This window comes from Ictidomys tridecemlineatus, unplaced genomic scaffold, assembly GCF_052094955.1.
Source record: "Ictidomys tridecemlineatus isolate mIctTri1 unplaced genomic scaffold, mIctTri1.hap1 Scaffold_69, whole genome shotgun sequence".
Taxonomy (NCBI): Eukaryota; Metazoa; Chordata; class Mammalia; order Rodentia; family Sciuridae; genus Ictidomys; species Ictidomys tridecemlineatus.
In genome coordinates, this window is record NW_027524892.1 from 629,877 (window position 1) to 701,965 (window position 72,089).

The window sequence follows — 72,089 nt, forward strand, 5'->3', positions numbered from 1 at the left end:
TGCCCCTGTTGGTTCCTTCCACTGATTCCTGCCTGTGGTCCTGTCCTACCTCCTCATGAAGAGGAGCTCATAAAATGTCAGAACAGTTCCTCAGGTCTGGGAGGTGGGGATTAGGAGTCTGTGTTTTAGCCAGGGCTCCCTTGGTGCTGGTTGGTCATAAATCCTGCAACCAGGCACCAACAGAGCAGGAGATAATGGGCTCTGATAGGGTGGACAATCCCAGACACTGTCTCACTAACTCACCTGCAGCCATCCCAGATTGAACCTCTGTGTCCAATTTGGGGCTAAGTTATTAGAAATTAGGAATATGATTCTGGAAAGCTCAGAGGGCCTTTGGGTGGGTCACTTGGGGCTGTCGACCCCTGTGGTCCAAGTGGTGCAGGAGGAACCACATACTTGGCTCTGTTGCAAGCCATGCAGCTGAGGAGTTTTCTTCATGGCAGGTAGACGGGGCAATATGGAAATCATCTGGCTGTTTCCTGAAGTCATTCTCTGTCCCTTCTGTCAGGGACTTAGAGCAGTCAGTAGTGGAAGCTCATGGAATTCTGGTACCTGCTGGGTATGAGATGGGATGAGAGATTGGTAAAGTTTTAGTGAAATCAATTTGAGTGGAAATGGGAGTTGAAAAAACTACTTTAAGAATAACTTGGGGGTATTCTCATTAATAATAATAAAAAAAACCCTTTGTGTTCTTCACTTAACTTTCTGTTCTGGGCAGTTTAATACAGCGATGGTGTGATGAGGCATCCCTCCCATCTCCCAGCTGGCCTTTCCTAACTCATAGTACTTTAATTATCTTTATGTTCTTAGTCATGCCAGAATACATGACCTGCTCTTGAACAGGGATGTCTGCTATTCCTTAGGATGTTGGCACCAAGAGTCAGTGCAGTTTTCTCATCAACATAGACTCAGAAATGCCTGCAGAATCTCAGTGTGTGGGAATTCAAACCGTCTCTCTGCTTCCTCCTGGCTCCTGCAGCAGCCCAGATGTGATAATCATCACAGCACAACACAGAGCAGATTTTTCTAGACCACCTCATATCACAGGAAGAGTTGCTGAAAAAAGTCTCTGAGGCTTTGTGTCCCCAGCAGACAGACAAAGAGGTGAGGTTGCGGCTCGGCACTCTGACTTGCCTTTTCAGGAGGCCAGTGTGATTTTACTCATTGTGACAAACTTGACACTCGCCATTCCTGAGCTAGATGGGCCATCCTTGTTTCATACTGTTTCTATATTTATTTAATTCAACCTGAAGGAGTGCTGAGTTCCTTGCTCTCTGTGAGTTTGCATTAGAGTTGCAGCAGCCTGCTGTTGGACAGAGGTGCTATTAATAAGTTAGGGTTAACAAGCACACAACTCAGCTCAAGGTTCCCTCAGAAAATAGAATGATGGAAGAAAGTAACACCATCTTGGGAAGATGTGGTGTGTGCATGTGGGGGGGAGGCATCTCAGCTCTTCTGTCATATAAACATTAAAAATAAAATTAAAGTACATAGCCCATAAGTCCTCATCTAGAGAAGCAAAATGAATTGAAAATCATCTCTCTAATTCCTAATAGCTCTGCCCAAGAACAGCCTCTTTCTATTCATCCAGATGCAGCATCTTCCTTGGTCTGCTTCTCAGGCCAAACTGGATATTCATATCTGGATGTTGGCCTTGAATTGTCAGGACTCAGGTGTGCAGCTCAGTTCCCAGGGCTCATCCTGGGAATTGGTGCTGGAGAATTCCAGAATAAGTAAGATTATCCAATCTCCAGCTGGGGTATCACCGTTTTGAAGGTATCCTCAAAAGGTGCCTTTTGAAAACTGAACCCCCAAGGCAATCATGTCGGGAGGGGTCTACTGAGATGTGATGAGGTCATGAAGGCACAGTGGATATGGTAACACTGCTGTCACAGGAATGGATTTCAAGTTGTGGAAACATACTCCTTATAAAAGGAAAGACATTTGCCCCCTTTTGTCTCTCTGTTGCACCCTTTTGGATACTGCTAGAAAAGATTCTGGCTGCTTGACCTGGGGCTTCCCAGCCTCCAGAACTGTGAGAAAGTAACATTTCTTTTCCTTTCAAGTTACACTATCTGTAATATTCTATTATAGCAGCAGCAATAAGACTGAGACTGATGTCTGCTATCGATTAGGATGTTAGCACCAAGAGTCACCACCTACAGTTTACTAATGATCGTAAATTTTATGACCTTTTGGTGCCTCAGTTTTCTCATCTGTAAAAGGCAGAGATAAGGTGTGATCTGCTACAGAGATTCTTTGGGAGGCATCAGGGAGTTCAATCAGGTGAATTCTCAGTATGGAGCTGAGCACAGATGCTTGGATTGTTACCACCTATTGTCATTTTGGAGACCTAGTGGAAGGAACTCTGGGGCAGGGCACTGGGGCCAGTACACACCCTGCCCTGACATCTAGTGAGAGTATAATCACCTGGGTCCCATGCTGCTGGCCTGTGACCTGTGCCCACTGGGGTGGTGTGTGTGTGTGTGTGTGGTGGGTGATGTCCAGTTTGTTGATTTTCTTAGATTGCTCTGAGGCTAACATTAGGTGCATAATACCCATGCTTTTAAGTAGATGTCACTAGTTACATTTTTTCTGCTCTCAGTCTCTGATTCATCTTTTTTTCCTCCCTGCCAAGTGGATCAAATCCAATTTTGTAATTCAGACATTAGTTTGGATTGCAGAAGCTCAGACACGAAGATGCTAACTCTGGACTGTGCCATCATCCAGCTCACTGGGCTCACCATTTTCTGGCTTATTAAAAATCTCTTGTGTTTATTACAGAATCTCATTCAAATTTATGTGTTTTGACTTGGCATTTCTGAAATGACGCTTATCAAATGGCAAATATATTGCTTGTCACCATCTGACACAGTGCAGAGTTACTTGCTAGTTGTTAGTGGATTGTATGCTTCCTTGCTCTGGAATGGAAAATTCACATGTGCAGGGGTAGTTTACCTCACTGCTGGATCTATAGTGCCTAGCAGCTGGCCTGACTCTGGAGTTTCTCCATAGCTATTGAGGGGGCAAGTCACGTCTCAGTGACATAATTGAAACATTGGAACAACTGTCCATCAACAGGACCAAGTGTTAAGGAGAGGAAGCAACCAGAATTGCTTTAGTTTCAAGTCATGGGCAGATGCCACCTGAGATGATTGTGAGACCTGGGTTTTGTGGGACCACAGAGATTGTTTTGATGATCTCATTCCTTCTATGAACTTAGGGGGAATATTCAAAGATTGTGGCTGATTACATAATTCCATTTGTTACAGCTTAAACTCAGTAACATTCTTAGGGAAAGACAAAATGTGCTAATGAGTTTTTTTTTTAAATGAGATAAAAGAGGCCTTTGCAGGAAGGAAGTCAGAGCTGGTTTTGCCATGGAATAAAAGAGAGAGGAGCAGCAGGTGGTGATCAGCCTGGCCTTCAAGGAGTCCAGGGCTTTCAGATGTGGCCCTCCATCTTGCTCTGTTCAATAGCACGTTTTATTCCTAAACAAAGAAAAATGAAAGAAACCTCTTTAAAAGAAGATCAGTGTAAGAAAAATGTATTAATTCCAATGAAAGTTGACTTTTCTTTTTGGGACATCTGCTGTATGGAGGGCCACTACTGGACAGGTGGGCTGTATTAGGAGGAACAATGAGCGAATCACCTGAAGCCAAAGAAAAGTCAGGTAATTGGTTAACTGGTTCTTTGTGTGTGGTTTCTTCAGCCATTGATTTGTCCTGCCTCTGATGTAAACCCCTACTGTCTGTTTCCTACAGCTCTGGAAACAAAGGGATAAAAATAAATAAAAAAACACCCTTCCCATCATCTACAAGAGAGGTAATTCACTCAAAATGACTTTTTTTTTAAACATTTCTAAAACTCCTTAAAATGAAGTACGCTGCTTAGGAAATGAAGAATATAAATTTAGAAGACTAGAAAAGCCGTAAACCTGGAGGACACTCTTTAAGAGTGCATGCAGGAGTCAAAGTCTCACTCCTGAAAGATGGGTGGATTGTGTTAAAGATGGCCAGCCACTTGGGTAAAGTACTCTTTTTCACAACTTTTGTATTAGTACCATCTTGCAAAATTCTGGATCCACAAAAGCTTTCTTGGCATTAAGCTGGTTTCAGAAGTTGGAGGTCTGGGTCTTATGACAATGACTAAAGTCTTAGCACTATGGGGAAGTTCATTTTCATCCAGTGGATGTCCCCTGTCTGCCAGGGAAGCTGTCAAATGCTGAAGTTTCAGTTTTCTTCCATGAAAAGACTCATGAGGCCACATTAATTTTCCAAATGATCATCACTTGAACTCTCATCCTGCTCAGTTGCAGGAAAACCAGTTCAATTCTCCAAGGATACTGGGAAAGCTTCAGGAAGTTCTTGGATGTCCCCATCTCCTTTGGTTGCTAGGCCAGTTGCCACCACTCTCAGGACCATCACTCAATCTGCTTCATTCATGGTCTGCATGGCTGTTCTGCAAGTTGCTCCTACAGCCCTATAGAGCTTCCTTCTCGTGGCTGCTTCTCTCCAGCTCCCTGAACTCACTTAGGCTGAGCAGCAGCCTCCAACCCTCCAGCACATGTCACCCCAAGTCCCTCTCCTGTAGCTCCTTTCTGTTCTCCATCTGGGAGTCATCACACTGATAGCCACTGTGGACAAGGACAAGTCTTGGTTTTGACAAAAGATGATGTGGTTTCCCTTGCAGATACCTGGCCTACCTACCATTGCTATAACCCTTGACCAAATGCTGGCCCTGCCTGGACACTTGGCCTTTGTTGCTCCTGGCAAGAAACCCTCCATTGCTTTTTCTGCTGCAATACCATAGCCACCCCCACTGACTGGGCAGAGCTGCCTCTGTCCAGGGCAGGATGCCCTGGCTTTTCCTTCCTTCCACCAGAGGAAGTTGCAAAAGGGGTTGCCTTCCAGCACTGAGTGTCTGCCCACTTGATTTCCCAGGTGGAGTGAGTAGTTTCACCCCTCTTCTTCAGAGGCTTTTGCTCCATGTCTTTAGAGAATTCATGGAAATGCCAGGACAGAGCTCAACAGCACTTCAGGCTGTTCCCATGTTGTATATTTCATGAGCCAAGTCACCAAATGCTGCCTCTTTTGCAGCATATTGTAGTGTATGGTTTCTGGCAAAAATCTCACCAGAATCCTGTATCATCTCCAAATAGTCTCATGAATCACCTTGTGGCTTTATTCCACAAAATAGCACAGGCTAATTGCTGCCTGCTTTCTGAAACTGCAGGGTACAGTATCTGGGTACTTGGCTTACATTTATTGGTCCCAGAATGATTAATTCATGCACCTATTCCTCCACTGAAGAAACACTCATTTTAAATCTACCAGGACTAGTGGTAAGGAAGTGGTAAGGAAGGTACAAATGAACTGGAGATGTGGGTTAGATCTCCAGTAGCTTCCAATCCAGAGGGCCTAGTTCACATGTGAAACTATCTCTGCCTCTGTATTCACCTGAGTGACCTTAGGCAAATGTTTTAGATCCTTTGGGCCTTAGTTCCCTCATGAGAAAATGGAGAAGGAAACCAACTTCCAGGTATGTTTCTTTGTACTGATGGACAAGGCTGATTCTGTCAACACCAGAGAGCAGAACTGGGCCCAGCAGTGCAAAGTCTAATACGATATTATTAATGCAATGGCACAAAGACCATACTAGGTTGCCTAATATGGTCTCAAGATGGACTGACCCCCATAGCACTCCTACCACCATGGTGCCTCCTCCAGAATGAGCTCTCCATTCCTGCAGGCCTTGGAGCACAGACCAGAGGGTGCTTGCTGGAGAACTTGCAGTAAGATTACAAAATTCAGTCCCCCAGGGCTTTGTGAAACATGGAAGCAGATAAATTAACAGTGCAGGATGGTCTTAGTCTTTGGGTGGAGCTCTTTTTATTTAACAGATATGGGACATCTACTAGATGCAGGACCCTGCATGAACAGCAAGGAAAACAGATTTCCTGTCCTCATGGATGAAAATATCATGTGAGGAGATAGTTACACACAGGGTGAGAGAGAGAGAGAGAGAGAATCAAAGGGAGGTGAGCTACCGCATCCAGTGTACCCCAGGGGTGCATGTGGTGTGCTCTTCCATGTTGTTCTAGGGTCAAGGTTTGTAAGAGAAAACAGAGTCATACTGGGCCTTGGTGCAGGAGGAACATTGTAAGTGATAAAATGAGGGGGTTAGACAAGAAATGTCACCCCACTGTGTTCTCAAACTTGGGATACAGGGCCTTGTAAGAATATTTTGACCTTTCAGTGTTGACCTAAACAATTTTTTTACAAAACTATTTAAATACAAATATAAAAGTAAGTATACATTTCTAAGAAGGATGTTATAAGCATATTTGTAAATTACATACAAACTAAACCATAAAACCAATAACATTCACTTTTAATTTAATTTGATGAGTGTTTTTTTTTCCCTGAACCTAAATTGCCTACAATGGACTTAGAAATGGGCTTATGGTTTCCTCTTGTCAGACTGTTATACAACTTTCCTGAGGATGGCCTGTCACCTGAGTAACTGTCACAGTGAAATACCCACTACATGTGGGTAAAATTGTTGATGTTAAAGCCTGAGGTGGCCACATGGGCTTACATGGCCCTGTGTGTTACTCTGCTTCTCTGTCTCCCGCTCTCCTAATCTGTAAAATAAGGATAAAATGCTAGCACTTGCCTTTGAGGGTTGGAGTAAGAATTAGAGGATGTGACACATTTACAGAAATTAGTGAGGTGTTTTAGAAGGATGCCCTGCACATAGCATGATGTAGCATAAGTGTCCTTCCAGTTTTAGTTATGAGTTTAAATGTTCCTTTCTAATTATGACTTTATTTGAAATCTGTGATGAATTATTTTGATGAATCAATTAATGCAAAAGTGGTTCCCAAATCTAATGGCAAAGCATAAAAATAGCATCTAATGAAAAATGTCATCATTGAATCTTTTCTGCTGTGCTCACTTCCAATGAACTGCTGCAGGTGTGGACCTGAGCTGCTCACCTTGCAGCCTGAGCCAGGGGCTCTCTCCTGCTGTGCAGGTGTTGAGTAGGCTTGCTCATGCTCCACAGTACTGGGTGATGACTCAGTTCTCCCACCTCATCTCTCTGCTTGGAGGACTATGACATCTCTGTGAGATCTTCTGCAAAGGAATTTGGACTACACCTCTCACAAACACAAAAACAAGGGAAGAGCAAGTGCCTTAATCTGTTGGGGGCTATTATAGCCAAATCACATGGACCCTGTGACTTAGTGGCAACAGAAATGTGTTTCCCATAGTTCTGGGGGGCTGGGAGCCTATAAGATCAAGCTGCTAGCATCTGGTGAATTTAGCATCAGGTCAAGGCTCTCTTCCTGGTCCACACATGGGGCCTCTCCCTGTGTCCTTACATGATGGAGGATGCAAACTGTCTCTCTGGGTCTCCAAGAAAAAAGCATGTTATGGTTTGGACCTGAAGTGTTCCCCCAAATCTCCTATTACTGCAGAAATATTCAGTGGTAAATTGTTCAGATAATGAAAACTGTATCTTAATCAGTCCATTCTACTTTGAGTGGACTGACTTGTTGGTAACTGTAGGCAGGTAGGGCATGACTGGAGTAGGAGGGTCACTGGGGAATGTTCTGGAAGGGTACATCTTCCCCTCTCTCTTTTGCTCTGCTTCCTGTCTCTGCCATGATCTGAGCAGCTCTCCTCTGGGACATTCTCCTGTTATGTTCTGCCTCACTTTGGGCCCAGAGCTATGGAGTCAACCATCTATGGATTGAGACCTCTGAAACCATGAACCCAAATAAACTGTCACTCTAAGTATTTTTTTTTGGTGGGGGGGTGTTGAACTCAGGGGCACATGACCACTGAGCCACATCCCCAGCCTTATTATATATTTTATTAAGAGACAGAGTCTTACTGAGCTTCTTAGTGCTTTGCTTTTGCTGAGGCTGGCTTTGAATTCGCAATCCTCCTACCTCAGCATCCTGAGCTGCTGGGATTAAAGGAAAGCACCACTGCACCCGGCCTTTAAGTTGTTTTGCTGGTTTTTTTTTTTTGTCATAGCAATCCAAAACCTAAGTAAAATAAGATCCTAATTCTGTCCTGAGAATTTTTCCCTCATGACCTAAGCATCTCTGGAAGGCCCTACCTCCTAATACCACCACCTTGGTGTTAGGATCTCAGCATATGAGTTTTGGGGGAACATAAACTTCTATAGCACATGGCCTAAGAAATCATGGTCCTACATGATTGCCATGATCCAGATGATGACAATATTACATTAAGGAAAATATGAACAGAATTCTTGTTAAGCCTGGGAGCTGTTGAGATATATTATTTCAGGAATTTGGAAAGGTCATTGTTTTAGATAACTCCTTAAGGCCTTTAAAATATTACCTAGGAACCATTCAACATGCCAGGCATCATGACAAGCCCTTTGTAAATGACATCTTGATTAATCCTTAGAACCTTCCTATGGTGGAGACATGTTTATGATAAGAAGTCAGAAGTTTAGGGATTGACTTGCTGAGCGTTTTTGAAGCAAATGAAAAAAGTATGAAGAAGTAAATGAAATGAAGCAGATTCTCTGAGCTATTGGCCTGCAAGACCCTGCTCCCACCCATTATTCTCCTGTTTCCTTGGGAAGGACTAGAGAGAAAAATCACACTCAGTGGAGCCTGAAAGGTCCTGGTCTCAGACATTGCAGCAAACCGGTTGCAGCCTGCCATATTTCACATTTACCTAAATAGGTAAGTTATGGAGTGATCGCACAGCGTGGGCAGATAAAAGCCACACTCTCAAATCTGAGCTAAGACAAACTGGGGGTGAGGAGAGGCTGTTTTCTTAATGCAGTTATGAGCACCTCTTCTATCATTCCAGGTTTGAAGAGCCTCACAATTAGAAATATGCACAGAGAAATGATACCCAGCTCCAGTTACATGAGGCTTGGGCCTTATTATCATTTCTTAGAATACTTGAAACAATCCAATGAGGATTTTTAGTGAATATTGACTGGGAATGTATAGAAAAATGGACACTGCCATAATAACTACTGTTAATAAATGCTGTGCTGAATCAGTTGTAAATCTATGAAAGGCAAGTTTAAAAAAATTAAAAGTCATTTTCAACAATATTTTTTTTCTGTTATGGAAAAGAAAGTCATTGTTCTGAATGTTCTATAGACTGACTCTGACCCTGATATTATAACTGAAATATTGGATTTCTTTACTCCTTTGCCTAAAACTGTTCTAACCAACAATCTTAGTTGACTTCTACTGTCCACCTTGTAGCAATAGCCTATGAACATTGAGAAAGAAGTACAAGGATTGTTATGGTGGTCTTTTAAGATTCTGATGCTGAGAAATTCCTTTTGCTTTGTCCTTCTCTCCCCCAGATCTCTCTTTTGGTTTTGCTTTCTTGTTAAGAAGAATATCTTGTCACTGTAATGTTCTGACTGGCTGAAAAGGAACCACCAGACATGTAGAAATTGCCATAGTTTAGACAAGAGATTGGCAATTTTCCCCAATCTGCTATCTTTCATTTGGGTAATAACAAGAGGAAAGACTGAGGGAGATGATTTTATTTTACTTGGAAAAAAAGTTTGAATGTAGGAAAAAAAAAAACCCAAACAGTTCCCACAGATAAAACACTCATGGTGAAATATGTCTCCAGCCTCCAAAAGAATAATTTTATCTGCTGCAAGAGAAATGTGTAGGACTATGATGCTGTAACTGTGGGGACTGTAAAACTATGCTGTGTTAGGATTTCATTTCTAAAGATCTAAAGAAAATCCTACGATGGAAAAAATTAAGAAAGTAATCAAAAAAGACCCTGTACCTCCATCTGAAAACTGTTGCCTTCCTTAGGGAATTCTGTCATATCTTCTTGATAAATCCTAGACTCTTCCTTCAAATCAGGAAGAATGAGGCTCTCCTTTTTCTTTCCTGATTTCAGTTAACCCTGTAACCTACAGAGAAGGGCACATGTGAGAAAACTGCCCAATCCACCCACATTGAACACAGAAGAATGTCATCATTACAACATCAGAGATAAAACACTAGTATTTTAAAAAATAATGTGCAAATGTGAGGCTGCAAGAATGGAAGCATGGTTTAAAATGAGAAAATATAATAGAGTATACTCTTTTAAAAGATTGAAAGAGGAAAAGTCATTTGATTGTCTTTATATATTAAAATATGAGAATATGTAACATATATACCAGGCCAATCATTCATTTTTAAATTTTTATTTGTTTTAATTAGTTATGCATGACAGTAGAATGCATTTATAATTTCTTACTTTTCTGAGTGTACATGTTGCAGAATCATATTGGTCATGTAGTCACATATATACATACAGTAATGATGTCTGTTTCATTGTATTCTCCTTCTTATCCCCATATTCCCCTATCTTACCCTCCATTCACTTCCCTCTACTTAATCTAAGGTAACGCTATTGTTCTCTAGTGCCTCCCACCTTATTGTGAATTTATTTCCACATATTAGAGAAAATATTTGGCATTTTTGAGGGGATTGGCTTATTTTGCTTAGCATGATATTCTCCAACTTCACCCTTTTACTAGTAAATACCATAATTTCATTTTTATTTAAAGCTGAGTAATATTTCATTGAATATATAAACCACATTTTCCTTATCCATTCATCTATTGAAGGATACCTAGTTTGGTTCCATAGTTTAGCTATTGTGAGTTGAACTTCTATAAACATTGATGTGGCTGCATTAATGTAATATGCTGATTTTAAGTCCTTTGGGTATAAATAAAGGAAAGAAAACTTCAGACCAATATCATGATAAACATAGATGCAATAATTCTTCATAAAATTCAGGCAAATCACATAAAAAACATTTAAAAGATAGTGCACCACGATCAAGTGAGATTCATCCCAGGGATGCAGGGTTTGTTCAACATACAGAAATCAATAAATGTAATTCATCATATAAAGAGATTTAAAAACAAGAATCATATGATAATCTCAATAGATGCAGAAAAAGCATTTGACACAATACAGCACACCTTTATGTTCAAAACACTAGAAAAACTAGGGATAGTAGGAACATACCTCAATATTGGAAAAGCTATATATGCTCAACCCAAGGCCAGCATCATTCTAAATGGAAAAAAAAATGAAAGCATTCTTGCTAACGACTGGAACAAGACAAGGATGTCCTCTTTTACCACTTCTATTCAACATCATCCTTGAAACTCTAGGAATTGGACAAAAAAAAAAAGGAAATTAAACACATACAAATAGGTAAAGATGAATTCAAACTAATACTATTTGCTAATGACATGATTCTATATCATCACAGCTTTCTGAAAGCTGAGAAAGGTCTCCTTCATACTGCTAAATTAGATCCTGTATTAAATGCACAATCTTGACTTGAGACAGTTTTATTACGCTACCCAAAATGCCAGCAGTAAGCTTATAATTAAGCAGTAATATTAAGAGACAGTGAGCTGGGGCATGTATTCCAATAATGTGCAATGATTTGAAAAGAGCCAAATGTTGAGTGACAGGATTTTCCATTTATTAGTGTTTGGAGTGATAGTTCATCCTCGCAAGCTCCTACAGGTGCATTTCTATTCTCCATAACTTTTTCTAGCATCACCAGAATTCAGCCCAAAATAAATATTGGGTTTGTTCAGCTAATTTGTTTTTCAATGTTAGAAATTTTTTAAAGTACCTCTGAAAAATAATAGCCCTGAGAACATTAAAGCTTGCTATTATTGAGCTAGGAAGTCCAGGGAGTAGAGATTAGACCACAGTCAGACACAATTCAACAAGCACTTCTTAAAGAGTTATCCTAGCACTTCTTAGAGAGTTATCCTGAGCTCACACTTCACCTTCTGGCAAACTCCTATTCATCCTCCAAAGAAGTTCAGGGTTCTTTTCCAGGAAGCCCTCCCTTCAGCTCAGAGTGGAACGGGCATGGGCTTGCCTCTGGTGCCAGCCCAAAGCACCCTGAGCACATCTGGATCACTGCATTTAACCCATTTTGTTGTCACATTTTTAAGATTTAGTGTTACTCATTTTACCCGAGGTACCAAGCATTCAGCTTAGAACATGGTGGGTGCTCTCGGAGATTCTGCCACAGTGCAGTGTGTGAATGGTCTTCATGAATTTTAATGTAACTAGAAGAGAAAACAAGCTGGGGTAAATAATGGGAGAAACTCCAGCCACAGAGGAAAGGAGGGGCAGGGAACAGGGGGCCAGGGTGTGAAGAGCTGCTGGGTATCTACAGGGCAGAGGGGATACAAGGAGAGTAGGCAGGGCAGCACAACAGAGAGCAGGGGGCTTTGCCAAAATGAACAGTGCAAGGCCCAGAGAGCAAGATTTTCTTATTTCTAAACTAGGCCCACCTTCCAACTTGGCAGGATTGGGCGGTTCCTAGTTTGAAGCCTCTGAGGAGTTTCAGTACCCAGTCCTGGTTTCCAAGTATAACCTTTTCCCCTCTTACCTGCTGACAACAAAGGAACCGATAACTCATAACCCTGTAAGCCAGAGAGAAGGCCTTCTTCTTTGGAATTAAGAAAAAGAGTAAGGACTACTAGAAAAATAGTTTAGCAAAGATAAACTAAAGCAGCAAACTTACCATCCAGCTTTAAAAGTCTGGAGAAGTAGGCAGAACACATGGAATTGTGGTTTATAGAAGTTGAACAGGTAGCCCTGGACTGAGAAGGGAAACAAGGAGAGCCCTCTGGTTGCACCTGCTCACTGCAGGGAGCATATTCCAGACCCCAGAATAGGGAGAGGGAACCCAAGCAGAGTCTGATGGTCTCACAGAAATGAACAAGGAGAAACTCAAGTGTGTGGAGCCCAAGGCAGCTAGGATGTGGGTATCACCCTCTCAGGATCAAAGGAGCTGCACAGAAAGGCAGCTCCAGAAATCTGCAAGGAGACAGCTTCAGAAATCTGCAGGAGGGTCACCTCCGGTCTCAGGAACTCTGATATGCCTATATTACTAGACACTATCGGCCACTTCCCAACGCTGAAGAAGAGCCACTCAGGCGAAAAAGGGACCATCCCCACAGGTGACACAGGACAAAGCAGAATGTGTGTTCCCAGAAACCAGAGAGAAAAGACTCCATGAACAAGGAGTAGGTGTTGGGAAGAATCTTCAAATGTATATCCCATTAGTAGTGAAACCAAATTAGCACTAGACCAATGGACGCTCTGATCCTGACTTAACAGAGCCTAAAAGCAAGTCTCAGAAGGAGTCAACTGATTACAAGTAACTTAACAGCATTCCATAATAAAATCCAATGCTATTTAAAGGAATATAATCAAATCAATTCCAGCAACCAGCAACATAAAATTCACAATGTCCAGCATCCAATAAATAATTATAAGGCAAGAAAGAAAGCAAAAAAAAAAATAATGCCCCAGAAGATTAAAAATACCAATCAATATAAGTAGAATCAGAAGTGAGAGATAATGAAACAAGTAAAAAATGGAGTGAAAGCAGCTATTATAAATATGTTCCATACGTAAAGGAAGGTGTGACCTCGGTGCACGTGCAATGATTTAAAAAGAGCCAAATGTTGAGTGACAGGATTTTCCATTTATTAGTGTTTGGAGTGATAGTTCATCCTCGCAAGCTCCTACAGGTGCATTTCTATTCTCCATAACTTTTTCTAGCATCACCAGAATTCAGCCCAAAATAAATATTGGGTTTGTTCAGCTAATTTGTTTTTCAATGTCAGGAATTTTTTAAAGTACCTCTGAAAAATAATAGTCCTGAGAACATTAAAGCTTGTTATTATTGTATGTTTTTACAAATACAATACATAATACAAATTATAATATCTGAAACTAAATGTACATTTAGTGGAATTCAGGGTCCAAAGAATGCAGATATGAGCACAGAACAACAGAAACATCTCAAAGTCAGTGGCTGAAACTGGGTAGCTGGAAACAACAAACATCTCAAGTTCTAGAATTTGAAAGTCTAAGATTACAGTATTAGGAGAGTCTGCTTCTTGGTGAGGAACCTCAACATGAGAATTTGAAAGGGGAAAACAATATTTGATTAATTGCAAAAGGAATTTCTTCAACTTTATAAAAGACAACTGTGAAACACTTATAAACAGCATCAGAATGTAATGTTGAAAGACTAAATATTTATTCTTAGTAACAGGAAAAAGAAAGGAATTCTCTCAGTATTCCTAGCCAAGGTCACACTAAAGGTTCTTTTCATCTTGATATAATCAAAAAAAAAAAAAAAAAGAAAGAAAGAAGGAAAGAAATGTGTGTGGGTTTTAAAGGAAGAAGTAAAAGAGTATTGACTCAGAACACGGTATGAATCCTAAGGAATCTCCAAATAATAGCTGATAGAACTAACATTTGAATTTAGAAACTAAATGGTTTCAGGAGTCAAGGTCATTATACAAAAAACCATTTATATTTAAGTGCATTAGTGCTGAATGATTGAAAATTTAAAATTTTAAACTTAAAATAGCATTAAAAATATAAAAAATTGGTAATAAATTTAGAAAATATGAGTAATATCTATAAACTAAAATGTTGTGAGAGAAATTAAAGTGAGCATAAATAAATGAAGAATATACCATGCTCATGGATAGGAAGGCTAGCTATTTTAAGATGTCAATTATTTACATATTCACCTACACATTCAATGCATTCTAATCACATCTATAGCATGGATTTTAATTTAAAAAAGAACAAACTGATTATAAAATACATCTAGAGACTGGGGATGTAGCTCAGTGGTAGAGTGTTTGCCTTACATAATTAGGCACTGAGTTCAAATGTCAATGCTGAAAAAAGGAGCAACTAGAATTCTCATACAGTTTTAGTGAAACAGCAAAATATTAGTCCCCTTGGGAAACAAGCTTGACAATTTCTCATAAAGATATTTTCCATATAATCCAATGATCTCTAGGTAATCCTAAGGTAAAGGAAAACATAATCACATAGAGAAGTGCACCCAAATGTTTATGGCAGCTTTATTCATAATAACTACAAATTGAAGCAACTCAAATGTACATCAACCAGTGGAGGGATAAACAAATTGCACACTATCCATTCAACAGAATAATTACTCAGAAATTTGAAGAAATAATGATTCATACACCCACCAATGCACATTGAGTTTCAAAAACATCATGCTAAGATGAAAGCAGCCCTTACAAAGGACTTCATACTGTATGATCTCATTTGTAAGGAATTCTGGAAAAGGCAAACTATAATAATGGAAATCACATCAGAGATCTCCTTGAGTTGCGAATAAAGTACTTTCAATGGGGTAAAGGGTGATGTGGGTGACAGAATTGTTACATATGGTGAGGACCTCACAGCTCAGAGCATTTGCAATCTCACTACTCACTATTAACAATTTTAATGTGTCTCCTTTCAATCTTGTTTTTTTTCTTAAATTTCCTGGAACTCATCCCAAAGAAATAATCAGAATGTCTCCAAATATTAAGAAGCAAAGGAATTAATTTTAAAAACTGGAAACAATCAAAATATCAATCCAGAGCCAGACAAATGATGGTACATCCCTTTAAGGAAATATTATGGATGTAGCAAATAAAAGTCATATTTTCATGCATGGAATTATTCATGACAACATAAAATTCACGAGCAGCAGAGAATACTTCATATTCATATAGTCTTAACTTTGTATAAACAATGTATGTATGAATATATGCATAGAGTTATGTGATTTCCCTGTTCTGTCACAGGGCAATGGTGCCCCACCAATGTAAAAATGCCAAAGAACTTCCCAGAACTGACATTTGAAAGGAAGTCACCATCTGAAACAAGGTCATGCAAGGTTAGCTTGATAACCCAGCTCTTCCAGGAAGTGGGGAGCCTTGCTTCTCAATAGACTGGTTGTAAGAGCTTCATGAAGAGCCACACCCACAGTATCCCCTGGCCCCAGACTTTTATGCACTGCACCAAACTTGACAACAAGCAAAGACTATACAAAATGCAAATATTCCACAATAAACTTGAAGGCAGGTTTAAGAAGTTTGAGGTACTTGAAAACACAAGTGATTTTCCTGCTCAGAGGCAGTGCGTTTGCATAAAGGAGCATGATTTATAGCCCCTGAGCAAGTCACTTCATCTGAATTCAGCCTCCTCTTCTACAAAATAGGGAGCAACACACTCTCTATCCTCCCTGCCTCACAGGGTTATGGCAAAAATCAAATGAGGCAGCATATGTAAAATGAATTTTCAATTTACAAGTCACAAGTTCAAAGTGAGGTAGCTTCTTCATTCCATGTCTCTGGGGCCACAAACAATTAGCAGCAACTTGATGGCTTTCAGGCCCCTGTCCCAAAACATGACCCTTCCCTGGTATGGCACATAGAAAACCACTGTTCCGGAAGCTGATCAGGTAAGTCTAGTTTCATCAGCTATGAGCACACATGATGCACTAATTTCATGGAGGCCAAGATTTATCCATTGTGGAATAAGGGCTGTTAAGACCTCCACTCAGGGTGGTTGTGGGGAATAAACAAAGCAGAATATGTTGCATCCTTCACAGAGGCCACTGCACACAGTAGGCACCTCATGCAGGCTACTTTCCCTGCCTTGTTTTAGGGTTTCACAAATTTTTCTACTTAATGAAAGTGACAGCCCTTGACACATGGAGGAATGAGTGTAAAACTAGGGTGGGTAAAGAGGGTGGCACATACCCCAAAATGTCAAAAAGTAATCTATGAGTTAGGAGAGAGAAGAGCTTCCAAAAAGTAAATAAGACACATCTAATCGTGAAGTGTGTCATGATTCTGATTATTCCAAACTTCTGTTTTATCAATAGAAATGAAGAAAACAAGATAAGGGAAAAGACCAATAGAAACTTCCTGCGGGTATGGGCTGTCTAAGGCTTACTAGTGTCTTCAGTTCAAAGCATTCTTTTGAAAATTCAAAGCATGTCCCCTGGCAGGGGAGGGTGGTATTCAGAACCAAGGACAGGGGAACCTTTCAGTCCAGTACACCAAGGTCAGTGCCAACAGGACCTTGGAGAGGAGGGAATGATGCTCCATCTGCCTTCCTCATGCAAACACTAGGCACCAAAACACTTCCAAATGCCTTCCCATCATGGAGGTGGGTGAGATAGGTAATGTAGACATCTCACTGAACAAGGGGAGAAAAATAACTCCTGGGGAAAGACAGAGAGCTAGCAAAATAATGGTACAGTAAACTAAAACCAGGCCCAGACCTTGGTATTTATAGGGTTACAAGGGCAATACTCTGAGCTCAGAGTCTGATAGTACACTTGATTATATATGAAATATATGCATTTTTCCATATATTTTAGAGATTTTACTTTTAAAGATAAATAATGCTGATGAACATTATTTTAGTTCTTTTTAGTTACACAAATTATTAAGACTTATCTTGACATAATTATAAAAGCATGATAATTTCTACTAATTCAGTCCTTCTTACTTCCCTTTTCCTTGAGGTCCTTCCACAGATGAATGGATAAAGAAAATGTGGCATATATACACAATGGAGTATTCCTCAGCCATAAAGAAGATTGAAATTATGGTATTTGCCAGTAAATGAATGGAAGTACAGACTATCATGTTAAGTGAAATAAGGCAGACCCAGAAAGTCAAAGGTCCAATGTTTTCTCTGATTTGCAGAAGCTAATCCAAAATAAGGAGGAACAAAAGGAGAGACAAGTGTGGGGGGGAGGGGGATTCCATCAAAACATAAGAAAGATCAGCGAGGTAGAGGAAGGGGATTGAGTGGCAGTGGGGAGGGATAGGGTAAGGGAAGAACAGTGGAATTAATCTCACCTGACTTTCCTATGTATATGTACGAATATACCACAGGGAATCTCATCATCAGGTATATCCACAAGGCACTAATTTTAAAAATCTTATAAGTAAACAGAAAAATCAATAGAGTAGAGGGAAGGGGCCCGGGGAGGGAGGAGGGGAGATGAGCATTATTTTTAATGATTACTATTTAAAGTGCCTTCCTCCAAATGGGCCAGAATAAATATTGCAAAGAAAACAGCCTAATATTGATATTCTTAAGGTGGTTTGCATGGCAAAACAGAAGAAAATGAAATCCTTCCACAGGAGTGCCAATCCATGAACCCTCTTGCTGGACTTTCCAGAACTTGCATCTAAATGCCTCCTCCCACTTTCCTGCAGAGTTCTCTGAGGGCAGGAGGAGGCACAGGAAGCACTTCTCTGAGGCTCCTACCCAAGCACCCCGAGGCTTCTGTGAACGGGAACCCTGACCTTCTGACACTGAGGAGCAGCGCCAGGTCCCCCAGTCCTCGGAAGACTAGGGCTAATCCTTCTGTGCAAAAGATTTTGTTCAACAAGGGCACAAATCAAGGTGAAGTTCTCCGCCTTTCCTGGAAGCAGAGATAACTACAAATAGAATGCAGTAATAATAGGCAGGCGGGACCATTGTGTTCTTTTAAAAATTGGGAACAGCAGGAAGTCAATAGCTCCTAGGTAAATGTGACAAGAACAGGCAATAGAATCTAAATCCATCGAACTGCCACACTCAGGAACATCCTGACAAAACTAGTTCTTTTTTTTTTAATAAAGGAATACATTTTTCCACCATCTCGTCTCCGCTCCTGGCTTCCTCCTCTGCACACTTCCAGAAGCTTCCTCACTGATTGACACTGATTGGGATTTTAGTGACTCCAAAGGCTGCAGCAGGCCCCACCCACGAGGGCCATTCTAAAGCGATGTGTTTCAGCAAGATGTGGTGTTCATGTAGATAGAGAGTTCTTAATAGAATCTGGGAAGATGTTCTTTGGCAGAAAATGATTTCATAGACATTTTTCATTATGATAGATGTGGTATTACAGCCGTTATAAAAAATTTCAAGCTGTGTTGCGGCTTTGTCACCAATACTATAAATCACTCACTTTTATATTAAAGTCTGTGGAAAGCAACTGGAGGGAGGAAAAGACCCTCTTCTCCTATTTACAGGCTAGGTGTAATTCGGTATTATTCTTCAAGGTTCAAGGCAGCTTAGAGAATCTGTATTCAGGACTTCCACCAGGATCAGGAGATCACGTTCCATTACCGCTGAGGCGGGAAGGAAGCCTCCGTGTAGGGTGACCATTTTCTGCCACGCATTCCTACGTGAAGGGACAGAAAGGCTGTGCTTCTGGAAGATGGAGGACAGAGGAGCTGCCGCACATTTGCAAAACCAGCTAGGATGGAAACTAAGAACTAGCAAGTTATGCACACGAGCAATGGTGTACCCAGGCCACTGGGTTTCCTGGTACACAGGGAGTGTGTGTGGACCTTGCTGTTTCTCTCTGCCTCTGCAGCCACCTGAACATGTGGCTTCATCTGGGCTGAGAAGGCCCTGACTCAGGTGCTCCCAATGGAGGGAGGACCGTCTGCCTCTGGACAGACTGGAATTTGAACAATCTAAACACAATGGAAGGGCAGGAGAGGTAAGACCCTTCACAGAACTGCACTCGCCTTTTTCTCTATCAAAAGCTGATCTATTTGACTGTGATGCGTGTGCTTTTAACCTCCCTCACAAAAGGGGGACCATTTAGGGTCAGGACGATCTGCCATCCAGTTTCTCATCAGCAGAGGTGGGCTGGGGGTGAAAACTGAGGGGACGTAGCAGGGTTTTGCCTCCCAGGGAATGCCGGCAATATCTGAAGGCATCTTTTTTGTGGTCAGAACTAGAGAAGGTGCCACTGGCATCCAGTGTGCAGGCCACGGAGGCTGGCAAACCTCCCACAGGGCACAGAATGGCCCAGCGACCGAACACCCTCCATGCCAACAGTGCCGAGATTGAAACCCTGGTCTAGTTACCCAGGCAGACCCCAGATAGTCTGATATCTCTCTCTCTCTCTCTCTCTTCCTTTAAAGAGAGTGGTCCTGAGCCAGGGTAAACTGTGATTCCAGCCTCATTTTCATCTCTTGGACATGGTTGCATTATTTACAGAGACATAAGAACTTTATGTTTCTAAACAAAAGGTCCCAGAAGAATGTCGGCATTCCTCCTTTTCCTTGGTGGGACTTTGTACCCTACAGTGCAGTGGTAAGCACTTAAGAACATCCCCATCTATTGGAAGGATGTGCCTTCTGCTCCCTGGGATGCTCCCTGAGAGGGAGAATCATTAGACCATGGTGCCAGGTTCAGGCTGGCCTGTCAATCAACACCCCAGAGAACGCCCCCAACCCTGTCACACACAATGACTGAAGGGACCAGCATAAGAAGGGAGTGCAGGCCAAGGAGAGGTGGTGACCACTGAAACTTTCATCTCAGCTACTTCTCATAACCTTGAAATTGATGAGTGTTTTGTATAGTTTGTTCCAAGGAAAACATGAGGCCCAACTCTATTAGGTAACTAGGCCCGTCCTACTCCTAGTACATAGAAGAGCTGGAATTTGGACCCAGTAGATCTGACTATATCTTTTTCATCTTTTTAGGGTTCTCAAGACATGGAATCCCACATTAGAGATTCATTCCTGTGCTTAAATCACCCTTGATTGTAGGAGATGGCATGTGACAGTAGTGGCAGACTGGCCTTGCTGCTTTGAAAGGCAAATTTGGTAAGATTCAATCATGGTTATGAAATCCAAAGGGACTTGATTAATGAGCAAATCTTCATTAATTGTAGATTGTACCTGAATGAAAGCACCTGAATGTGCACATGGCAAACACTGGTGATAAGAACGCAAAGTCGAAGAGGGAAACCACTCTGCCAGCCTTCCACAGAGGTTCCATTTGGCACTGGTGTGTGTGTGTGTGTGTGTGTGTGTGTGTGTGTGTGTGTGTGTGTGTGTGATTTCATCCCAAACAAGGCTTCTCTGGTTTTTCTGTACTTCCTGTTCCATTTTCTGGCTAGATTTAGAAGACACCACATGTGCCTCCCCTACGTATTTAAATCACAGTCCTACCAATGGTTTCTCATCCAGTATTTGACCCATTACACCAATCAGTGGTTCTCAACCCTGAGTGTGCATCACCTCTGACAAAATAGGTAATGCTTCTTTTTAAAAAATATACAATAATCTTCAAAGACGCCTCACATGCTCCAAAAGAGCAAAGCCTATTATTCAGACCCATCACTATGCAACCCCGGGCTGCACACGCACCCCCACCGCAGAGCTAATTGCTGCTATGTGCCCCGAGAAGCCCAGAGAAGGTCGCAGAGTCGGTCTCTCCTCTGCTGCATTTTCTGGCTTCTCAAAACAGACCTTTCCCTCTAATAGCAGTTATGTCAGGAACCAAGACAAAGGACAGATGCATTCTGGGGCACCCCGCAAGACCTGGTGCAGAGACAGGAAACTCAGCCTCACTCTGCAAAGGGAGGATAACCCAAGTCCTCTGGCTCCCACTTTCCCAGCTTCTCATTTAAGTAGTTACTGATGGCCACAAGATAGTCCCATCCCACCGCAACTGCCTGGCTGGGTTTCAGCCACTCGCACGCTTGAATTTTCTGCTTTAATAACTGAAACACAGAAATCTTAGTTAAGTTCAGACCGGAGCCGTGCATAAAATGAATCATTTAATCATGAAGAAAATTCCCCAGCTGAGGTAAACAGCAGGTTTTAAACAGTTCTATCTATACACCCAAGGTTCCAGTGATATTCTCCAAGGAGACGTGTATAGAAATTATAAATATCTAAAATAATCCTGCGTCTTTGGAGCTTAGAGAGTCTCAACTCCAGTGAATGAAAGTAAAGTGCAAAAGTAAATGAGGCTTAATTGCATTAGAACACCTGCATAATTGATCATTTCAACACCAGCAAGGTCCAGTCTGAGGCTGTTGAACTGCATTGTGGGACATAAAAGGTAAGGCCTTATTAGGGCCTTATTAGGCGCCACCCGGCCCCCAGACGTTCCCTGTTGGTTTCTGGCTGGCCAGTTGCTCTGCCAGTCTGCTGGGTTTCTGTCTTCTTCATTTACCATGAACCTGTGTGTTTAACAGAGCTTCAAGGTGGGTTGAGGGTAGCTGGGAACTTCTGCTTGGTGGTAATAGAAGAGGAGGGGCCCCGAATGAGGCCTCTTGTGATAAGAACAGAGAGTCTTCCCCAAGGCCGATTTTGAATCAGGAGCCGAGAGAGCGACTGTGCTTCCTAATTCGTGCCATCTCTCAGTTAGTTTCACGCTACTTAGGATTCCCTTGGCTTTAAAAGCTGTAAGCCAGAGATCAAAACCCTTTTGTAAACTGCTTCTGAATAATGGAGCAAATGGCATCTTGAAGCTGAGGCTGGATCATTACAGTAAGAAGAAGCAATATTAAAGTTAGAAACTTTTTTTTTCAGAGAAAGGCTCATTTCCCAGAGAATCTTTACAATTTGCATCCGGCTCTTTAATAGCATCTAATTGATGGGTTTCAATTACAAAGGAACAAAACAGTAAGTGTGGCTGCCACTTGCAGGCTGGGATCATTCACATACTCTGGAAATCTTCTTATCATTAGAGGGTCCAACTTTTGGCCCATGTGAGGAATTGTACTTGTCTACCCAGATGATGATTAAAAAGAAACCCGGAATGTAATGAGAGAATTTCTGCCAGAACCAGCACACACAAAGTTGGTTTTAAATAAAGCATGAATTATTCTCAACTACAGAGACCCTATTCGGAGGACATAGAAAGCAGAGCGGATGGTACAGAGGAATTAAAAACCTCCACCTGAAGCTCCCACGTTCTCTTTGAGCCCCAACCCTTGCACTGTAAGAGTTCATCAATATTTAATTTCCTTGTTTCTCTTATCATTTCATCCCCAAATCTTGTACTCTGTTCATCTGAATAAGTGCTGTGTGTCTAGATGTCAATGAGAACTGGGAGGTGCACACTGTTAGTGACCAGTATTACTCTTTTTCAGTGAAATAAGCATTCATTGAGTGCCTGCTGTGTGCTAGGCTCTGAGATCATGAAGATCAGGAGGAACAGCTCGGTGCCATGTCTAGGAATCAACTCCCCAGCCAGATAGATAGTCAAGATCTTGCTTGTAAAATATGCATGGTAACAACACTCCCTGTGAGAGAGTGGGATAACCCAGCCAGTTATCTATGTAGAAGACTTAGAATAGTGGTTGGCAGGTACATCCAGTGCTATAAAATGTTAGCTTTTATAGCTATTATTTTTCTAGGATGCCTCAGATCAGAGGGGGTAAAAAAAAAAAGCAAGAACAATCGTTCCAACCTGGTGTGATGAACACTGTACTGATTAGCCAGAAGCTTTGAAAGTGCAGAGGATGGTCAGAATGGAGGCAAGTTGGGCTGGAATAATAAAAAACAACAACAACAACAAATAAAATGTTGTTAAAAGTTGTTTAAAAAGAAAAAAACTAGCCTGTCACCAACCCCGATTCTACAAATTTCCACTTCCGGTTTAAAAGTAGGGTTTTTCTCTACAGCTCCATCCTTTTCCCCAGTCTGAAGCTTAGAATCACATTTACAGTGATACAGATGTCCCTTTGGCTTCATGCACAGCTAGGTAAGAGGAACTGATCCCCAAGGGCTAGGGTTACAGCCACTGCTGGCTCTGGGACCTTAGACAAGGTTCTTAGTCTTGTGTTGACTCGGTTTCCTCCTAGGTAAAATGGGGACCATGGCAGGGTTTGCCTCTGTGGATGAGCATTAAATTTATTAATACATGTGGGACAGAACTGCGGCTGCACAACACAAACTCCAGATGAACAGTGATAAGGATTATGGCTATATATTTTAGTAAACATCTTCCCGGAATTGGAAGTGACTGTGCTGGTCACTGACAATCTGTTAGCCCTGGCAACAATCATAAGTGTGATCATTGACAAGCCAGAAGTTGCAAATATTTAAAGTTATAGAAGTTGACAATTTTGATCTATGCATATCTGTGCAACTATCACCACAGATGAGGTAACATTTCCTTTGTAAAAATCCATGCCACAGCCACTCTCTTTATCTTCCTCCATCCCCAGGCAAAACACCTATCTGCTCTGTCATGGGAGATTAGTTGGCAGTTTGTTTTAATTTTATATAAATGGCATCATCGAGCACATACCCTTTCTTAATGTGGCTCCTTTTGCTCAGCATAACTATTTTGAAATTCATCTGTGTTCTACCATCTATTCCTGGTTCATTCCTTGCCATCGATGAATAGTATTTCATTACGTGGGTAAAACAGACTGTTTATCTGTTTACCTGTAGTTAAAGACATTGGAGTTGTTTCCAGTTCGGAGCTATTATAAATAAAGCCACTTCAGACACTCATGGGTAAATCTCTGTATGAACACCACCTTTCATTTCTCCTGGGAAAATGGATGAAAAAGGCTTGATCTTATAGAACATATATGTTGCACTTTTAAGAAATCCACAGACTCTTCGGGAAGCTGTCCCATCGAGCAGTCCCTGGGGGAAATGTACGAGAGCTTCAGTTTCTCTGCAGCTTCGCCAGCTTTGCTCGGTCTGTCTTTGTCATTTTCTCTCTTCTGGCCAGCGTGCAGAGGTGTCTTGATGAGATCTTAATTTCCATTTCCTTACTGACCATGATGCTGAGTGTCATTTCATGTGGTTATCATTCACACATACATCTTCTTTGGTGAGACATTTTTTTTGAATATTTTGCCCAGTTTGTGGATGGGTGGCTTGATCTCTCAGTAGTGAGTTTTGAGGGTTCTTGATTTAATTGAGACAAAAAGTCTTATCAGGTATATTATTTGCAAATATTTTCTCCCAGTGTGTTGTGGTTTTTTAATCTCTTAACACTGTCTTTTAAAGAAGAGATCTTTTTAAATTTGATGAGTTTCAATTTATCATTTGGTTTTTCTTATGGCTCATGCTTTTGCTCTTGAGTCAATGAAATCTTTGCCCAACCTAAGTCCTATAGGGTTTCTCTCTTTTTTTTCCTAGAATTTTTTGTAAAGTTTTAGGTTTTACACTTAGATCTATGATCCTGTTTGAGTTAATCCTTACACATGGTGAGAGATGTGGACCAAAGTTCACTTACTTGCATTTGGATAACCAATTGCTATAGGACCATTTGTTGAAAAGGTTTTACACCTTCAGCCAAAAATCAGTCATCCATATATATGTGGGCCTTTTCTGAACTGTGCTGTGTTCCATGATGTACTTACCTATTTTGACATTAGCACCACACTGTCTCAATTACTGTAGGTCTGTAATAAGCCTTAAAGTCAAATGATGTTTGTCTGCCAACATTGTCCTTTCCCAACGTGGTGTTGGCTATTCTGGGTCCTTTGTATTTCTCTGTGAATTTTAGAATCAACTCACTGATTTATATCAAAACACCTGCTGGGATTTGACTGAGATTGGATCAGGTAAATAGATTAATCCTGGAGAATTCACATCTTGACAAAAAAAAAGTTTCAACCCATGAAAATGGTATATTTCTACATCATTTAGACCTTCTTTAATTTCTTTCAGAAATGTGCTCTTTAATTTCTTTCAGAAATGTAGTTTTCATACCTTGGTCTTTTATTCATGTCATTTCAATTCATATGTCAGACACATTTTTGTCAGATTTGTCCCCTAAGTATTTCATATTTGTGATATTATTATAAATTATATTATTTTTAACCAAAATGTCTAATTGTAGTTTTATACAATATATAGTCTACATACACACACACACACACACACACACACACACACACACACATATATATATATATATATATATATATATACTTTTATACATAAATATATATATATATATAGTCAATTTGTATATGGCAAATTGATTTTTGTATATTGATCTTAAAACTGTAAACATGCTAAATTTACTTATTAGGTCTACTTTACCTAGTTAGAGTCTATGATAAATTATCAGGCCATCTGCAAACAAACACTTGTACTTCTTCTTCTCTGAACTAGATAGCTTTTTTCCTTTTTTTCTTGACTTATTCTCCCTGGCTAGAAGTTCTGAAGCAATGTTGAGTAAAAGAGTGATGGAAGCACACATCGTTTTCTTATTTCTAATCTGATAACCTTTCACCAGCAAGCGTATGTATTAGCTGTATGTTTTCTTGTAGATGTCCTTTATTAGGATGAAGCTGTTTTTTTCTATTCTGAGTTTGCTTAGAGTTTGAACCAGGAATGAATACTCAATTTTTTGAAGGTTTTTTTCTGCATCACTTGAGATGATCATATTTTGTTTTCTTTTCTTTAATATGGAAAATTGCATTGATTAGTATTTTTTATTTTGAGTTGTTGGGGATTGAATATAGGGCATCACGCATGCTAGGCAGGCATTCTACTACTGAGCTATATCACCAACCTACATTAAGTGTAAATGTTTGAACTGCTCTGCCTTCCTAAGATAGATCCCAGTCAATCATGTAGTATGAGAATGTGTGTGTGTGTGTGTGTGTGTGTGTGTGTGTGTGTGTGCGCGCATGCGCGCTTGTGTGGATATCAGTTGGACTCTACTTAGTACAATTTTATTTAGAATTTTCATATCTATTATTTGGGTCTATAATTTCATATGTTTTAAATATCTTGGCTGGGTTTTGCTTGTTGGGTTTTGCTCAGGTTGTATTCATCAAATGAGTCGGAACACAGTCCTCTCCTCAGTTTTCTAGAAGAGTTTGAACAGAATTGGTATCATTAACTCCTTAAGTGATAGATTTGACCAATAAAGCCATTTGGTCCTGAGGGAAAATTTTTAACCAGAAATTCAATTCTTTTACTAGCTATAGGTTTGCCTAGGCTATAAATATTTCTTCTTAAGTAAGTTTTGATGGTTCATGTTTTCCATGAAATTTGATAATTTTATCTACACTGTTATTTGCACAGTTGCTCATAGTAGCCCCTTATTATCATTTTAAAACCTGCATTATTTGTAATAACTATAACTGATATTGGTAATTTGTACCTTCTATCTTTATTTCCTGGTCAGTATTATGAGATGTGCATCAATTTTTTAATCTTCTCAAAGAAACACCTTTTGTTTCATTGATTTTTCTCTATTTCTTTTCTACTTCTATCTTATTGATTTCTGTTCTAATTTGTATTATTTACTTTTACTTCTCACTTTATGCTTAATTTGTTCTTAGTTTCTTAAGGGTGGAAATTGTGGTTATTAATTTGAGAACTTTCTTCTCTTCTAATATAGTCGGCACTATAAATTTCACCCTAAGTATTGTTTAATGACAATCATAAATTTAATATGTTGTGTTTTCATTTTCATTCTTTTCAAAATACAATCTAGCTTCCATTAATTTTCTTCTTTGACCTTTGGGTTGTTTAAAAGTATATTTTTGGTTTGAGGATTTTCCAGAATACTTCTTGTAATTGATTTCTAATTGCCTTCATGCTTGGGATGACTTAAATCTTTCCAAATTTACTGAGACTTGTTTTGTGGTCCCGCATATGGTCTATCTTTCTAGATGTTCAATGTATATTCTACTGTCAATCAGTGGAACATTCATAAAATTTAATTAGGTCAAGTGGGTTGTTCTAATATTTATATCCTTACTGATTTTTGTCTACTTATTCTAGTAATTATGAGGACCTATTTGATACATGCAATTATAGTATTTGTTTATGTTTTTGCAATTTTATTTGTAATTATTCCATGCACTTGAAGTTCTGTTATAAAGTAAATTATTATGTCCTCTTAGAGAACTAGCCCTTTTATTACCATGGAATTATCTTCTTTCTTTCAGGTATCATTTTTCAGCCTGGGATTTTCTTTCTTGTCATTACTGTAGCTATTCCAGCCTTCTCTTGACCACTGTTAGCATAGTACAGTAGATTCTCATCATTTATGCAGTTATGTCCTTTCAAGTCACTGTGAGCACTAAGTTAACAAATATGGAATCATTGCTCCTAAAGAAAACATAAGTGCACTTAAAATTATCATCTAAAATATTAAAAACTCATCCTGATAAATCATATTTTTTTTATTTAGAAAAAAAATGTCAAGAAGGTTTAAATGTGTTAAGGGACTTTCCTGAGGCTAACCAGCTACCAAATAACAGTGGGAATCAAATCCTACTGGCCCAAGAGCACCTTCTGTCTCTAAATGAGAGACTCTCTATTTGAAATGGATAACTTTCCTCTGTTTGAAAGTAGGTAACAGACCCCAGAACATTGCCTTAGTGGACCCCAGTTGGTAATGTTAACAAGGCAACTTAATGCTTTGCCATTTCTTTGTGTATCTACCCTGCAAAAGCACTGAAAGTACTGAGTCTACAGTTACAAATAAATCTTAGCAGGCAGGCTAATTTGTAAACACAGAACCCACAAAAAATGAATGAGGACTGTGTGTCTTTCTCCATTCTGTTTGTGACTTTTTATTGAGAGCACATGTTTGTATTCAGAATATAATTAGGTATTGCTATTTTATACAGTCTGACGGTCGGTGCCTTTTATTTGGGATATTTTAACCATTTCACTCAGAGTGATTATTGATATCATTATAGCTAAAACCTATCACCTTGCTGTTTGCTTTCTAGTTATCCCATCTGTTTTTGATTTCTTTTTTTCTGTTTTTTTCTGCCTTCTTTTGGATTAATTGACTAATTCATATAATTTATTTTATTTCCTTTATTGTTTTATTAGCTATAATTCTTTTGTTGTTGTTGTTATTTTAGTGGTTACTTTAGGACTTATAGTAGGCTTCCCTCTCAGTCTTCCTGAGAAGACCTTCTCATGTATGAACTTCCCAATATTAAGCTCCATCCCTCCCCAACCAACCTTTGGGTTATTGTCATTATTCATTGAGTGATGCAGTGTTGCAAAATCCTATGCTGCATTGTTGCTATTTTTGTTTAGCCAATTATCTTTTAAAATATTTAAATTGTAAAAAAAAATAATCTGATGTGATTGCTCATGAAGTTCAATTTCTGGTGGTCTTTATTCATTTGTGCACATCCACATTTCCACCTTCTACTACAGTCCTTCTGGCCAACAGATCTCCTTTTCCATCTCTGTAGTCTTCTGGGAACAGATTCTCCCAGCTTTTGTATGCCTGAAAAACGTCTTCATTTTGCCTTTGCTCTTTTTTGAAAGGTGCCTTCTCTAGGTAGAGCATTTTAGATTGACAGATTCTCTCTTCAGGACTTTGATACTATTTCTGCCCTGTCTTCTCATTTGTGCCGTTCGACAAGAATCTGCTGTCATCCCTATATTTGTGCTGCTAGGCCTTATGTTCCCTTTTCTCTGACTGCTTTGAAGGGGTTTTTAACACTTGTTTTCAGCGACTGGATCATGATGCATCTTGCAGTTTTCTTCATGTCTCCTGTGTTTGGGGTTGTTGGCATTCTTGGATTAGTGGATTAATGGTTTTTGTCAATATCAGCCACCACAACTTCTCATGCTTTTCTTCCACCTTTTGGAACTCCAGTTCCATGCATTTTAGGCCACCTAAAATTGTCCCACAGCTCACTTATGCTCAGTTCAGTTTTACATTCTCTTTAAAGTATTTCATTTTATATAATGTATATGTCTTCAAGGTCACTAATTTCATATAACAGTATAATTATACTTCTGGAAGTTATACTTGAGTCTTTTATATCTTTGATGCCTCTATTTAACTTTTTGAACATATACATTACAGTTATAATAGCTATTTTAATATACTTTTCTGCTAATTCTAATATCTGTCAGTTCTTGGTGAATTTTGATTCATTTGATTTCATTCTGGGTCAGTTTATTGCTTCTTTGCATGCCTAGGAAATTTTTATTGGATGCAAATACTATACATTTTGCATTGTGAAATGATATATAGTAGTTCTTTCAGATACTCTCAGCCTTTGTCTTAGGATGTAATTAGTTACCTGGAAACAGCTTAGTTCTTTTGGGTCTGGCTTCTAAGATCTGTTAGATGAGCAGAGCACTGGGCAGTCTTGGGATGCTCAGACCTCATGACTGGGCAAGACCTACAATGAAATCCACCCGAAGTCCACTGAATCCGAGAGTCTCCAGGGCCACTGTTGAGAACAAGCACTATCCCTGGATCTATATAAATGCCAGCTGCTGTTTTCTTTCTTTTCTCCTTCCTTCCTTCCTTTCTTTCATTCCTTACCTGGCCTTGGGTAGTGTTATCACTTCATGTGTCAATCAATCATGCACCAGCTGAATGTTAACAAAGGCCCTCTGCTGTTTTCTCTGTGAAGCTGCTATGATACAGATCTAGAATTTCCCCCAAAGACCTACATGTTAAAAGCTTGGCACTATTGGGAGGTGCTGGAACTTAAAGAGGTGGAGCCTGATAGGAGCTCCTTGCCCACTGGGAGCGAGCCCTGCAAGGGGGTGGGAGGCCTTGGTCCTTCCCTTGCGTTCTTGTTTCCTGGCCAGGAGGGGAACAGCTCTGCTTAGCACATGCTCCCACCATGATATGTTGCTTCACCACTGCCCACAGCAATGGAGCCAGCCAACCATGGGCTGGAACCTCTAAAACTATGAGACAAAAGAACCTCTCTCTCTTTATAATGCAGTTACCTCAGGTGTTTTGTTACAGTGATGGAGAGCAGACTAACACAGCAACTCTACTTCCCACTCACAACTGGCCTCCTACAATTTCTACCCGCCCCCGATTTCCCTGAATATTCTTTTCCATCCCCTCAGCTACAGCAGACTGCAGGTGTCTACCTGGCTCACTCTCTTAGCCACAGTCTGTAGACTCTCTAGATAGTAAACTGAGGCAAATATAGGGTTACCTTTTTCTGTTTCCCATCTGCCAGGGGTCACTGTCCTTCATTGTCTGGTGCTCAAGTTCTTAAAATAAATTGTTATTTATATATTCTGCCTCTTTTTTCATTTGTTTCAGGCAGGGGACAAATTTTTCACCTTGATTAAAAGTGAAGGTCCCCAGCTCAACCCTTACCTGTTCTACTTTTGTTTCTAATTGGGACCCCTTACTGTGTTCCCATCCACGGAACTCTGCTTTGGCCACACTCTTTTTTAGCACCTTCCATATCTCGGGACTGACTGCTTTGTTACTCTGATGGTCTTTGTCCTTCCTTATTCCTGGGGTCAGGAATACCTAGTTCAACTGCTGGCTGCTGCACTCACTGTGTTAGTTCATTTCCCCATTGAAGTAGCAAAGCTTACCGTGTGGAATGGCCACGGAGATCGGATGCCATCAGAGGCTGGTTGGTGGCGAGGCGTCCTTAAGAGGTGGAGTCATCTCTATCCCTGACTTCTTGCTCTGACTTATTCTCTCTCTTCTTCTTTCCTGCCTCCACTTTCCTTACTCCAGATGTATTCAATCCTAATGTTTCTTGACTGTGAGCTGCAGTGACAAATTACTCTTTAAAAATTAAGTCTTGGTCCGCATGATGCTGAGTCATTCCATCAAGGGCCTGTAGAGAGGGAATGAGTCCCAGCCTTGAAATACCAGGGTGTGTGGGTGGTTTATGCAGGAATCGCTGACGAGCACCTGTTAATATTTTACATTTTCTCAAAGATGCTTCAGCCACTTACTTTTCAGGAGTCTTAAAGTCTTCCTACAATTAAAAAAAAAAAAGACCAAATCAACCTGGCCCCCATGTGAGGCCCCAGCTGGGCAGAGAAAGCAAGTGAGCCTCGGATCCAGATGACTTTGCAGCATGGAGGCTGTTGGTAGGTCCTCAGAGCTATTTGCAAAGCACTTTCACATGAACAGTGTCCCATGACCCACCCCCTATACTTCTGTGAGTCTGATTTCTTGTGTGTGTGGCTCTCTGTTCGCTGATTTATCTAAAGTGTCTTGCTCTGTCACATCATGATATGATTGCTTTTCTCTTCAGATGAGGTCACTGTGGTAGGCATTAAGATGCCCTTAGTCATCCTCACCTTCTGGTCTCCATGCCCTTGTGTAATTCCCTCTTTTTAGGCACTGGGACACAGCAAAGGCTGCCACTGCAGGATTAGGCTACAAAAGCTTCTTTCTTGCGAGCAGACTTTTGCCTCCATGGAAGGTGCACTCACAAGGCCAGCTGTGTGCTGGCAGGCTGCTGGGGCAAGTGTACAGGCCAGCTTTGTGTTGCCATAATGAAACACCTGGGGCAACTGACTAAAGAGAAAAGGTTTGCTGTGGCTCACAGTTCTGAAGGTTCCAGTCCAAGACCAGACAGCCCCATTGCTTTGGGCCCTGATGAGAGCAGCACAACAAAGCAGGGGCTTGTGGCAGAGCAAACCACTGAGCTCACCAGTCAGGAAGCAGAGAGGGGGCAAGAAGACCTCCCATTGGAGGTCCCACTCCAGTGACTTAAGGAACTCCACACAGCCCCATCTCTAAGGCCCACTGTGCCAAAGACACCAAGCCTTTAACACGTGAACTTTGGGGACACTACCCACACTACCACAGCAGCAGGGAGCTCAGAGCCGCCTCTGGCGGGAGCCAGGGAGAAGGTGTGAGCTGCCTGTGCATTTGGAAGCTCTCCCTTCCCAGTGGAGCATCAAGTACCGCAGTGACTGCAGCCACACTGCCTGGGCGGCACCTGTTGGAGGTAGGGACTCGCCAAGCCTGGCCTGCACTCATGACCCACAGGAGCCGCCAGAGGACAAGGCTCTGCTGCACTCCTCTCAGGACTGTGGTCACCACTAGGCTCAGGAAGGGCGGGCGTGGGGCTCTCCCTTGACGCCTCGCATCCTGTCCCCACCACCCTCCACCCTGCACTTCCCCTGGGAGGTGAACTCTGTGGGCTGCGTCAACCAGCCCCAGGGCCTCTGGTGGGGCATCAGGTGACAGGCAGAGGGCAAGGGGAAGGAGGGGTCAGCCTCTATTTTTCTGGGCCCCCACAGAGTGCAGTCTGCGGCTGGCTGGGTCCTTCCACCATCGCCACAGCTAGGGAGCGGCCTTTTCCCCGTAATTCTGCTTCTCCTTGTTCCTCCCCTATGGGCGTGCCACCTGCCTATGGCCAGTGTACCCATGGTGCCAATCTTCAGCTGGGAAGTGGCAGAGCTGGGACATTAAGTTCCGGAATCTTAAAATCACTTTTGAAGACACAGAAATCACATCTCCCTCAGGGCGCACGAGCGCAGGCACAGGAGGCATGCGGGAGCCCAGCTCTGCTGCTCACAGCCACACACAGCCATCGCATCTCGACTTCTTCATCAACAAAATGGGGTCAATACCAGATGCTGCTTAAAATCACCATGAGAATTAAGCACAGGTACTTATGTCATGAGGGACATGCTGGTCCCTCACCTCTTTCAGCAGAATGCCTCACTTTGCTATACCAACCAGACCACAAATGCTGCTTTACATGGTCAACAGCCCTGTGGTGACCGCAGCTGTCACTTCACCAGGACATCAGAAGAACCCAGAGAGACGTCCCCTCACTCATTTTCCATGCAGAATGGCTGTCCCAAGTGTCACTCACCAGCACTGTGGGTAGCTACGTGGTTCAAAACAACCACAGGCTCTTCGAGTGCCCACTGCCTGGCACCTCAGTGGTATTCCAAGAGCGGAACTGGATGTGGAGTCTCATCACATCAGATTGTCTCCTCCGGAGGTCACAGGTTGCCCAGACAGGTTTTTGAATGTACAAAGGCAGGGAAAAAAGAAGATGGGAATGTGCACGTGGTGACATTCCCAGAAACATGTTTTGACTTCAGATTTTAGTTCTTAGAAAGGGCAGCGCTGTATGCCACGCTTCAGGCTGTTCCAACTATGTTTTAATGAGTCCCTGAACACTGACAGGAGGGCCACTTAGACTTGAATAACTGGGTCACCGTGGTTTCCCAAAGACCCGGGGCAGGCTATGGGGACTGAATTGTTGGCATGAAGCACCTGGGGGCCTGATTCAAAGTCACTGGAAGGTGATAGAGGACCAGGAGCCAGAACCTGCCCAGATGAGTGGCACAACCCAGACAAGAGTGTGGCCGGGCCTGGTGGGCCCCACCCTTGCTGGGCTGGAGCCCAACACCACCCCCACTTCTGCCACAAGCATCCTGTGGGCTCTACCTTCCTGATTACCACATCAGCCACGATCTGCTCTTCTATCATTTATGGAATTTATTTAAGTCAATTCAATATCTTACTTAAATAAAAGTATACAGATTGAAATGTTGTATCACAACCAGTGGAAACCAGCACTGCTTGCCACCAATAGAAAACAATTAAAATAAACAATGAAAACCAGCACGTCACTGGATCCTGGCCTTTGCCTGTAGAGCCATCTGAGCCCACAACTCGCTGGCTCCTTGATGAATCAGGGCTGGCGAGTGTTCAAGCACCAGAAGAGACTTTTCCTTCTATAATCAGAAACATTAAAAGATAATTGAAAAGAGAATAACTTTCTGATTGTGTTATTCAATCTTGTTTTGTGCTAAAATCACCTGGTAATGCATCTGCGGATGTCTCGTTATGTAACCCTGGGCGAGCCATTGGGATACAGCTCGCTCCTCTATCCTGCTGACACCTGGCCCTGGGCTAGAACAGCCATCAATCATGGTTGAGGAGCAGAAGCACATTAAAAGAAATAACTATTGTAATGAGTCTCTTCCAAGCCCACTCAAACCATCTCATTTGCTCTCCAGGGCACAGATGTGTCCTTTTGGAAATGGTAGTATTCACCAGACAGAGTTGCAAATAGAAACCACTCTCAGGCCAGGCACAGTAGCACCTTACCTGAAATCCCAACAACTTGGGAGGCTGGGACAGGAGGACCACAAGTTTGAGGCCAGTCTCAGCAACTTAGCAAGGCCCTAAGCAATTTAGCAAGACCCTGTCTCAAAATAAAAAATAAAAAAGGGCTGGAGATGTGACTAGTGGTTAACTACCCCAGGGTCCAATCCTTGGTACCAAAAAGAAAAAAGAAAGAAAGTAACCACTCTCTGTGTGTCCAGTGACCTGCAGCCAACAGGCCAGCACCATCTCTTCCTCGTGCTCTTCCTCAAACATCAAAGTCCTCCTATGGGGCCTGAGTGTGCCTCAAATGAGCTTCTGCAGATGTGGTTGAAGGATGGATGGTTCTGGTAGAGACCACAGTACTGGACTATAAGGGTGACCATCCTACTGACCTGGCAGAATTTGGCTAAGAATATCTGGAAGTAGAAGCTACAGTAATAATGAAGAGCGTTCCCTTTGGGACTGTGGAAATGATGACATTTAATATTTTTAATTTAGTCATTAAATTCAACTATCAATTACATGATGAATCCTTATTTCTAAATTGTACCACAAATATTAATTAAATAAACAGAACACAATTTCTTTTCACATACCAGCCTGAACAGGTATCTTTGATTATTATTATTATTTTCAACCTACTCCTTTGCAGCTTCCTAATTGATCATAACTCAATTAAGGGGCCAATTTTCCCTCTGGAACCCCAATTCCACTTCCCCCAGCCCAGAATTTCAGAGATCATACACAGAAGGGTCATATTATCCAGGTTCCACCAGTAAGAGGTTCCACATCTCAGACTGTGGCTTTGGACCAGTGGCTAAGCCTGAGTTTTAGTTTCCTCTGCCTGAAATAAGAACAAGAGTGATATTGACCTTACAGGTAATGGACAGCTTGAAGGTCATATCTATCAAGGATTCCAGTGTTTGCAGAGCAGAGACTCAAAACACACAACCACTTTTACCACTGATTTCTGTAATAGTCGTGGCAAGATTCCCGTGCTGTATTAGGAATGACCAAGGAAACCCTACCTTCTCCCCAGCAGGTTGGAGTTGGGACAGATGCACCTCCCTGAAGTATGACAGCATAAATAAGGCTCTGATTAACTCTGCCAAAGAGATTTCTAATTGGAGCGGAGTGCTGGTAGACAGCTCAGCTTGTCAAGGGGAAGAGCACTGCTGCCGACCTTTTCAAACAAAGTTAATTGCTTGGGCTTTAAGGTTACACAGCTGAAATCTTGCCATATATTGATCTAGGGGTGCACATTTCCCTCATAATTTCTAATTTCCTCTGGAGGAGAAAGTAGGAATTTGCCTTCATGCTTCCCATCTTCTCTGGGAAGAACTTTAATATGCAAAAGCTTTCCGTTCCCAAGTCAACTTGATGGATCAGGCAGTGTTATTTCTCAAGCTATTACTTAGTCGTTCATCTATTCAATAAATCTCGTAGAGGCTTCCAGTGGGCCCGGCACCTGTGAGACCCAGCAGGTACAATGGTGAGCTGACCCCGCAATTCAGAGAGTGGGAGAAGGAGCCATGAATCATATGATTAGATAAATTTACGTAAACTTCCTACGTGAGTGTTGGACGTGACCCTGGAGAACAGGGTCAGGCAGGGAGAGCTCTCCCCCAGGGACTGGCAGAAGGGAGGTCCTCTGTCAATGGTGGATTTGAATATAGTCACCTTTTGTTGGAAACCCTAAACATTTGTGGTGATAAAGTCTCCTCCTACCTGAGGAGGAACACTTTCTCCAACCCTGTCCAAGACATGCCAGGGAACAGAGTCATTTGAGTGAGGCTTTCCAGAGTACATGGGCTTCAGCCCGGAGGGATAGAGCAGGCAAGGTGAGGCTGGCTGTCCTGCCCAGAGAGCCCTGTGAGCAAGCCCTCTGCACCAGGGGATGGCCTGGAGCACAAAAGCTGAGCTAGCAGGTGACATGCGTGATGAACCTGGCAAGAGAGCACCTGTCCCCCAGAAAGGGAATAACTGCAGCTTATCCACTCTCAGGAGAAGACAAGATCCCAGACTTCCATGTGAAAGACACCTGATATTTTTAAAATATTGACAACTATTTCAAAGCATAACCAGATGTGGTGGTGCATGCCTATAATTCCAGTGACTGGGGAGGCTGAGGCCCTAAGAAACTTAGAACTTGTCTGAAAATAAAAATTAAAAAGGCTGGTGGTTTGGCTCAGCAGTAAAGCACCCCTGGATTCTCCTCAGTTTCAAATAACAATGATACTATATAATGAAACATAGGACACAACAAAGAGCACAACAAAGCTCAGCTATTGGCCAAATAGAGTGTCTGAATTCTTCATCAGAGGATCAGAAGGCAGGTGGAGGCTGCTGGAGAAGTGAGTCCTGGAAAGAAGGGCCAAGATGAGAAAGAACCATCTCACAGTACCCAATCAACCATGCTGCCCGCCCACCTGCCATGCACATACCCTCCATTTGTTAAAAGCTACCATTTTTTTGAGAGATCACTAAACACTCTTCTTAGAAGTGGTGCCATCTTGGTTTGGACACACTGCTGGGGTGCAGCCTCTGTTGAGCAGCTCCTTCTCCTGACAGCTAGTGTGCATGCCCTGTCCTTCCTGCTTACCCACAATGATAATACCAAGAGGAGTGAAACTTGGTTCTTGCCTGTCACCTCTTCAATACCTGAGTCAAACCCAGGGGAAACAACCACAGGATAGAAAAGAAACAGTACCATCCAAACTTGTCCTAGCTCTTGCTCTTGTGAAGTGTTACAGTGAGATATGAGGTATCCCCTAAAACTCATGTGTGAAACAGAGCCAGGATCTTCCAAATCAGGGAGTGTTATGATTTACATAGGAGGTGTCTAAAAGTTCATATAAGAGAGACTAGAAATGAGTGATTGGGTTATGACAGCCTTAACACCCAATCAATATTAATCCCCTAATAAGAATTAACTAGGTACTAACTGTAGGCAGTTGGGGTATATCTATAGGGGGTAGGTCACTGGGGTGTGCCCTGGGGGGTTATATTTTTTCAGAGGGGAGCACTCGCTCTCATGTGCTCTCTTGTGTGTTATCTCTCTCTCTCTCTCTCTCTCTCTCTCTCTCTCTCTCTCTCTCTCTCTCTCTCCCTCCCTCCCTCCCTCTCTCCCTCTCTCTTTCCTGCTTCCTGGTATGATGCCTAAGCAGCTTCCCTCTACCACACTCTTCCTCCATGGTGTTCAGCCTCACCCCAAGCCTCCAGACTCCTGAAACCATGAGCACCAAGTAAAATTTTCCTCCTTAACATTGTTCTTGTCAGGTCTTTTGGTCACAGTAGCCAAAAAAAAAAAAAAAAAAAAACCAAAAAAAAAAAAAGCTGACTTAAACACGCAATGTTTCCTATATTCTAAAGATTAAGACAATGGCCAAGATTGAGGGTGAAGGGAAAAAAGCAGATTGCAGAAATACATGTGTCACTATCACACGGAAGCACAGTAAAAATAATAATTAATGATATAAACTTTTATTTAAGTAAATATATGTCACTTAAATGCTTTCATGTGCCTGGGGAAGGATCTATGAAACTTTCCAAACAGCTAGCAATCTTGTGTTTTAGATTTTTTATTGTTGCTATTTTTATTCTTTTTAAATTATGCATGTTTATGGGATACAGTGTGATAATTTGACACACATATGCAATGTAAAATAATGAGGATAATTAGCATGTCCATGTTCTTAAACACTTACCATTTATTTCTTTATGTTGGGAACCTTCAAATTCCTCCCTTATCTATCTTTATGAAATACTTTGTACTTGGAACCATGGAGGGCTAGTGCTTTTCAGTTCCATATTATTGAAAATATTACTAAAAGCATATGTTACTTGCATTTAGAGAGAATGTGCTTACAACTTACATCTGGTTGATAACAATAATAGCAGCAACCACCAGTGTTATTTACTGAGCACTTCCTCTGTGATGGACACTCAGCTGAGACTTTTACACACCAACCCACTTAGTTCTCTCAAAGCCCTGTGAGGGAGCTTCCGTCATTATCCTCTCCTGTTCAGATAAGGGACTGGGCTCACGTAGATTAAGCCACCTGTGCCACATCACACTGCTAACTGGCACACCCAGGAATCAAGCCAAAGCCAATGCTCGACCATCCAGCAGCTGACACTAGATCTTTAAATATACCAGGAGGATCGGGTGCTGCTGTGCACCAGCCAGTCACCATCATCATCGTCATAGCTACCAGGTATGATGCTTAATGCTTTACACGAGACTCTGTGTCAACAACTTGGTCACCTTCATCCTTTGATAATATAGGCAGAATTAATCTAGTATTTATGACTAAAAAATCTAGAGAAGGCAAGAACCCAACAGCATGTCAAAAAACCATCCACCAACTTAGCATGGAGTTAGCGTTACCAGAACCCACTTACTGCTTGATTGTTCTTTAAGTGCATCCAAGATGACTCCAGCATACCCTGACTTGCCATTCCCTGTACCATCTTCAAACTTCCATGGCGACCCTGTCTCCCTCCCACTGTGATTAGCATGCATCAGGGTGTGTCGAGAGAGGGCTGCAACATTTGTACGACAGAAAAATGCCCTTGCTTTTCACAAGTGAGGGAAGAAATTCAAAACTTCCCTGAACATCTGCCATCCTGATTGTATGAATAAAATGTCAGTGGAAACAACTTACTGTGAGATCTATAAATACAAAAGCAGGTTCTTCAACAGTGTCAGATGGATCAAATGTATCCAATGTCAAAAGCAGAGCTCTTGGGTAGAGCTAATAATTGCACACTGTTCCCTGTTCCCTCAATTAATCCCAAGAAATGATTTTGTCTGTAACTTAAAATTCCTTACATAATATAAAGTCATGATACTTTTAAGTGGGAAAGGACATCCAGTCTAACCCAGGCCCATGCTGCCAGTGACTTTCTCATCACCCCATGGACTGCCTGGACCACAACATGACAGGAGTCTGAAGAGGTGCTGCAGGGGCACCTTGAAAGGGGAGACCACGTGACTACCCAGGACCCTCAGAGGAGCCCACTGCTCTAGTGGCTGTGCATCTGCACATATTGCTCTGTGACTGGAACTGTAGGTAAATTAGCTGCAGGTCAGGAGAGTGTAATGGGGGTGCTGCAAGATCTGTGTATCACCTGAAGTCACATAGTTGATGATCACATAAAAAGGTTACCTGCCCAAGAATCCCGGTTAATTTTAATGCTTCACACAAAAGAAGCAGAAAACTGTGAAATAAACCAAAAAGAAAGATAAAAGGATGGATGGAGGATAGATGGATGGAATTAACAGACAGATGGATGGTACAAATGGATGGATGGATGGATGAGTGGGTGGATAGGATGGACAGGTGGATAGACAGATGGATGGACAGATGGAATGGATAGATGGACAGAAGGAAGGATGGATGGGTGGTTAGATAGACAAATGGATAAATGAATGATGATCTGGTTATAACCAGAAGCTCAAGTGATCCTGGCTGATAAGCTGTGTCCCTATCTATTAAAATGATAACCATAACAATAATATCTGCAGTACAACAAAACACATAACTGCTAAGAACTTGGTAAAACTCTGGACATGGCTCACATACATCTTAAAGCTCCTGCGTCCAGCACACCCCTCGTCCTCCACGTGGAATCACTCGCTCCTGCAGTCTCTCCCGGGAACGAGTCATTGCTCTTCCGCTTCCTCCCACTACTCTTTGCCCCAGGTTTTAGGTGTTTGTGAGGCCATCCCTGGGCTTCTCTGGCTGCTCCCACTCTGGTTTCCCTTCACCCATTATTCAGATTCTGCTTAATAAAGGAAAGCTGAGTTGATGCTCCAAGCAAGACTTATTTCCCTCCAGAGGACAAGGGCAAGAGGAGATAGAAAACCATCGTATGTTAATCGCTTTTCTCCCATCCACAGACAGATGTATGAGGATTTTCAAATCGTATTTCTGTATGTAGATTGGAAACCTTGGTATTGTTTTTTTTTTTGATCACAGCAGCTTGTGAAAAAGCTGTCTATTTATATCCAACCAAATGCCAAGAGCTAGCATGGAAGTTCACAGCATCTTAGAACTGCATCTTGAAAACTGTGAGGAGGAAGTTACTGCAATCAAATGGGGAACCTCAGATCAGCCTCTCTGAGTCTAAGCAGGAGGAAAAAATTGTAAAGCAGGCCATGTAGTAGACACTCAATAAGTCCTTGCTGGATTCAGTGTGCAGGTAAAAGAACCTCAGAATGCTGCTGGCTGTTGGTTTTTGCCTGCTCGTGTGTTTGTATGTTTATATATTTGTTTTCACTTTTTTAAGAAAGAAGCAATTGTTGGGTTGTTTGGTGTTTGAGCTAATGGCAAAGGAGTTTAATTTCACGTTTTTGTTATGAAAGGCAATTTTGACTTCCTTTATTGAATGTGCATAAATATCCTTTCCTCCAGCGCTAACAACCAGCACACCCAGCAGTGGGTTCTCCTCTGCTGGTTTCTACTGACGGAGTTTTACGAATCGGCTCTAAATCCCTCACTCTTGGTCCTGAGCCCATGAGGTGGGAAGGCCTATGGAAGGCAGTGGAAGAAGAACAGAAGAATAAATTATTCAGGTTGTTCATCTAATATTCAAAGTAACCAAATAGGAAAACAGTAGTCTCCTAAGCCTCGGAAACTCACTCTTCCTTGGACAACCGAGCATGGGACCTGTATTCTGTAGTCCTGGCACCCACAAAGCTCAACCTCACACCAGGCCCAAGCTCCACTATCACAAAATTTAATTTGTGAAAGAGGCAAACACCCTATAGATGTTAAAAATGGCATTTCTGTTTAAACTGATATGAAAGAAATCATTTTAAAAGCTCGTGGCTGCACTGCAATGCCTGCTGGGATGCCATGGAGGGTCTCCCCCACTGTTAAAATAGTATAAATAAATAAATAAAAGAGAGCAAAGAGGGAGTCCACTCAGGGCCCACAAAACACAGAGATGGAAATGACATCTATCTTGGTGGAAGATTAGAATCCAGGCATGCAAAGGCTCCACCGCCCGCGTAACTCCTTAGAACTGACTTCAGCAATGGCCCAGGATGGATGGCACCTGCTCTTGTGTTGCCCACAATTGATAAATGGGCACCCATTTTTCATTTTGAAGCATTATTTCCTTTTTCAATTTGCCAAGTGCCTCTTCACGCTCCATTTGAAGACTGTCCTGTGAGCAAAGCTCCTTCAGGGGAGACGAGTTAATGATCTGACTGCCACTCCAACTGTTGGCTGCTGGAAATAAAATTCTTCACTAGCTCCAACGGGGAAGTACCAACACCGCTGCTTGGCAGTGGTGTCAGATTCCCACAGGATGAATTTATGGACAAGCAGAGGACCAATAGCTAAGAACCCACAGGTGGAACGAGGTGGACCTAGGTTCCATCCTCCACTTGCTAGTGCCATAGCTTTGGGCGAGTTATGGAATCTCTGTAACCCTCAGTTTCCCCATCTGTAAAATGGAGATAATTTGAAGTTGTAAGATTACTGTAAAGATCAAGTAGCATGGTATGTACTAAATTTTTAGCACATAGCAGGGGCTGAATAGATGATTTGATTCTGAGAAACCATATCAAATGTACAATTGCCTTCTTCTTCCCTTTCCCAGAAGTTATGAGGGTTCATTCATGAAGCTTCCCTAGACAGTATTTCAGAACTATTTCCACACCAGAAATAATTTCTCACTCGACGTACATTTGGGAACGCAAATGTGTGAGTTCGGAAAGGTGCTGACAGGTGCTTTTCCTGAATCTGTCAAGATTCATGTGGACAACACACCTCTGCTGGTTGTGAGGCCTTTCTAGGGGGAGATTAATATTCCTAAGGGGACTTTCTTATTTCCTTAAGCACACATGTGTTACTTGTCCACACAACCTACAAGTATTTTCTTTTAAGTCATCTAATTATTAAGGTGCTAAATTGAAGGGGTCTGGGACACTGCCATTCCCCTGGTTAAAATAATTAGTTTACTATAAGGTTAGAGAAAGAAGAGGGCAGAAGAAACCCTTTGGTTTAGTATTTAAATATTCGAGCTGTGGGGTATTCTAATCTGAGCTTCAGAAGATGAAAATAAACAGTACAAGAGCCAAATATGTATTAATTATGGCTTATTTATTTAGTGCCACTGATGTGTATCAAACTATGCAAAGGGTAAATTGAAGGGGGAATTGAAAGGGGAAAGTAAGTACCAGTTCAAGGGCGCTAACAGTCTCAGAATTCATCCACATCTGAATGCTTACGTCAAGATTGGCAACTGATTATATGAAAATGAACTTAACCTTCAGTGGAGACTTGTTAAAGACAAATGATACGGCTATCTAGGGTCCGTCAAGGGACATTTCCATTTTCACTACCTTCCAGCTCCCTGGGGTCCTTCATGAATCAAGTTAGACATGATTCCCGACACAAAGTGGTGTGGATCTCCCTGCTGCCTGGGTTACCACCAACTTCTGTCCATGCACAGAGCAGGCTCAGGATGCTTCTGGCAAGAACACTGCCCACGGGTGAGTTAACACAAAGAGATCAAAATTCTAACAGCAGTGGGTAACTGTGGATTCCAATGAATACAATTGCTAGAGTGTTGCCGCCCAAGAAATGCCTGCCTGCCAGGTAATTCTAGAATCCTGAATTCATAAGCTTGTGTGAATCATTCCATAAGAGCAGGAACCACATTTTTATCCTCTTTACTGAGGTTTAAGTTACAATACAATTAGGTCATTTTAAACGTATAATCGAATGAGTTCAGACAAATGTACATGGTCACAAGACCACCAGGAGAAATCATGATGAAATCCTCATCATCCCCAAAAGATTGCCCATGCTGAAAAGGCACACTCATACACTGCTGGTGGGACTGCAAATGGGTGCAGCCAATATGGAAAGCAGTATGGAGATTCCTTGGAAAACTGGGAATGGAACTACCATTTTACCCAGCTTCCCACCCCGCTGTCTATACCCAAAGCACTTAAAAACAGCATACTACACGGACACAGCCACATCAATGTTTATAGCAGAACAATTCACAATAGCTAAACTGTGGAACCAACCTGAGTGCCATTCAGTAGATGAATGGATAAAGAAAATGGGGTATATATACACAATGGAATATTACTCAGCAATAAAAGAGAATAAAATCATGGCATTTGCAGGTAAATGGATGGAGTTGGAGAATATAATTCTAAGTGAAGTTAGCCAATCCCAAAACCAAATGCCAGATGTTTTCTCTGATACAAGGAGGCTGATTCACAGTGGGGTTGGTCAGGGGGAGCAAGGGAGGATTAGATGAACTCTAGATAGAGCAAAGGGGAGGAAGGGGAAGGGAGGGAGTATGGGGATAGAAAGACGATGGAATGAGATGGACATCATTACCTTAAGTACATGCATGAAGACACTAATGGTGTGACTCTACTTTGGGTTCAAACAGAGAGATGACAAATTGTGCTCTATATGTATAACATGAATTGTAATGCATTCTGCTGTCATATATAACAAATTAGAATAAAATAATAATAAAAAAAGATTGCCCATGCCTTTTTACAATCCCTAGCCCTATCTTGGGCCCTTGCAGTTGCCAAACGAGTTTCTGTAAATACAATCTTACCTCTTTTAGAATCTCACACAAATGAAATAATGCAATACCGAGACTATTGTGTTTGGCTGACCTCACACAGAATAAAGGCTTTGAAGTCCATCCTGTTTGCAGTGTGCATTCACAGTTAGCCATTTTGATTACTAATAGTATTCCATTGTACAGATACACATCTTGTTTACCCATAAACATCTGGATGTTTCCAGTTTGGTGTTACTATGATCAAAGGGGCTCTGAAGATTCAAGTAAAAGTCTTGGTGTGAACACCTACGTTTCTGCTTCTTCTGAGAAAATTCCTAGAAATGAGATTATTTAGTCATGTGGTGGGTGTTGTTGACACTTCTAAGAAGCCAAAACATCTTCTAAAGAAGCCATCTCACCTTCCATTTCTGTCTTGTCAACTGCTGAGACTACTGGTCTTTTCAGTTCTAGTCATTCTAGTAGATGAGGAAAAGAATCTGCATAGTTTTAATTAGCATTTCTCTAGAGACCAATGATGTCAAGGATATTTTCATGTACTTATTTGACATTTGTGTGTATTCTTTGGTGAAATGACTATTCAAGTCTTCTCCAATATTGGACGGAGTTATCCTTTTTTATTGAGTCATACGAATTCTTTATATACAAGTAATTCTATCAACTATTTGTTTTGTGCTTTTTTTCACTTGCCTATACCTTAACTTCTCATGCTCTGATAATTCCATGAGGGGAACAAGTTAATAATTTTGACAGAGTCCAATTTATCACTTATTTATCTTATGGTCCATCATTTTTGTGTGCATTCTAAAATGTCTTGGCCTAACCAAAGATCAAAACATTTTTTTTTCTCTTAATTTTCCTAAAAGTTGATTTTCATCAGATTTGACTCTTGGGTCTCTGATATATTCCACTTTAGTTTTTATGTTTGAAATGAGGCCAGGATTGAGGCTCCTGTTTCTCATGTGAGGAACCAGTTGTCCCAGCCCCATTTGCTGAGAAGATGGTCTCCCACCCTGAATTGTCTCCTTACAAAGCTGGTCAGGTCCTCCATTTAAAGTGACCATACAGCTGCAGCTGAAATGGGAGGTGGAGAGGTGAGGACTTTGAATTAATGATAGAATTGAAATACATGAACTATGGACTATTACCCTGCAGCCATTTTAAATGGTGACAAAGTTCTAAATTTATTGATGACAGAAAGAATGTTAAGTGATAAATACCCTATCACAAGACAGAATATATGAGGGGTTTTATGTTTCTCAATAGAGGAGGAGACAGAATAAGACACATAGATACAGACCAAAGATCTACTCCAAGAAGTTTATCATGATCATCTCTAGGTGATAAATTAAAGGTGATCTCTGTCTTTTGTAAAATTCTGAAGTTTTTCAATATGCATAAGAGAGATTTTCATAATAAAGCTATTTCTGTTTTGAAAAATTGCTGTGGGTGGAAAGAAACGGAAATGAGAGTGAGCAGTGAGTTATTATTCAAGCTTTGCAGAGCTAATTCATTCCATTTACTACTATGAAGTTTTAATAGTAAAACTATTAATACCACATAAATAGCACAAAGAGATCCTAATATAGTTCCAAACAAAGTACCTGTTACCTGTAAAATACATTCCGACATCTGCAATTCTTGTGTCTAAGAATGCTGAGGTTGAATAAATGGCAGCGAGAAGTCCTGGGAAACTTATAATTATATAAATTACTAATCAAGTTATTTCAAATTAATTTTCATTCAGATTCAGTTGTTTATGGCCATAAGGCAATTCCAAGCCACTTTCTAAAGAATCTTGTGTTGACTCCTAATTACCTATAATTGGATTTTCTGCTTTGCATATTATCTGCAATGGCTTGGGAATTATTACCCTCAGTCATCCCAGGCATCTCCAGCTGAGTGGAATCATGTAGCCCAATGCCTATCAAGAATAGAGCTTAAAACTGAGTCAAAGAAAAGAACAAGATAAAGGAATCAAGGATAGATTAACATAGAGAGAAGAAGCCTAAGGGATTTCTAAAATACTGCCTTCCAATTTTGAGTAGTAAAGTTATTAACCAGTTGGACAAGAAACAGAAGGGAGCAAATAAACTAAGTTAGAATTAGAAGGATTTCACTCTGGCCATAGGGTGTGTTTTCTTAATTACGTTCTTTCATTCATTTACCAAACATTCATGGAGCCTGCATGCTGGCTGGAGCACTGTCCGAGGTGCTGAAGTGATACAGTGGTAGCCAGTCAGGGTCTCAAGTCCTTAGGGGTTGCCATGTGACGCAGCTGGATTTCAAGGTTATATAATGCTGGAAAAGGTCACCAAAACCGATTAAGGAGTCTCCTTGCAATATCAGGCTTGATAACATTTGTTGCCCTTGAATTATTAGACATCTCTCTGCTGAAAAGAGGAACCAAACAATGTGTCCCTTCAGGTCACTCCTAGCCTTAGGGAGCCTTTATTTTTCGGGTCTTTATGCGTGTGCTGACGTTTACATTTCTGTACCAAGACTGGCTTTTAAGCTACCATTTTTGAACATTTATTCTGTGCCAGTCCCTGGGATAAACACCTTACAAATATTATCTATTCTACCTAATTCTTACTATTACCGGACCATAGACCTGTAGGTATTCTACAGGTAGGAAAAGTGAGGCAAAAATTGCTGAGGCTGGCTTCAAATCTTCAATCCGCCTCCCTTGGCCTCCTCAATGACTGGGATTATAGGTTATGTGCCACCACACCTGGCTTTCTTAAAGGCTCGTTATACATCTTGCAGAATTAGTCCCTGAAAATTTAAATCAGTTTAAATTCTCTTCAGCAAAGTATAAAAATGTTTGGTAATAATTTCAGCTGAACATATTCAGATTTTTCAAAAGTCATTTTACAAGTAAAAAATTACATTAGTGTTTTGGCTGTATTCTTTTACCCATTAATGTGGCTGATTTTTTTTTCATAATTTGTTTGTTTGGCACTGAGAATTAAACCCAGGAGTGCTTAAGCACTGAGCCACATCCCCAGTCCTTTTTATTTTAAAATCTGAGACAGGGTCTCATTAAGCTGCTCGGGGCCTCACTAAGTCACTGAAGCTGGTCTCAAACTGGTAATCCTGTGTTAGCCTCTCTAGTCATTGGGATTACAGGCGTGCACCACCACTTTTAACTAATGTGCCTTCTTTCCTTTGTTATTTTTTCTATTGGTTATTAATTCTCTTATAAGACTTCTTTATTGGTTAATAGAATAAACAGTTACATAGATATTATTATTAATTTTTCAGATACCTTTTAATGTAAGATGCTTTGATGTCTACATAGGCCAATATATCAGTCTATGTATATGTATATTTCCTCTGAATTATCTCTCACTGACTTATAGTTAGTCTTTTGCCATTCTGCCACAAAAAGGTCATCTGTATTTTCTTTGTTTTCTTATTTTAAATATTTTATATTACCATTTAAATTTATCTCGTGTCAATTTTAAATTATGATATAAGATGAAGGGCTGATGAGAATTTATTTCTCAAACAGTTAATTGGTACACCCATTTGAAGAATAATGGATGAATGATCTTTATTGTTTATTTTACTCTTATGAGGATACATGTGTCTTCTATAGAAATCTCTTCTGTTCTACTGTCCCATCCACTGATTCCTGGGCTACTAAACATTTTTAAATAATGTGGAATTTTTTTTATTAGGCAACATGACAAATCTTTCATTATTATTCTTTTTTTAGTTCTTCTACATTTTCTTTATATCCAAAAAAAAACTTGAGAGAAAAAGCCAAACACCAAAGAAAATGGACAAAAACATGACTAAGGATTTCCCTCCAAATAAGACACAAACATGAAAAATACTTATATTCATTAGGAAAATGAGAAGTAACAATTAAAACAACATGATAGGACATAGTAGCCATCATATAACAAAATTTGGAAACCAAATAATACCAAGTATTGGTCAGGATACGGAGAAACAAAAATCATCTTATGCTGCTGATGTGAGTGTAAATTCACTTGGCTACTTTGGAGAACAATTTGGTGATGTCTGATACAATGGAAGTTAATATATGCCATCAATTCCACTTATGGATATATACCCTAGAAAATTTCTCACAGAACACATGCAAAAGAAATCCATGATGTTTGCTAAAGCAACTTTTTTAATTGGGAGAAACTAGAAACAGCAAAAATATCCATTGACAGGAATGAATAATTGAACAAATAAATGTGATGTAAAGCTACATAGGAGTTAAGAATGAATGAATGTTTTATTTATCTACATTAATAGAACCAAAACTTAATTACAGAGGGAAAAAAAGTAGAATGGGATATTATAACATTACTTATGTAAATTAAATAGTAAAAAATATATATCATTCATGGTTACTTATCTCACTTTCTATATAATGCATATATATATATAAACTAAGTATATTTGTTAAAATAATTGATGAATATTAACATAGAAAATATAATTTATAATAGGGAAATTTGTAGAATAAAATATATCAATACCAAGATTATGGTTCCATTTGTGATACATTGAAATAGTGACAGATACTTCAACTTCTTTCCAATTTTATATCAATTATACTAATACATGTCAATTCTGGATATATATTATATCCTTTTTTAAAACTTTCCAGTATGTATGAAAGTTCTAAGACAAAGATATTTAAAGTCAATAATTCAGACAGAGTTATTGAAATTTCAAATCCAAAAAAAATGTGACTAATGCACCTCTCTGAGTTAATTCAATGTTATGCAGCAATTTTCTGATACAATTACTTAAATAATTAATTAATTAGGGAACAGATAGATATCTGAACAGATCAATATTTTTAAAAATTCTGACAGGTTACCTGGTTGTGAATATTCCAGGATACATGCAAAAGTGCTACAAATTAGAGCTGTCCACTGTTTTTGAGTTTCCTCAGTTTTGGCCATTGAAAGTGTCACAATAATTTTAATGTCTTGAAAAGCTGCACTGATGGGTAGAGGAACCTGATTGTCTGCAGACTTTATTGCTTTATCTTTTAATATTCTTGTAATTAAGAACAGAATTGTGGGCAGGATTTTCATACATCCTAAAATAAAAACAAAGCAGATTACCTCATAATTACTCAATGCCACTGTAGAAGTTTCCATTCCTTATTTTTTTACAATTAATTATGTTTGTCTTTTTTCCCTCTTCTTTTAGACAGGGTCTCACTGCATTTCTCTGGCTGTCCCCACATCCCTAGGCTAAAGTTATCCTTCTGCCTCAGGCTTTGGAGTAGCTGGGACTAGAGTGCATGCCACCATGCCTGGCTGACTATGGTTTCATATTATTTATTTTCTTTGTTTTTATATAAAAATTGCTACATTACTTTTGCTATAATTCAATGTTTGAAAAAGAACATAAGAAATTACCATGTTATTTTAGAGAAGAGAGAACTGATATTTCTTTTTTCCAACCCAGCCATTTTATTACTGCTAATATTTCACCTATTTAGTAGTCCTGCCCTTCATAATGAAAATGAGAAAGGAAGATAGAAAAACAGAAGGAGAATACTACCATATACTTTGAGAACCATCTAAGTTACCTGGTGAAACTTATTAGTAATTCTAAAACATATAATTAACCTTCAGTGTACCAAAGCCAGCCTAATCAAGCCAGGAAAATGAGAAGACTACTGAGGTAAGCAAAGAAGAAATTATAGGATCCCAGAATTTGTGGGTAAAAATTCAACCATAGTGGTGGGGGTGGGGGGCCTGGGGTTGTGGCTCAGTGGTTGAGCATGTGCGAGGTGCTGGGTTTCATCCTCAGCAGCACATAAAAATAAATGAAATAAAGGTATTGTGTCCAACTACAACCAAAAAAAATATCAACCATCCACTTAACAAAAGAATCCCTTCACTATTCTTATAGGCAGCTTCCTACAAAACTCCAAGGAGAGAAAGTCATTCTTTTTACACATGTAGGGTAACTGTAAGAATAAAAAAATTGTCCCTTGGTTATACTGAAATTTACCAGTATGTTTACTAATAATTATTTTTACTTTCCAGCAAAACAAGGAAAGTTTGCTTCCATACAACAGTTTTTCAATATCTATTATATTTACTAGTCATGATTTCTTTAGATACTCCTTAGAGTTGGCTATCACTCTCCTCTGAAATTCTTTAGCTTTTCAATGTTGCTCATGAATGTCAACCAGATTAGAAAATAATGAGCTTTGTAATTCTACCTTACTATCTTCCTCAGTCTGCAGTTCTGTCTTGTTTGAAACATATCTGAAAAGACAGCTTAGGTCTTTCATGTTTTGAATCTTTAATCTTTATAGGATCTTAAAAGTACATAAATCTTTTTAAAAGACTAACTTCTCATTCCACAATTGAGATTTAAGAGAAAAATAAATTATAAGTGTTTAAAATTTAAGGCAAGATCACTTTCACTACTGCATATAATGCATTTTGAAATACTGATCATTACTGTACCAGCAGGTGAACAAAGGGACGGTAAATCATAGAGTATGGTGACTGTGGCTGCCACCAGACAAGCACTTTCTTCTGACAGCTGGGATTTAGTGGCTATGTGACTTGGAGAGTCTGACATCAGATGTGGCATATGCCGAACTAAAATGAACATCAATAGCTCCATAGTTGCAAACACAAGAGATTTTCCAGGAATGAGGCCACCACTGTCACCTCCTTCTCCTAATACTGGACAGGACTTTTTTCCATGTCATCTTCATATTAGATAAAAAATAATTTTAGTGAAATTTTCAGCAGAAAATTAAAAATGGCATATAAAATATCACAATAAATACCTTTAAGAAATTCCTTCAAAAGGATTTACAAGTAAATGCCTAAATAATGCTACATGTCTTTCTTAGTATAATTCTCTGTCTTACTAGAATTTTGTGTATTAACTTCTCTAAACAGATGGATAGTTATTTTTTACTTGGAAAATTTTAGGTAATTATTTCCTAATAAAAATAACACATATGCTAGGTTGAACTATGTGAAGTTGACATTTTTGGAGGGGAAAAATGATCAGCTATCAGCAATTTCATTTGGTCCTTTCTAATGAAAACAAACTCAGTTTCAAATTTTCTAAATGTATGATCATTTTCTAAATTATAAACCTCCTGGCATTACTACTTCAAAAATTAGAGTGTAAATAAGGTTTACTTTAAGTTAGTGCGATTTACAGTGCTTACTTAGAGTATTTCTTTTTTCCTGCAAATAATCCTGAGCAGCTCTTACTATCTGTTTTACAACTCCAGTAACCAACAGCTGGATGGATGGTGGGTTCCAGGTCAAAAGGAGATGATGCAAAACACTCAGCAACTCAACACCAATCAGCTATTATAAATTGAATCAAATAAGTTGAATTAATTTTAATTTTAAAGAATAAATGTATATTATTAAAAACTGAGAAAACATACATATGAAAACTAAGTATTTTACAATTAATATCAACATAGAGGACTGTGAAACAAGTAAGAATATTAACAATCCTGGGAAATGGTCACATTTCATTCTAACAGATTTTTAAGCAACAGATGTCTTGAATATTTAAGTTGAATCATTCTCCCACAGGTTAAAAAAATACTTGAATTAAACATTACTTTTAGAGTTTAGTGCCCTTAAACCAAATCTAAGCTGAGTACCTGAGAGTTGTGTGCCACAGACAACAGGGATTTTTAGAGAGTCCCTCCTCTATTCACCTCAGCAAGGATTACAAACTTTCAGCTTTCACAGGTAATCTGCCCAATGAGTCTGCCTTAAATTTCAAAGTCAGAGAAAGCTCAATAGCAAATAAAGTACCTTTACCTCTTCACTTAATGTTTCCACTTTATCTAATGCCCAGCTTCTTTCCCAAGTTGATTCATCTTTCTTCATGTGATCCCACCGTTCCCATCCTAGTTGACTTCCCAGGGATTCTTTAAGGATTTCAATCATATCTCATATGTCTTCAACCTCCCTGTCTAGTTAGACTATTCTCCTCAATATAAAGAAAATGTTCAATTCTTTCTTATCCAAAGCTCCCAAAGTCTCTCAGACCCTTTTATCTACCCACATGCCTCCTCTGTCTTGCTCCTTCCTTTCCCAGCCTAGATGTTTCTACTTCATTTACTTTCTCATTCATCCCCCTGATCTTCTACAATCTAGCTTTTACCAACCCAAGAAAATCCTCTGCAGAAGGTCTCTAATAACCTCCTCTGGACCCTTTTCTTTCCTCATTTATGTACTGTTTCTTTAGATGATATAATCTGCATTCTTTTTTTCTTTTGGTACTGGGGATTGAACCCAGGGGTGCTTAACCACTGAACCACATCCCCAGCCTCCTTTTTTTGTTTTGTTTTGTTTTCACTTTGAGACAGGGTCTTACTAAGATGTGTAGGGCCTCACTTAATTTCTGAGGCTTGGTTTGAACTTGTGATCCTCCTACCTCAGCCTTCAGAGTCACTGGGATTACAGGCATTAGCCACCACTCCTGGCCTTATCTGCCTTTCTTGACATTTCTCCCTTATCTTTGATAAACTATTTCTGTTTTGGGTTTTCTCTTACCACTCTAGAGATCTCCAATGCTGATTTATTTCCTTCCTCTCAACCCTTAAATGGTATTTATCCTCAAGGCTTCAATCTTGATCCTCTTTTCTTCCTCCTTTAATCAGTTTTCCTAGACTAGTATATTATTTCTCTGAAATTATAAAGAGTCACTTAATTGGTCTCCTGCCTCCGTTCTTGTTTCACAAACAACCTTCTACAAGATTGATAGCATGTTCCTTCTGAAAAAAAATCATTCATGTCATTCCTTTATTTAAATATTGTTAATTACTTCCCATCAATTTCAGGATACAGTCAAAATTCTCTTATATGCTAAAAAGAAATCTTCATGATTTGGTTTTTGCCCTGTTGTCCAGCCTCATCTAATAACCTCTACATTTTGCATTCACAGAAACCACACTAAATGACTACAGTGTCCCTGAACTTCTCCTGTTTTCTCATGCTTCCTTAGTTTTTATATTTGCTACTTTATTCTTAGAGGAAAACCCAATTCTTTACTTTGGCCTCAATAATTCCTCAGTAACTGAACGGATAAAGAAAATTCAATGTGGTATATATACACAATGGAATATTATTCAGCCACAAAGAAGAATGAAATCATTGCATTTGCTGAAAAATGGATGGAACTGGAGAATATCATGCTAAGTGAAATAAGCCAGTCCCAAAGTCCTAAAGGCCAAATGTTCTCCCTGATATGTGGATGGTAATCCACTACAAGGGAGTGTAGGGAGAGGAAGAACAGAAGTTCATTGGATTAGACAAAGGGAAAGGAGTGGGGATGGGAATAGGAAAGACAGTGAAAGTTATAAATTGGACATAACTTTCCTAGGTTCATAAATTAATACATGACCAGTATAATTCTACATCATGTAAAACCAAAAGAATGATATCCTAATTAGAATAATATTCCATGTATGTATAATATGTCATGTATGTCTAAAAATAACAACTAATAAATAAATAAGTATAATTCCTCTGTAAGATATGATTCAACTATTGTCTTTCCTGAGGAGATATCCTTCTCAGGACAGTTCCTATTCTAAGAACACCTTATATGTATGAACAAAGTACATATTACATGATAGTTATCACTTAATCTAGAGGCTGTAACATTATGTTTGATTATCTATAGTTTCAAACTGTGTCTGAGGCAGAACAGAAAAAGAGTGACAGCAGCTAGGTGAATAAATACAACATGAATCAGTGCACTCTGACAATGTTGAAATTATAGGACCCAACTTTTTTTTAAAAAGTCCATTTTTCCCACAGTATAGCAATACTTGAATAAAATATCATTAAATCCAAAAAATAGCTGTGTAATATACTACATTAAAACCCAAATGCTCGAATTTAAATATAGTAGTCACTCTTCTTTCATAGATCAAATCTTATAGGTTTAACTATCTGAAAACGATCCTAATATTAATTGTAGTAACTTGTAGTTCAAATTGAAGCACAAATTGAGGCCACAGGGTTGGGGTTCAAACAAGAGTTAATCAGTGATTGAATCCTATACTCACACAGCATATGTTATGTTTTAGTTTTAGATAGAATAAAATGCAAAACTAATTTTGACATAAAAAATTGGTATCAGGTTGGTATTTTATCTTTTTGTGTTTTATAGGAAACTATCCAAGTGACACCATATTGTAGTGGTGATGTCAAGAGATGAAATTTATTATAAAGATATAGAATTTCTAGTTACAAGGAATAACAAATCCAGTGGCAGCTTGTTTCTGTAATATGAATTAAGTTCCCTAGATGTTACACACTGAAATTACAAAAGGTGGTTCTTTAAATTGTGAATGAGCTATTGGCCACCTCCCAGATTTCATTAAATGAGAGAGAAAACTTTATCTAACATTCAAAAGTGGCATAATTTGGGGCAGGAGTTGTGTTTCAGTGGTACAATTCTTGCCTGGCATGTGTGAGGCCCTGGGTTCATTCCTCAGCACCACACATAAATAAATAAAATAAAAGATCCACTTACAACTAAAAAAATATATTTTTTAAAGTGGCATAATTTACTTAATGGCCTTGTAAGTTACTTTAGCCTTTTACTACTTCAATTATTTCCTAACTCTCAAGTTATTCCTTAAAGTTTTAGTTTTATTTGATTGATGATAAACAAAACAAAGAAGGTATAATGATATCTATAGTCTACTGCTTCCTGGTCATCCAAGATTAAGTACAGAGAAATCTTGAATACTTATTATATATTGTCTTTCACTAATTTAATATATACTACTGTTATTAATTAATACAATATATATTTACTATCTGATAACATTATACTAACATAAATATAATTAAAACAAAGTATATAAATAGTTATTCATTTTAGAAATACACTGTACTTGATCTTCTGTGATATGGAACCCTTCATTTTAGAAATACACTGTACCTGATCTTCTGCAATATGGATCCGGGCACAAGGAGAATCAGCAAGGTGTGCAAGGCCTGTAGACATGTAGTAACATGCTCCACAGACTTCTCAGGTCTTGGGGAACAAAGAAACTGTATACTCACATCTGAAATACACAGAATAGAAATTGATAGAAGACACTTTATGTTGTATTGGCATCACGTTTTTCCTCTATTTTTCATATAGATTACTTTAACCTACATTTATTTGTTAAAGTATAGTTCAAAATGGTTTCTAAGCTAAGCATTCAAACTGAACATACAGTTGTAGCATTGCATTGATTAATATTCAAACTAACATTTCTATTTCTGGGACCTTTTAAAATTACAGTATAGTAAAAGTAATTTTATGAACATTATAACATTACACTTTTCATTTAATAGTTGCCAAGAAATTTTATATGCAAACCAAGTTTGCTTTTTTTTTCTTTTTTTTTAAATTGGTTGTTCAAAACCTTACAAAGCTCTTGACATATCATACTTCGAACAATAGTTTCAAGTGAGTTATGAACTCCCATTTTTACCCCAAATACAGATTGCAGAATCACATAGTTTACACATTCACATTTTTACATAATGCCATACTAGTGACTGATGTATTCTGCTACCTTTCCTATCCTCTACTATCCCCCTCCCCCCATCTTCTCTTTCTATCCCATCTACTGTAATTCATTTCTCTCCTTATTTTTTCTTCCAATTCACCTCACAACCTCTTTTATGTAGTTTTAGAGGCCCAATAAATGTCATGGGTAAAAAGTGCTATTTATGTGTATGAGGTTAAGGTTTTGGAAATATTTCACATTTTTATTTATTGAATCTACTGATAAATTCTACAATTATACCTTTCAAATTGTGGTCCTTTTCTATCCCCAGAAAATAAGAAATCACTAAAATCTTCATTAGAATGTATAATTTTTTAAAGAGAGAGAGAGAGAGAGAGAGAGAGAGAGAGAGAGAGAGAGAGAGAGAATTTTTTAATATTTATTTTTTAGTTATTGGTGGACACAACATCGTTGTTTGTATGTGGTGCTGAGGATCCAACCTGGACCTCACACACGCCAGACGAGCACGCTACCGCTTGAGCCACATCCCCAGCCCAATAAATTTTTAAACACTAAAACATCATGTAGAAAGTAATTGTAAATTAGAATTCTTTAAATTTTTAAACTTTTTTTCTTTATGGGATGATGGTTTGTTAAGTGCCAAGTATAAAGATAATCTGTTGTAGAATTTAAAAAATTAAGTTTTTTTCTTGCAAATTATTTAGTATTGCTCTGTGAGTGAACATGACATCTACAATTTTTAAAGAGTAGTTTTAAATAATTTTTAGGTAAAAATTCAGCTAATTTATAAGATGAACTAAAAATCATTTTATGATTCTTTCTTTGAATTGTGCTGTACAAAAGTTTCCCAAAGCATTAAAGTGAAAACTTGAATTTTCAAAAGTGATACATCTTGAAATATATTAATATGACACTCTACCTAAAATCAGATGCATTTGGTCTTTGTTAATTTCTGGCAAAGATTTAGCAGTGGCCATTGCTCCTGATGCCTGGTTTAAACTGATGGGTGCAGAACGTTTTTGTAAACCAGACACTGCTGCTTCTGTGAATTCTGCACACGTAAACCCTTATCTATTTAACCAAAGTGCCACCGCATGAAGAATTGGGGCCCAGGGATTCTGATAATGAAGTCTAGCTGTATCAATAGTCTCAGGAGTATAAAAAGCTCTACCTGTAAAACAATCAAATCAATTAAAAATATCACTTTCTATTACAAGTGTTCACTCATTTATAAATAACTAAATTTAAAAAACTACTTTTTTAAATTTTATTTTTTTAGTTTTAGATGGATAAAATATCTTTTTTAACCCAAAAGAGTCATCTGGCCAAAGAATTTCTCCTCTCCCAACTAACCACTCTCTATAGCAACTTTCCTAAAACATAATTTTAAAGATTCTCTTTTGCCCAGTGCCTGCCTCTCCCTCACTAATACCTGCTTTCCACCTTTTCCTGTCCCGGGCTGGCGCCATTCAGTAGCCATACCTTTTCCTATCTTGTCTTCATAGGATCCACCTCCTCACAGTCACCTCTCTTTCTACCATAACCAGGGAATGTGTTTCTTCTGTTTTTCTACTCTTTTTCTCCACCTTCTCCCACTACCAACACTGGGGATTTTCTCATCTCTCTTTGCCATAACAATGAATTCAGAAACAAAAAACACTGATACTAACTAACACTAACAAAAATGTTTTGTTTCCTAACAGTTGGAAAATGTCACAGTGGCATAAACAGTAGAAATATGAAACTCCCGCTGGTATTGAAAGGAAGGAGATGTCCATTATCTAACACAAACATTATCCCTCACTTTTGCAGAGGGATCCTGTGATTTTGGGTGGGATGTCTCCTACACTTTGATCTTTCCTTCATTGAGAAATGGATGCTTCAAATTAGTTTTTCCTTTGGGTAATGATGACACTGATTTGAAAAAAAATACAATAAAACATCAGATTTCAAATACATGAGAATGAAATCTTTGGTGTTCCTCATCTGTAAGACAAGAGGCTGACACTGTAGATGTCTCCGAAGAACATAATCCAGCCAGGGTTTCTAAGAGCACTTCCTACTCAATTGGGTTCCCATGAGGCTGGACTCCTGCTCATTCAAGGAAGACCAATAAATGCTTACTGAATTAATGGAGCAACCAATCATGTTCTTTCAAATCACCAGGATTTCCTGACACTCTGGATTTTATGAGTACAGAATGAAGTGTGGAATACTTAATAAATAAGGAACAGTAAACTTGAGCCCCAGAGGTAATAAATGGATTTCAAAAGTCTTTAGAAGGACTCTAAAAAATATTATGTGCTGATCTGAGATTTTCAGTGGCTCCTGAAAGTGACTGTATTTGTGCAATTAAAATGATATATCAAGAATAAGGAGTGGATGCAGAACAGCATGAAAAAAAGGACAGGTAAAGAGAACAGCAGAATATGCTGCTGCTATTCTGTCCTTGCTGATGGAAGCAGCAGAAAATAAAGAACTGCAAGATACTTAACTGCAATTGATAGGTCTCACAAGGGTTATTGCACATGCTGAAAACAACCATGTGGCTAAAATTATAAATAGACAAAAAAAATATTTGGGCCATTTATTTCTTTCTGCCTCTTCATCCTTTTCTCTTTTTAATTTCTGTTTTCCTGGAGATAATCTACTTTTTAGAACCACTAACTTGACATTTAATAGAGGTTACTTTTTAGCAACTTTATTTATTTATTTATTTATTTAGGAGTCAATATAGCTAACTGGTTTACCAGAAAGCTTTAAGATCCAAGCTAAACTATGTCCAAATCATGGCTCTTCTACAACTAGCTATGTGATCTCAGGAAAGTTTGTTGACATTACTGGGTCAGAGTTTCCTCAAGATTGTTATGAGTTGAGCAAGTTAACAGATATTGCAGGTAACTCAATGCCTGGCTAATCTTAAGTGCTCAGCAGAGGAGCTCTTGACAGGACTATCACCATTATAATTAAATACTAGAAAGAATCTAGGCTTAGAGTCAGAAACCTCAGAGTGTGTGTGTGTGTGTGTGTGTGTGTGTGTGTGTGTGTGCATCACTTATAACTCTTTTAAGATCCTCAGCAAGCCACCTAATTTCACAGGGCTTCATGAAATACCCAGATGTTAGGGCCTAAAGACACTTATTTTACAATATTGTTTTAGAGAATAAACAAGTTTGTAACCTTTAATATTGTACAGATATGTAATATATTTATATTAAAAATATTTAAAAATTCATATTTTTGTATGTTCATAGGTGTGTATGTATGCCTATGCGTACATACTTAGACAAATAAACAGGCATACACAGAACTTTAAGGCTGTCATACTTTCTACTTTTTACTTGATTTAATGCCTAACAAGATGTCCCAGAACACAGGTATCCCATCATTAATACTCACAATTATCGATAATGGTGAAGCTGATTATGAAAGGCAGACCCAAAAAGAGGTACACACATTTAGTATAGCATGCCACATGCAATCATCTTAATATTCCAAATATTCTACTCATGCATCAGTTCTCTTTAAGCTTCCATTACTTCATTAATTTCTTAAGAAGAAGCAGCCTTTTGAAAAGATGAACTGCACTCCACCTGGAGGTAAGGAAACTGCCTCATATAGGTAGTTCTGCCTGGAGATATTTCGCCAGCTTTCATTACATACAAAGGTGACATGTAACGGTAATGAGTACATCCCAAAGCACAGAAACACAGAAAGGCCTCCCAACATCTATACCTGCCCTGCTAGGGCTTTCCCTGGTTAGAAAAAGGCTTCCCAAGAGGCAATCAGGGCCTCTGAGAACTGCCTCGTTCTCTTCCCACGACTTTCTCTGAAGGTGTCTCCACCTTTCTAGATGGCTCCTTCAGCTCCAGCACAAACTTCCTAATCAGACTTGCAGCAGGACAAGTCCCTGAAAGGGCTCCATGTTTCTATGCCTTCTTTGTGTCCTTTGTGTACCCACTGTGTAAACCCTGTCCACCACGACTGCCAAGAGGGCACCCACACTCTATAAATATGTGAGCTGCAGCTGAGCAAAGGAACGTGTTTACTTTCCATCCTAAACTACAACTTGACTTGTAGCAAAAAAAAAAAATACTGCAATGTGTATTTTTTCACAGAAATGATAATTATAGTACTCCAAACATTTTTCAAACTTCAACTACCAAAATGGAAAAGTCATTTCAAAAAATAATTTATCAAACAGGCACTTATATTCTTGGTAGCCCTTACATGGAAATCATATTTTTTTCTCTTTGCAGCCATTAAAAACCTCGCTCCTGGTTCAAAGCTGTCCTCCAGGGTAAGGTGGGAGAAAGGAGTCCACCCTATTCACTATAGTATAGCACTTTTTCCACTCCAAAAATACCCACCATTTAAGAATCACAATTCCCACATGGAGTGTGAAGGAACTTATGCATATCTGGCTGATACAATATTCCTGAACCAGAAGATAAGGCTAGATATGCCCCTGGTATCAAACACAGAAGGAAACATTTCTAGACTCTTCTTAGGAGTACCACAAGAACCCCCACCTATTTAAACTCTTCTCTGAAGAGCATGCTTCCTCATTCATTCCTCACCTGGCCATTTTACCTCTAGCTGAAGTTTTTCTGCAGCCAGGACTTTCATCAAGATATTCTCCTTGTAAGTGCCACTATCAGGCTTTCCAACCCTCCTTGGATAATGGTTCCCAAACCGAGCCTCCTGGAGTGCTTTCTGAAGCAGACTGCTGAATCTCATGCCCAGAGTTACTGATGTGGTTGATCTGTGGTAAGGCCTGAGGAAAAGCATTTCTAACAAATTCACAGGTTCCTATGGTTGCTGTCCAGGTAGCACGTTTTGAAAGCAGCTGCTATAGACCTCAGCGGCTTGAAAACCTCAGTCTCTTATAAGCTGTGCCATTCTCTCTCCTTCTCCCAGGAAAAGGTGTTGTCCTCTGTCCTGCCTGCCTATCTTTTCTATAGCTACAGAGCAGAGGTGGCTTTAAGTATAAGTGGATAGACAGCCACATGCTTAATAGACCTGAACAGCAGAGGCCCCACCCAAGCTCATCCTCTTCTGCAGGGAATGGAAGCACACATGGAGGCTGCCATTTTATCCTGAGATAGAATCCAAGGAGGAAGGTGCATAACAAGAGAGAAGGCAAACTATCAAGGGCTTCCAGGAGTGAGGTGAAGTCACAGCTGCTGCCAAAGTGGACACCATGTTCAGCATTGGTACTGTTCCCATGTTCTAGGATGGTCTTCCATTTTCAAAAATGTCAAAGGGCATCAAATTAATTTTAAAATTTGTGTTAAGCTGAAGCAGCAGTGACACGAAATTTAACTTTATGTTAGTTACGGAAACTGGGATCCAGTTATGGACCTATGTTCTATCCATCCATATATCCATCCATCTACCCACCCACCCTCCTCAACCCTTAGTGTATTGCCTGGTCTGTACAGGATTCCAACCAGTGGGGAAAGTGGAGGGGAGGGCCTGACTCTACATGACAGGATGTGCACTGTTTATGCTGACTTCACAGAATGTTTTAGTCATGTGGTCATACCCACCTGGAAGGGAGTTTAGGAAGTGTGTTCTGGGTGGCCATCTCCATAGCTAAAATTGTATTTCTATGAAACAAGAGAAGAGTGGACACATAGGGGGAAAACTAGAAACCTTGGCAATAAGTTTCCTATGAACATGAACTGTCTGAACAATAGAAGTATTTTGCCCTTTGAAGAGTGAAATTAAATAAAACACTCTGAAGAAACCCTTGAGAAACACTCCTATAACCAATGTACATGTTTCTTTCCAAAGCCCTACATCTATTTGTTAAAAGTACCTGGAAGATTCTTATCTAGTCTTTAACTTCACAAATAGTTAATAATCAACTACTGTGCAAGAAACACCAAAATAAGTTGGATATTTTAAGAAAACCAATGACATACAGAAAACCTTTAGTCATCTCTGAACCTAGATTTTCCATACATTTGAACTTTCAGTGGAAATCTTAGACTTCTTTTGAAATGTTCTATAACTCAGAATTTTCAACAAATCAATCTAATCCTTTCCACAAGGGGGAATAAATATGGTTGTTCTTACATAAAAAATGTGGGAATGATTCTGCCTATAGGACTTACTTGTCAACAGACAAGTAAAATATTCTCAGGGATTCTTACATGTGTATGAAGAGTGGCTCAGAAATGCCAGATGACTGACTAATGGGTCACCCAGCTAATGGCCAAAAGCCAGGTCTCCCAGGGAACTTTGCAGTGATTCTATCATGATACACAGTCACCATCTCAGCCTCCTCCTTCAGTCTGCCATCAGCATCTTTTCCTGATAGTTATTCAAACCTGTTTCATAATATTTAAAACTGATTAGAATCTAGCTTAAAAATGACTTGCTCATGAAGCTCCTTCATCGCAAAACCAGCTAAAAATACAAATGAACCCAAACAAAAATAACCTTTATGTAAGTGTAGTAGTGGCTAAAGAGGTCAGAAGAGTAACTTCTGGTCAGGGATGGCTGTGGTGCTGTCCACGAGCCAGGTGCTGACAGGATGCCCACCCACACAGGCAAGAGCCTGGGGCTGAGAGACATGGTGAATAAACATGCTAGGGACAGGATAGATGGCAGGCCCACAGGGATGGAACACAAAGGTGATCTGTTTGCACACCATGGGCTTTGGGACTGGGGCCCCAGAGGAGACGGCTCCTATCAGGAACATCCTGTGTCTCCATACCTCAGGGACATCTCTGTAACAGCCTAATCCTCAGGAAATTAAAATCTCTGGCAGTTTCCTCAGCCTCTTCAGAACAAGAAGCCTAGGCAAGCTAAAATGGAAACACTAAGACCAGAGGCTCTGGTAAGACTAGATAGGATGCCTCAGCATTAATGATGGTATAATACCTTATTAAGGGAGGCAGGATCTCTGTCTCCAAAGCCTCAGCTTGGTGTAAATGCCACTCTGAAAGCCTGTCTGCAAAGCCCCATCAGTCTGCCATGGCTTCTCACAGCTTAAATGGTGCTGCTTTGTTCTTGTTCTGCTCCTGAAGTCTGTCAATATCTCCCGATGGCTGAGAGACTCTGTCCTGACACTGAATATGTGCTTTTACCTACTTGGTCTTGTAGAGACAGTGCAGATGTCTGGCCTAACAAATGAGGAAGACAGAGCCAGCCTTCCCTGTCTCCACTCCATTTCCCGCTTTTTCTTTTCTTATTGATTTTCTGTCTTCCAAGGCACAGCTCCTCTCACTCCTAAGAAAGCTACTCTTTAAAATTCAAGGTTGATGTCAAGGCTATCTTCTGTCCCTTTTATAACTAAGAATAGAAAAATTTTCCTTGAAAAGGAAAAGCTCCTAGGGCTTGGGTTGTGGCTCAGAGGTAGAGCATTTGCCTAGCATGCATGGGGAACTGGGTTCGATCCTCAGCACCACATAAAAATAAAACTAAAGATATTGTGTACACCTATAACCATGAAAAATAATAAATATTAAAAAAAAAGGAAAGGAAAAGCAGACATATAAAAAAGGAGCCTCATAAGGGGGCAGACATGCACATGTGGGAAGGAAATCCTACAGGGTTCTTCAGTGATACTCAAAGCTTAGTACACTGTGGATATGTGAATTTCCATTCTAAGTATCCTTCAACAACAGATTAAGAAGCCACCTTTTCTCCTTGACTTACTGCCCAGTGTCAGTTCCAGCATCTACACTGACTACTGACTACTGCTCCAATTCCTATGTAGAGATGGCCATTTTTTATTATCTTTCCTATTCAAGATGTTTCCTCCTAGGTGGCTAATAGAATCCCATCAGTCTGATACTCTTTTTTAAAAACATACACAATGTTTGTTACAAGCAACTACTGATACATACATAGTGGGAATTTTATCCCATCATAAAGCCCTAAACCAGAAATCTGAGACATCTCAACTGACCTTCAAGACAAATGGTTGAATGGTATTCAAATGGACTAATGGTGTAGAGTAATGTCTGTATTCAAAAAGGCTATTCAGTCAACATACCATTACTGAGCCAGGATCCTAGCAAAAAGCTATGATGATACAGCAGCTGGGGGAATCCCTCAAGACAGAAGTCCTGAGGTCTTTGCAAAGGCTCTAGTTGGTGCACCACAAAACAGGCTACCACTGACCCAGAAAGCACAATTTTACCCTGACCAGTGTATTCATTGAAGTATCTCCAGAATTGTTGTTCTTGGTTCCATATATGTATTTCAATGACTCAACCTACTGCCAAATCCAAGGATGATGGGTTTTTTTTCAATTTGTACCAGATTTCTGTTTTCTGGTTAAAAAATCACTTTCTAGCCCTTTGTTATTCCTCTTCACTCTCAGCACCAGCCTGAGAAGCTGGTGGTCATTTATGAAGTAATGATTTTTGACTAGTTTGGGATTCTTGCACATATGATAGTGAACTAAAGCATATGGGCAGTTGGCTTGTCATCAGGTAGGTGATTTGCTCCTGGGCAGGCACTTCAAAGCACATGTGATTCCAATTACAAATTACTACATGCCATGGATCTTCTGGGTCACTGTTCAATGAATAATTGCATTCTTGAATGTTGTTATAAATAATAAAAGTCTACTATGTTGGTATCTATAATAAATCATGTATAAGTCATGGTTATGGTTATTCACATTTAGCAGGAACCTAATACCTAACTCTTCTACCCAGTGCACACTTAAGAATGCAATCTGGAAGCTCCACCTTCTCTGAGCCTCTGAGGAGAGAGTAGTGAAAACAGTTTGTTACCAATAACCCTTCTTTTGAGTCAGAGAGGGACTTTCCAATTACCAATTACATGGGCACTGTGGAATCTAATTTCAATTCTTAATTATATCATTGTGGAAAAAGAAAACTATTGGGGAAATGATTTTTTAAAAAAAATTTTGAAGTTGTAGATGGATGGAATGTCTTTATTTTGTTTATTTTTATGTGGTGCTGAGGATTGAACCCAATGCCTCACACATGCTAGGCAAACATTCTGCCACTGAGCTACAGCCCCAGCCCAAGGAAATGATCTTTTTACATTGGAAAATAACACATTAAACTTATAATCATGACTTATATAATAAATCCAAGTTTAATGTACCAGAAATATTATTAAGCTGATTGAGGTGGTCAAGTGCCTTGTAAGTAATGCATTCAACTTCCACGTTTCCTAGTACTCCTAATGAAAAGGTTTTAATAAGAAAATCCTGCCCAGCAGTTGCTCTTCTTATATTTCTGAGCAAACACATCTAACAGTGTGGTCGTATTCTTTATATGCTTAGACGCTGTTTTCCAAGCTTGGGCACCACATCATCTGTATGTGACTCAAAGCCACAGAGGTCTTCATTCTTTCACTTACAGATTTCCAAGCGGCTCCATGGCCCACAGTGAGCATGATACACAGCTTCCCACTTCCATGCACTCACTAGAGTTCAGGAAAGGGAGAGGAACACTAGCTTACAGAAACCCACCAGGCCTGTCACATGATTTTGTACAATACTCATTACCATGGACCTCATCTCCTCCCTTATCAGGGTCAAGGTGAGCATATGAACTCTTAAGGTTCTCTGTACACCAAAAAGCAGAGTATGACATAAGAAAAGTTAAAATAATAACAGTGTGGTAATCAAAGGGGTTACCAGGGCAATATGTCATTAAGTGTCAAGAATGGCAGAGAAACAAAGAACTGTGACTAGAGAGAAAGAAGAGATGAGATAAGTATGCATGGCAGTTGCAGACAGGAATTACCTCAGGTATAGTGAGAATGTTGGGAGTGCAGGCGATTTCTAGTAGGGGATTTGGTCTAAGTAAAAGGAGTTATGTGTGATGTAGCCACTGGTCACATTCCCATATGCCCCTGACCAATGCTATACCAAGGAAGAGAACATCACACTCTAATCAGCCTCTGAGCTTTCAATCAAGTACATCTATCCCCTATGATGCTCTTCTTCCATGCTCATCTAGCTGGCCAGAGTGCCACTGTCACCACCACCCCCCACAAAATTAGTGAGGACTTGAGATATTCTGGGTATTTTGCTAGGGATGCAGACTCTTCCGAGAGTTTTCTGGTCATCTTCAAGCAAAAGCCATTTCCTCTGTGCAGTATTCCTTTATCTCTGTCTGCCCAATAAGTCTGATTCCTTCCTTTAATCTCTTCTCACAGACTTTGCACGTATACCTATTTTATGAAATGCATACATTGCATCATTAATTATTTATATGTCTATCATGGCAATCCATGACCAAAGTAATTTCCATGGAGGCCTGGACTTGAATCTTATACATCTTTGTTTCTCTGCTGCCTAACTTAATATCTAGACAACGGATGAGTCTCCATCAGTCTCTTTCTCTGTTCTGTCTAGTTTGTTGCACCACTTACAGTGAGTGATCCTAAGTAACCTTTCCTAGCCTCAGACTCCTCCCATGTAAGAGAATTAGAGAAACTTCCACTTCATGAGCTCCCTGACAAGTTTCACAGAGTAATACCTGGCATATGAGTGAGCCTCCATTGTTAACTATGATCATTGTTAGTTGCTGACTTGGAAGCAATAACAAAAAATTCTGGGATCATTCTATGTCATGGAACCAAATCAACAATATAAACTCTAAGAATCAAATGATACAAGGGCAAAGGTCTCAAATGATTATGTACAATAATCAGAAAGCACTAACTCAAAGTAGGCAAAAAATATACCAAGTTTACAAAAAGCCTTTGTCTCCTAGCCATACAATGATCACCAAAGGTGTGGGATCTTAACAACCATGCACTTATTTCTACTACCTTACTTCAATGTGTCTGCATGAAATGAACTGCACGTCACTATATACAGTACTTCAACCATGGTGATTTTGTTAACAAAGAAATATTGTAAAATTGACATAGGGCTTAAGCAGCAAAGGAGAAGGTATGTCTTAACGTGTAATTAACTTTATGGACTTTTCAAAGGTCTCCAGGTTCAGCGTGGTAATTATTTTAAATAGTTAAAAGCATGCTCTACGAAAGCCCTAAGTGGTCACGTGGTTCAAGGCGACCTGGCTGGCTCTGGCTTAAGGCCTCCAGTACAGAACTAATTCCCCAGGTGCAAAAAAAATCTTAAAATCAGTTCTGGAAACAAACTGCCTAAATTCATTTGTAACTTTTAAAGCATTATATAAAGCATGGAAATGAATCCTAAAGTACTAAGAATTTCTGATTTAGACATTGAGTAGATCCCACAAAGTTATAAAACACTCCAGAGTGGAAGCAATTTCTTTCTTCTCCAAGAGATCTACATATTGCTTCCATTTTTTTCTATTGCTTATATGCTTAAAAGCTAATTTGAAAGAAGTAAACAGGTCTAGGCTGAATGCAGTATTTACATATCGAGCCTTTGTTCTGACTTATGTAAGGAAACTGAGGAAGCACCAGACAAGACACAATGGACTAGAATAAAGAGGACCAATTTTAATCCAAGAACCAGTTCTGACTCAGCAGTAGCAGACCCCGATGAGAACCATTATTCCAAAGCATGACATTAAGCATTCCAGGATCTGTAGCTGAGCAGCACAGGAGTAAAATGGGCCTTGTTAAATTTTATAAATTCAATATATGATGCTGACCTGCCACATATTTAAAAATTTTTAATCTCAGGAAATCACATCACTGACAAACACTATGGTAACATAAATACCCTCAGGAGGAGTGTTCACTCCTTCAAGCCATGGTAAATCACTACCTAATGTAAAGGACAATCTAAGCAGGGAGAGGTAGCCAAATTAACAGAAAAAAGGTCAGTTACAGAGAGTAAAGCATCTCAGATGGCAGTTACCAACAGTCTTGGATTTAGCATCTCAAATGGCCCTTAAAACCATTCAATTTTGCAGTGGAAAGGTTGGTTTATCATGCTTCCTTCCATTGGAACTAACTTTTGCAGATAACCAAATGTAATTAGTAATACACCAACTTTTGTTCAAATTAGAGACCAAGATCTATTAAAGTGTACTGAAGTTCTTTTTTAAATTGAAGACTATTAACAATATTTAGTGTATAAGATATAATAGCAAACTACAGGGACAAAGTCCCAAGAAGCAAAAAGAAAAAAAAGATTTTTACACTTAGATCTAAAGGAGTAAGCAGCTGAGGCAATGAAAGACTTTTGACCTGGCCGCGAGCCCCTGCACAAGTTCCTTCACCCCTTTTACTTCACAGGGTTCCTGTATTAAATTAAAAATCTGTAGGAAAGTGCTTGATAGTGTCTGATACATGAGAAGCATGCTATAAATGTTAGTTATTGTTATATCATATTCCCAATCTCAGAATTAGGACATTTGTTTTTATTTATTTATGCATTTTTGTTTGTGGTGCTGGGGATCATGTCAGGGGTCTTGCACATATGAGGCAAGCAGTCTGCCACTGAACTACACCCCAGTTAGATATTTGCTTTTAACCATATGACTCGAACAAATATGAAGTTGGATAGTAGGCAAATCCACATATTAAACATGGAAAGAGAAGATGAGGGATGAAAAAAAAGTCAGGAAGTTGGAGAGAGAATAAATATATGTGAGTGAAGGGCCCAAAGAAAGACAGGAAACAATAAGGCTAACAGGAAATAAGAATCAGAAGTGATGAATGGTTAAAATGAACAGAGAAATGAATGGAATTTCCAAGTTGCAGGGTCAGTAGAATAACAACAAAAGCAATCATATCGTGGGGCTTTAATGCAATCAATCTGGTATAAATTAAAATTATTTGCAAATAGTTCTTCTTTCCTTAATCTTACCACTGAATATAAATACTGTATGTACCAACATCCCAGGTATTTTGGTTGTACTGCACAAATCACCCATGCAAAAATACATCCAAAGCCCCTCTTTGATTTATTTACTCATGGATTTCTCATTTTAAAATAATAACTGGCTCCAGATTAAGTAAAATGAAACTTTATGTTCAAACTCTAGCATAAACTTCAGAAATCAGAAAAGTAATATTAGAAGAGCTAGTCCCCCTGCATGATATCGTCTTAAAATCAGTGCAGTCCACTGAACATAATACACAAGGTAGGTATGCAAAAAATTTGGTACTTGAAGAACATGGAATTTGAATAATCTGCATAAAGCCTTATCAAATTGCCAATATCAAAACAACCTATTCTGTGAAGGCAATGAATCTATTTAAAGGGACAATAAAAGATATCCTTGTCAATAATGCAAATAGGGGGCAATAATATTAATGTAATTACTACAAGGAGCTGCAGTTTATACTGAACCATGAGCTCATCCTGACATCAACTGCAGCTGTCCCAAGAGGTATGAGATACAAACAAAAAGGACAAAGTTATAGATGAAATTGAGTAAAGTATACACACATCTTAGTGGCATACAGAACCAACAGGTCCTCACTCCACAAAAGCACTATGCTGTCCTAAGAATAAAGAGAACTTCAGTTTCAAACTTTAGGATACTTTCACCTTGGACATGAAGCTTCTTTACTGAATCTTTAGAAATGTTCTTTAAACACGCTAGTGTTTAATTAGCAGATCCACTAACATTTATCACAGTGATAGTGTCTGAATAAATCTGGTTGATAATTACAACAGAAGAGAAGAAGGGAAGGGAAGCAGGCAGTGGGGGGAGGAGAAAGGAGGAGAGGGCCAAGAGGGGAAGGAGGAGCCCAAGTTTCAAACAACTTTAAGCAGGAGGGACGCAGTGGCCACGATCACCACCTCACTTTAACCTGTAAGACAAAGCTCCTAGAGGCAAAAGAATATGCCCAGGCTCACCAATCCACGGAGACGTTAGGACTGAGGCCCAATGGAAACAAAACTAAATCTAGACAATCATGCCTCCTTCTCTGAACCCTGCCTACAAAGTTGTAGAGATCTGCAGATATGATCTCCTATGGACCGCAGGCAGCTTGACCTCTCTGGGCTGATTGCTTCGTTTAGCAGTTTTATGCCATCTTTGCACTGCACAGAGAAAGGGGCCTGGAAGGCAGCACAAGAGTTCAATTGCCAAAAGCCTAAAGGAAAGTCTGCAGGGTTGCAGAAGTGGGCCCTCACACCCTGCTCTGTGCCCTGTGTTCCTCCCTCTCTGTGGGTTCTTTCCCCTCTGTCTGTGATCAGGCTCGAATTTCCAATATATAGAAAGTAAAAATACACTATTCCTTGAGTTCTCACTTTGCCTTCAGGCAACAATTCTGACCTGCACCAGATGCTCTCCTAGGACCTTTGTGAAAGCACACTTGGTGCACCCCACCCACTACTTAACTGCTATGGAACTGGGGAGGGTCTGCACTCCTCTGCATGAGTCTCCTCCTCCTCACCACCACCACCACCACCATCCCCTTGGCTCTGCAAGGCCCTCTGTTTTTCTTATCCATCTTTCAAGGTCCAAATAGAATGCCACCTTCTCCAGAAAGGATAAGCACCCCTGATTTCCCCAAAGCATGACTCCTTTCTCAGTGCTTTTTCTTGTGACTCTGAATTAAGAAAGTGCATTTTTCATTCTACTGAATGAGTTTTATGGCTGTCTCTCCCCAAAAACTAGAAATATCTTGGATTAGACCCCTGTCTTACTTGCTGTTATACACTTTAGTTTTCATTGCATTTAAATCTCTGGTTAGAATTTATCTGTTGCCAATTTATCCTAGATCACTGTCATGGTATCTCAGATGCAGAGGAGATAGTTCTTTAGCTTTAAAGACCTCACGAGGATCTCAAATTCTAACCACCTAGATAAAAGGTCTCTGCAATAAAGCAGATGCATCTAGAATGAGAAAGAAAAGCTACAGGACAAACGTGACAGAAACTTATGATCTGCCATGATGAGATTTCATCATTTCAGCCTACCCTTGCTACCACAAACTCCATCAGCTTTACTACACGGGTAAATGTTAGGTTAGTAAAACGTGTGTTATTATTGCTGGAAACAGGCCAATATGTGAGGGTGTTTGGGTGTAAAGGTGAAAAGGGCAGTAGTGGAGGGGATGAAAGGCAAACAGAAATTAGAGGTATGGTGGAAGAGAGAGGTGAAGAGGGGATGACAGGGGGAAAAATATCACAGAGGAAATTACTCTCTACAGACACAGGAGCTGGATGACAGTCAAGAACAAAAGAAGAAGAACTGGGACATCCAGGCCCTAGAGAGGGGCAAGCTCCTGAGAGGACCCATGCCACTGTGGGCCAAAGGGCTCTGTGTGGAAGGTGCCCTGCGTCTGCTGTCGGTTGAGAGGTCCAAACTGATCTGGATGCTCTCTCCACAATTTGCTCCCATCCACCTCCTCTGAACATGCCAAGGATGGAATCAGAAACAGAGTCCTGGAAGTGGTTTCAGCTGTGAAGCTGGTCATTCTCTGAAGCCAGGACAGACTGGGCTCAGTAAAGAGGCTTTTTGACAACAGAACAGATTCTCCCATTAATCAGGAATGCTCCTGGGAGGAAGGATCGGAGCCAGTCAGCTCCTGGTCTCGATATGGCTAATAATTACTCTCTTAGGTTTCTGGAGGACCTCTGCCAGGGTTTCTTCTAACTGCATACAGCAAATATGATTTTCCCTTTGTATCTAAAAAGATGGCAAGTGATAATACTGAAAAGAAATGTGACCAAGGCCAAAAGGGTGAGCTTAAATAAAATGAGGCATAACTAAAACCAACTCCAGGTAAAAAAAAAAAAATACCAAACCTGTTATGTTGTTTCCTTTTCAGAGGACAGCACGAGCTGATGTCCTGTTTTCTACTGACTGGAAATGTCCAGTCATTGCATACTTTTCTTCTTATTGGGTCAATGAGAATTACCATTCATGATCATAACCCTGAAATACTGTTAAATTCTGAACATGTTTTTATACTTCAGGATACTTTCTGAAAATCAGTCTGTTTATAGCAACTCCTTATTGACTGTTCTCCATTAAGGAAAAAGAATATTTTATTCTTAACTCGACAAGCTCCCCCCTCTCCTTATAAGCCTGCAAGAGCACCTCCATTAAAGGCACAAGATAAAGTCTAATAGGTTTTAGCTTTATCTGAGTTATCTGGTATAAATTAGTTTTAATCCATTATTTTTTTAATTCACCATCTATTAATGATCTCCTGGGTGCCGGGCACTGATTCTGCCGGGGACACAGGCAGGCACACAGGAGAAGAGGGTCTGCATGTGCTCTATATCTGTATGAGATAGAGCACATATCCACTTGTGTTTCCTTCAGCTGGCCTGGATTCTCCTGGGATTCTAGTGTCAGAATAACCATGCCTGAAACACTAGATATGCATTGTCAAACTTACAGAAATAATCTGTGAATCATTTAAAAAGAAGCCGAGCAAATTAGGCTATGAGTTTTGCTGACATGTATGGGGTGTGGGGTGGGGAGTGACAAAAACATTCTCCAAAGGTCAGGAGAGAACCAGGGTCCATGAAAGATGCAGGGGTAATACACAAAATAGCAGAAGACAAAGCCAAGGAACCAGAACCAGGAGTTGATGAATTGAAATGTTCACAAGTTT